Source organism: Glycine soja, chromosome 16, assembly GCF_004193775.1.
Source record: "Glycine soja cultivar W05 chromosome 16, ASM419377v2, whole genome shotgun sequence".
Lineage (NCBI taxonomy): Eukaryota > Viridiplantae > Streptophyta > Magnoliopsida > Fabales > Fabaceae > Glycine > Glycine soja.
Window position 1 is genome coordinate 19,693,325 of NC_041017.1, and position 72,089 is coordinate 19,765,413.

At 37.0% G+C, this 72,089-nt stretch overlaps 3 protein-coding genes and 1 long non-coding RNA gene across 6 annotated transcripts; 1 reads left to right on the forward strand and 3 right to left on the reverse strand.

The window, feature by feature from the left end:
- Positions 1-28,985: 28,985 nt before the first annotated feature.
- Positions 28,986-29,783, reverse strand: LOC114389836. The gene is made up of 2 exons (XM_028350562.1): positions 29,501-29,783; positions 28,986-29,416 (listed from the first exon to the last, which is right to left on the reverse strand). The coding sequence occupies exons 1-2, from the start codon at positions 29,781-29,783 to the stop codon at positions 28,986-28,988; spliced, it is 714 nt and encodes a 237-aa protein (XP_028206363.1).
- Positions 29,784-29,855: 72 nt separating this feature from the next.
- On the reverse strand, positions 29,856-30,332 carry LOC114389837. The gene is made up of 2 exons (XM_028350563.1): positions 30,076-30,332; positions 29,856-30,012 (listed from the first exon to the last, which is right to left on the reverse strand). Exons 1-2 carry the CDS (start codon positions 30,330-30,332, stop codon positions 29,856-29,858), a joined length of 414 nt encoding a protein of 137 aa, XP_028206364.1.
- Positions 30,333-42,041: 11,709 nt separating this feature from the next.
- LOC114391223 (histone-lysine N-methyltransferase family member SUVH9-like) lies at positions 42,042-48,910 on the forward strand. The gene is made up of 2 exons (XM_028352275.1): positions 42,042-44,457; positions 48,400-48,910. Exon 1 carries the CDS (start codon positions 42,355-42,357, stop codon positions 44,413-44,415), a length of 2,061 nt encoding a protein of 686 aa, XP_028208076.1. The 5' UTR covers positions 42,042-42,354; the 3' UTR covers positions 44,416-44,457; positions 48,400-48,910.
- A 12,728-nt stretch (positions 48,911-61,638) lies between these two features.
- On the reverse strand, positions 61,639-64,878 carry LOC114390367. Of its 3 annotated transcripts, none has more exons than XR_003661888.1 (6): positions 64,163-64,878; positions 63,677-63,885; positions 62,864-63,002; positions 62,513-62,792; positions 62,179-62,335; positions 61,639-61,829 (listed from the first exon to the last, which is right to left on the reverse strand). It is a non-coding gene; the product is annotated as an uncharacterized LOC114390367 (long non-coding RNA). The 3 variants fall into 3 exon arrangements; XR_003661887.1 differs by having other exon boundaries at positions 63,677-63,888; XR_003661886.1 differs by having other exon boundaries at positions 63,677-64,878.
- Positions 64,879-72,089: the final 7,211 nt, after the last annotated feature.

Sequence of the window (72,089 nt, forward strand, 5' to 3'; positions counted from 1 at the left end):
AATTCCAGGACATGCCGGAAAACCAAAAAAATATTGATGCACAATCCGTAAGTTTCCGTGATACATCGGAAATCAAATGGAAGCATCGTTGCATAATTAAGTGAGGTTCCGTAACATTCCGTGAGTCAAAAAGGGGATGATTATGTAGTCCGCAAGGTTCCGTAACATTACAGAAGGAAAACAAGTATCGTTACGAAATTCGTAAGTTTCCGTAACTTTACGAAAAAAGAATCACCAAAAAAAGCATAGGGGGTGTACTTAGTAAAAATGGGGGTGCAAATAGCACCCAGGCCCACTTGGGCCCTCCAGAATATTCCTCCAGAAGGCTGTTGCTTCTGGAGGAAGCAACCTGGCTCGCCTGGGCGAGCTGGGCGGCAACCACCTCCCCTATTTTGCTATAAATAGGGGAGGAAGTGAAGAAGAAAAGGGTTGAGCCCCTTAGGCACTTCTCTCTCTTTCGAATTTGCTTGGAAAAATTGTTTCCGTGAAGAAAATCTAAGCCGAGGCGCTTCCGAAACGTTTCCGTAACATTTTCCGTGAAGAATTTCGCAAAGGTTTCAACCGTTCTTCATTCGTTCTTCATCGTTCTTCGAGCTTCAACGGGTAAGTACCTCGAACCAAGCTTTTCGATTCATTCTATGTACCCGTAGTGGTCCACATTGTGTTTCGTGCATTTTTATTCTCGTTTTGTTTACTTTTTATACCCCCTCTTGACGTGCTTAAGCCATTTTACTTAAGTCATTTCTCGCTTAACTTAAAAATAAAATAAATTTCCACCGAACGTTTGAATTGTATTATCCGTTAACTTCGGTTAAAATGAATTTCGACCGTTCGGTCGTGCCGTAACCACGTTGGAAATCAAAAAAAGAGGTAAAAAATAATATAATAATCAAAAAAACATCTTTTAGTAAAATAAAGCGGAAAATCAATCGGACGTTTTCTCTTTGGGATTTCTCATTCTTAATCGAATTGACTAATAACTAAAGTGAAACTAAGGCTAAAATCAACTCGCCTAGTCAAGCTCGTCCACAAAAATAGGTTTTTGAAGTTTGTCATTTCAAATTTTTACTAAGTAAAATGGATCATTTTCAAGGTCCAACGCCTTAAAATGATCACCTCTTAAGTAAATAAGAATCACTTGATAAGAAAGAACTACGTAGGTCTGATTTCCTCATCGCAAATTGAGGAATACGTAGGAGCAAAGGGAAACACCCTTGTCGACCACAAAAAGAGAAAAATATAAAAAGGGTATAAAGGATATAAGGACATAAAAGGGAATATAAAAATCAAAGTCATGTTTGCACATTCGATTAAAGGCTGCCGTCCCTTGTGACGGACGTGTGGGGTGCTAACACCTTCCCCGTGCGTAAATACAACTCCCGAACCTTTCACTTAAAAGTTCGTAGATCGCGTCTTTTCCGGTTTTTCCGACGTTTTCCTCAAATAAACGTTGGTGGCGACTCCGCGCGTATTCCTTTCTTGGAACACGCATCCCGCGAGTCTCTCGTCGCCCTCCCGTCGAAGGGTAGGTTGCGACAGTTGGCGACTCCACTGGGGACTAGTTTTTAGAGAGTTAGGCCATTTAAATCTTGTGCAATGTTTTACCATGACTTACCCCTTTGTTGGTTCCCCTTCATTATGTTCTTGTGTATATAAACTCTTTGTTGCTTTTAGTGCGTTTTAAAATGTATGCATGAAGTAAATATTTATTCATTTGATGCACACAAACACCAACACTATTTGCACACACTGTGAGTGAAAAGGGGCCCTATACCCGGGTTCATGGGAACATAAGGAGTGGAGGTGAATCTGTGATCATGCTAGGTCTCCGACTTGCTTGATTACAGTGAACCCTCATCTAGAGCTTTTCTCTTTGAAAACTTATTGTTGCTAGTAGTCCCTACTGCTGCAATATGTTCTTCGAAGAGAATGATACCTCTAGAAACTATCAAAAGAGATATGACTACGTTGGGGGTTATCACTAAATGCCTAGTTAGTTCTCTCCCTTTTAGGTCCCTTAAATAGGGGCACGGAGCAAACACGCTGCGTGCCATTTTTCACACTGCCATGCATAAGTATCATATACCCTTTTGTTCAGTGAATATTGTCATACTATGTACATTCCCGTATTACATCTTTTGCATACGCATCGCATATGGGTTCTGTCTTGATCCCCTCTGTAAACAAACCAACGGAGGGTTCATGTCGCCTTCTTAAAAACGTATGTTGGGGCACTTTGCTACCCCTAGACGTTGTATCTAAGAAGGAGACAATTCCTCGGGCCCCCGTATTCATAAATTTCATCTGTGTCATATGCATTTCTTCATGCATTCATCCATTCCACCCATGATAGATGTCGGAGTTTTGATTCAGACTAGATTTTATCTCACTTTAGTAAAACATGGGATCAAGTCAAAAGCCTTCGCTTAAAAAGAGGTTCTATCAAGTCAAAATCAAGAGCTTAGAGGTCACTAGTTTACGAGAGTCGGGGCAATTAATGGGTCAACTTCAACAGCAAGCTTTCTGCAAAGCCTATGGTAAGATTTGGGACCTAGCTAGGGTAGAAGTCTCCATGGAACCGATTGCATCCCTTTCCCAGTATTATGACCAGCCCCTAAGGTGCTGCATATTCGAGGACTTCCAGCTAGTGCCGACTGTGAAAGAGTTTGAAGAAATCCTGGGATGCCCACTGGGAGGAAGGAAGCCATATCTTTTCTCTGGTTCTATCCCTCCACGACAAGAATTGCCAAGGTAGTGAAAATCTCAGCACAAGAGTTGAACCAGGTAAAGCAAAATAGGAATGGGGTAGTCGGAGTATCAAGGAAGTGTTTGGAGGAAAGGGCAAAGGCCTTGGAAAATCAAGGCAAATAGGCTTTCTTTTATTGACATCTTGGCGCTTTTGATCTTTGGAGTTGTCCTCTTTCCGAATATGGAAGGGTTAGTGGACCTAGCAGCGATTGACGCTTTCCTCGCCTTTCATCATGGCAAGGAAAGCTCGGTCGTCGCCATTTTGGCCATGTATGACACGTTCGACCAGGGATGTGAAAAAAGCAGCGCAAGAATTGTTTGTTGTGCACTGGCTCTCTATGTGTGGCTGGTTTCACACCTTTTTTCTCCAAGAAGGTAGGCCTGTCTATCCGCTACAAGGTCACCGCTCGTGCATCGAAAAAAGAAAGGCGAATTGGGACCAACTCTTGGCTAGCATGGAGGGGCGTCTGTTAATTGGTTCCCTCGCTAGAAGGAAGGAAGAATCAGGATTCTATCTTCATGCGAAGGATGTCCAAATGTTCCCTTGATGGGAACAAGGGGGTTGTATTAAATATAATCCCGTCCTCGCCATAAGACAGCTTGGCTACCCCATGAGAGGAGTGCCATCAGACGAAAGCATCACGCCTTTCATCGCACGGGGTTTCAGTGACCACAATGCGAGGGTACTCCAAGGAGTTCGCAAGGCATGGGAAGCGGCGTGAAGAAAGGACTGAGAGCTTAGGGGAAGCAGTAATGGGATCATCGGCGGCTATCATAAGCGGCGTGAAGAAAGGACAGAGAGCTTAGGGGAAGCAGTAATGGGATCATCGGCGGCTATCATAAGTGGCTGAGAGTCCGGACACAAGGATTGGATTGGCTCCCAAATCTAAAGACTGTGAGAGACGATGAGGTTAAAACTTCGGAAGAAAGTGATGAGGTACAAGCCCTAAAGGAAGAGCTTGAAAGAGCCCGGGTAGTCGAAGAGAAGTTCAAGTCCATAGCCATCAAAGTCTGAAGAGAGTATGATGAACTAAGGGACGTCAATATGGCCACCGCTGAAGCCTTGGAATGAGAAACCAAGAAGGCCCGAAAGTAAGAACACGACCAAAACAAAGTTTTGAGGGGCTTTATAGGGCAGCAATAGTGAGCTCAAGCTCCGAAGAGGTGAAAGGAATCATCACGGGTCAAAGGCATGATCTTGAAGGACGAGCTAAAGGCTTGCCTTAGGTCGGAAAGAAATTTGTCCCAACAGTTAAGCGAGACTGAAGGGAATATATGGGCCATCATCGATGAGTGCAAAGAGAAGCTAAATCTAGCAGCGACTCACGAGCAAAGGCTAGAGGATGAGTACGCCAAGATATCAGCAGAAAGGGAAGCAAGGGAAAGGGTAATTGATTCATTGCACCAAGAGGCAACAATGTGGATGGACCGATTTGCTCTTACTTTGAACAGGAGTCAAGAACTTCCCCGATTGCTAACCAAGGCCAAAGCAATGGCAGACACCTACTCTGCCCCCGAGGAGATCCACGGACTTCTCAGCTATTGTCAGCATATGATAGACTTAATGGACCATATGATTAGAAACCGCTAGGAAGTTTGTATTGTCGCTCAGATCTTGACTAGTTATAGCTTTTTGAATAAAATGAGTTTATCCCACGTTTTTACTCCAAAAATCAGTGCGAATCAAGTCACTCCCGCATATTCTCTCTAGCATGCATTGTATGTTGGTCTCGTCCTTTGTCACGGGAAGCCGGAAGGTCCATATCACCTTCTTGATTGTACACATGGGGCACTGCGCCCCCAAATGCGCAAGAAGAGATAATTTTCCGGACTCTCGTGTCCGTAAAATGCGTTCATATCATGCATCACATAAGAATCTCTTCATAATGAACATATCGTTCCTGCATTTGTCCGTTATCATATTCCAGCCTCACATTTTGCATGAGTCATGGCATCATCATATGTGTTCAACAAACTTTTGATCTGAAAAATTGCATACCATTTGTTTTCATGTTTGCTCATCCTTGCGTTTTCCTCTACAAAACAAAAACAAAAAAGAGGAAGTGTGAAACTTCACGCTACATTCTTAGTTGCATGTGTTAGGCACCATGAGCCAACCATGTTGGGATCATAAACCCATTTCTAAAAAAAAAAAAAAAAAACACACACACACAACAACAAAACAAAATAATTGAACATGGTACCTAATGCATGGTTAACTAGGAAATGGTGTTTCTTCGGGCATCTCAATTTCATAATTACATTTTCCGTGCATAAGCTTAAAGTATGCCCGAGTCATTCATCCCTATGAGATGTTGTTGAAGTATTGGCGATCAGAATTTCCATTCCTTGGATTATAGGGTTGAACCAAGCTCATGCTTTTACAAAAAGGTTCATCAAGTCAAGTTGAAATATGGAAGTAACCGTCTTGCAAAATTGGGGCAAAAGATGAATCGAGTCACATCACTGCTTCGTCTACTGCCAAACATATTTAGGATTATTGATGTCCTTGTTACTTCCAGTTTCACCTTGACAAAGATGTCATGGACCATGTTGAAAATCTAAATTGATTCAACCCCATATCTTGCGTAAAAATTTGCAATACTTCAACTGTACATCATTCGCATGCATCCATGCTTTTCATTGGTTGCATTGCTCATTGCATTCTTTCCTTGAAAAATAAAATAAAATAAAATAAAATGAACTTAATCATTGTTATCAAAAAGAAAAGGACACGCTTTACGACGCCCTTACCGAACTCGTGCTAGAGCTAGAGTAATGGGTGAAGTGGAGGAGATACAAGAGAAGATGAAGGCCGACATGGAGGCCATTAAAGAGAAAATGGCCACAATGATGGAGGCCATGATGAGCGTGAAGAAGATAATGGAAGCCAATGCGGTTGCAATTGCCGCTACCAGCGTTGTTGCTAAGGTGAACCCGACGTCCCCATCCAGCCTCAAGCAAATGAATGATCCAACCTCAAATATGGTAGGCAAAGATTTAGGAAGTACGGGCGGCCCCCATGATGTGCAAATTCAAAACGAGCACGCCTTCCCGTCATATGGCTTGCCTCTCAACTATACGCCACCCAATGTGGCGTACACTCCCAATAAGAATGTCAATAACTCCACTCCTATACCCATTGAAAGCCAGCAACCCCAAACTGATCATGCACATGTCTCTTAAACCGTGGAAGAGACCCATGAAATTCCCCATCACAATCTAGCCGACTTCGAGCCTTGGCTCGGATATGCCACTGAAGGGCAAGCAGTTGGTGGTATACCCCTACAAAACCCTTTGGAGGGCCCTCAGTATCACCCACAACTGCACCTCTTGCATTCCACAGCAGTTAAAAACCCTCATGACTATGGCAGGAATGGGAAAGTTGGATCATCTAGAGGAAAGGCTCAGGGCCATTGAAGGAGGTGAAGATTATGCCTTTGCTAACCTAGAAGAGTTGTTCCTAATACCCAAACATGGTCATTCCCAAGTTCAAGGTGCCGGACTTTGGCAAGTACAAGGGGACTACTCGCTCCAAGAACCATCTAAAGATGTACTGTTGGAAGATGGGGGCATACGCAAAAGATGAGAAACTGCTGATACATTTTTCCTGAGAAAGTCTTACTAGGACAACTGTCGCCTGGTATACTAACTTAGGAACCTTCTTGAGTCCATTCTTGGAAGGACCTAATGGTTGCCTTCGTTAGGCAGTGTCAGTACAATTCTGATGTGGCTCCGAATAGGATGCAACTACAGAACATGTGCAAAAAGGGGGCACGAATCTTTCAAAGAATACGCCCAAAGATGGAGAGACTTGGCAACTCAAGTAGCACCCCCAATAACAGAGAAAGAGATTATCACAATGATAGTAGACACGTGACCGGTGTTCTACTATGAAAAATGGTGGGTTACACACCTTCGAGTTTTATAGATTTGGTCTTCGCCAGCAAAAGGATCGAAGTGGGTCTGAAAAGAGGCAAATTTAATCATCCTTCTAGGACGATTGAGAAAACTGGGGCAAATGAAGAGGGTGAGAAAGAGGGAGAAACCCATGATGTGACTGCCATTCCTATACGGCCAAGTTTCTCACCAACCCAACAATGTCATTACTCAGCCAATAACAAACCTCCTCCTTACCCACCACCCAGTTATCCACAAAGGCCATCCCTAAATCAACCACAAAGCCTGTCTACCGCACTTCCAATGACGAAGACCACCTTTAGCACAAACCAAAAGAACACCAACAAGAAATGAATTTTGCAGCGAGAAAGCCTGTAGGGTTCACCCCAAATTCCATTGTCATATGCTAAACTTGATCCCATATCTACTTGATAATTCAATGGTAGCCATAACCCCAGCCAAGGTTCATCAACCTCCATTTCTCCGAGAATACGACTCGAACGCAACGTGTGCTGGTCACGAAGAAGCCCCGGGGCGTTCCATGGAGCATTGTAGGGCTCTGAATCGTAAGGTGCAAGGTCTAATTGATGCGGGCTGGCTGAAATTTGAGGAGAATTGCGTATAAATCCTGACATTGACAAGAGATGCCACACATGGGCCAATTTTTGAAAGCTGTTGTTAGATGTCTCTAATGACTCATCAGGATTTTCAAGTTTGTACCATTATTGTAAACCACAGTTACAATGTTAAATGAAATGGATGAAGTTGATATCTTTGTTCCTCATCCTCTCACAAACGCATCTTTGCTTATTCAACTTTCACCGGAATGTGGGTGCAAGCCATTGGTCTGTTTGCTCAAGCGACCTGTGCTCCTGAGTTTGAACTTCCAAGACCTTTCAATCAGAGATTACTCATCTTGCACGTTGTTGGGAGCGCCGTAAAACAACGAGTAAAGTTCAAAACAAATAAGTTCCAAAATAAAAAAAAAGGCTTCAAAAAGAAAAAAAAAAAGCATTTGGTTGACTGTGTTTTCAAGACGTTCATGTGACCTCATTCCGGAAAGTCTGTCTTTTTAGAGAGAAGTGGGTTATCAAGAATAGGATGTTGGACAAATAGCCCCAGTTACCTTAAGAAAAAGGGGGGGTGAATTAAGATACAAAGACTATTCCCCAATTAAACTTTCACTCTCTTTTCGGATTAACAATGCACACAGGGATAACCCTTCCCTTGTGTTCAGGAATCCTCTACAACAAGAGACTCATGGTCTCTTAATCCCTTTTCAGAAATAAGAAGAAGAGAAGAAGAGGTCTCTCGTAAAAGAGGTAGATTGTAAAATGAAGATCAATCAAAATTTCTTATTGAATATGCAAGTGGTTGACCAAGGAATCTTTTTGAGAGGATAAGACATTTCAGTTCAGAAAAACTCTTGATCTTTCGAGAGGATAAAACTGTTTAGGCAATGAAAACTCTCTTTAAAACATTTGAATGGCCGTTCATAAAACATTTGAATAGATATGTCTCTTGGAAATTATTTTTTTTTGAAAATCCCCTCTGGTAATCAATTACAAGACTTATGTAATCGATTACAGGTTTTAAAAATTTGCATTAAAACATTTTCAACTGTTGGTAATCGATTACCAGAGAGCAAATCTCAATTTGAAATGATAGAATTCTTTGGTCAAACCTTTTGTTTGTTTCAATTTGGAAACTTCTTCCTAAAGATTCTAAGAGATCAAACTTGATCATATATCTTGATTTTCTTGGATTCTTGTCTTGAATAAAACTTAGAAGCACTTGATCCTTTAGCATCATCAAGACATCAAAACATCTTGCTTCTACATAGGAGTCATTTGACTTAATCCATCAACTGAAAGATCCTTCAATTATTTCTCGTCCTTGGAAAATTCTTTTTGCAAGAATCAACTGCTTCTTTCATTCTTCCTCACTACGAGGTCGTGAAAACAAGACAACAATTGGTACCTCTAAGCCCTACACTGGGGCAACGAAAGGCACCATGCAAAAACCTCAAGCGAACCTAGGGGCAGATTAGAAGTTTTCACCCAATAGGTTCCCAGCTACAAGGTCATGACGAAAGATAACAATTGGTACCTCAAAGCCTTACACTGGGGCAATGAGGGGCACCGTGCATGAGCCTCAAGTGAACATAGGGGCCGATCAAAAGTTCTCACCCATCGATGTTTTTAACAAAAAAAAAGGGGGGAACAAACCCTAGGATTTCAATGGCTTGATTAAACATCAAACGACTCCATTGCCGTCACTCCAAAATGGTCAAGTGACTAAATCAAACAGAACATACACTTTGAGGGAGTTCCCGGAGAGATTTGCATAAAGATAGGATGAGGTTGCATGAATTATCACCTCTTTCAAAAGGACAGTCAATCTGTGTTTCCCAAAAAATCAAATCAAAATCAAAATCACAAAAAGGGAAAGAATGTCATGAACATTGTACAACTTTCCATTACATTGCATTGTTTCATATGAAGTCCGCATTTACCAAATTTCACGACAAAGGTTGCATGCATCTGCAGCCCTAAAAATCATGTTAACTGCATAGATTTCCTACATCTAATGTCCAAATCTTGTGGATTTGGGATGACCGGCCCTCTCGATGAGTCGATCTCTTGCTTTCTCATAAGGGTGGACCCTTGGGTACTTGTACCTATCACCATCAGAGGACTACACGTCCTCGCCTTGAGAGGCCTACACGCCCTCACCTTGGGTACTAGTTACCCTCACCGTTGAGAGGACTACACGTCCTCGCCTTGAGAGGACTACACGTCCTCACCATCAGAGGGCTGCACGCCCTCACCTCTAGAGGACTACATGTCCTCGCCATGAGAGGGCTACACGCCCTCACCTTGGGTACTAGTTACCCTCACCGTTGAGAGGACTACACGTCCTCACCTTGAGAGGACTACACATCCTCACCATCAGAGGGCTGCACCACCTCACCTTCAGAGGACTACACGTCCTCGCCTTGAGAGGGCTACACGCCCTCACCTTGGGTACTAGTTACCCTCACCGTTGAGAGGACTACACGTCCTCGCCTTGAGAGGACTACACGTCCTCACCATCAGAGGGCTGCACGCCCTCACCATCAGAGGACTACACGTCCTCGCCTTGAGAGGGCTACACACCCTCACCTTGGGTACTAGTTACCCTCACCGTTGAGAGGACTACACGTCCTCGCCTTGAGAGGACTACACGTCCTCACCATCAGAGGGCTGCACGCCCTCACCTTTAGAGGACTACATGTCCTCGCCTTGAAAGGGCTACACGCTCTCACCTTGGGTACTAGTTACCCTCACCGTTGAGAGGACTACACGTCCTCACCTTGAGAGGACTACACATCAGAGGGCTGCACGCCCTCACCTCCAGAGGACTACATGTCCTCGCCTTGAGAGGGCTACACGCCCTCACCTTGGGTACTAGTTACCCTCACCGTCAGAGGACTACACGTCCTCGCCTTGAGAGGACTACACGTCCTCACCATCAGAGGGCCGCACACCCTCGCCTTCAGAGGACTTCACGTCCTCGCCTTCATAGGGCTACATGCCCTCACCTTCTGAGGGCTACACGCCCTCGCCATCAGAGAACTGCACGTCCTCGCCATCAGAGGGCTGCACACCCTCACCTCTAGAGGACTACACATCCTCGCCTTGAGAGGGCTGCACGCCCTCACCTTTAGAGGGCTACGTGTCCTCATTTTCAGTGTGCTCCACATCCACACCTTAAGAGAATTTAAGGTCCTCTGCCCTTAAATGCTTAACCGAGACTTGCACTCCCGGTTAAAGGGCTAGTAGTTTCCTTTTAACGGTTCCTGGGCCACCCCCTGATATTGGAGGGCGACCAACTGTGCAAGCACAACCAGAGAGGGAGGCTATCACACAGCTACTATGCATACCGGGGCAAGATTTCACCCGTGCCGCTGCAAAGAAGCAAGTGCAGATCATGCGCACCAACATGACCACTCTTACACAGATATAGATGACATTGCTACTTAGCAACATTTTGCCCAGTGACCGCAATGCCAATCTCCCCCTGCAAAAGTTTCAGTTGGTCTGTGTCGTCCCGACGTGGGTAAGTATGCATATGGTTCAACTGATTTCTGATACCATCTATTGTTTGCAAGGATCGCACCCACAAAGACACCCAGTGGACCCGGAAAAGTCAAACAGGGCCCTGGGGTTTCCAGCTCTGGTTACGGGCCTCTATCAGTCCTACAGGGTGCCCGTACCCCCCCCCCCCCCGGCAAGGTCACATCATCATAGGTAAGTATGCACATCGCTCAACTGATTTCTGATTTCATCTATTATTTGCAGGGATTGCGCCTGCAAGACACCCAGTGGACCCAAAGAAGTCCAACAGGGTCTTGGAGTTTTCAAGCTCTAATTACGGGTCTCTGTCAGTTCTACGGAGTGTCTGTCGCCCCCAGCAAAGTCATCAAACCCCCCTACCAATCGAGCTTTCATCAAGAAGTACTCCGCCGCCAGGCAGGCGCAGGGCGAAACACCACAGCAGCATTGGGATGGCCGGTAGCGGGCAATAGACACACCGCCACCACCTCTAGAGTTCACCTCGGCTCATCCGCAAAAAGGTTAGAGCGTTGCCTACGACACATGGCCGACCAGCAGGCTACCAAGTCCAAAGCCAAAGGTAAGCAAAGTACTAGGTCAGTGACTGACAAGTCATAAGGCGTCCAGCTCAAGACGTTAAAGAAGCGCTACTAGGAGGCAACCTAGTACCTTTTGAATCTATGCTTGATATTTGATCACTTTTTATAGTAGGACGCACCTAGTTGCTCATGATCCTGGGAATTTAAATAAAACGAGCACAAGCTCGAAAGGTAGTCATACCTTACAAAATATATATATGTATGTTTAGGTAGAAAGATACCTTAGATATGCATGTATGTAAACAAAAAATACTTCACAAAATATATATATGTATGTTTAGGTAGAAAGATACCTTAGATATGCATGTATGTAAACAAAAACACACTTCACAAAATATATATATGTATGTTTAGGTAGAAAGATACCTTGGATATGCATGTATACAGCAAAAATACCTTACAAAACATATATATGTATGTTTAGGTAGCAAGATACCTTGGATATGCATGTATATAGCAAAAATACCTCACAAAAATATACACATGTTTAGGTAGCAAAATACCTCATGAAAAAAAAAAGGAAAAAAAACAAAAAAACAAACAAGAAAAAGAAATAAAAATTAAAAAATGGAAAAAAGAGAGAAAATAAGAAAAAAAGAGCAAATAAGAAAAAAAGAGCAAGTAAGAAGAAAAAGAGAGGAAAAAGAAAAGAAAAATAAGTTGTCTAGCTGAAAAACCGACATGCTTTTGAAAAGAGATGACTTCCAACTTTTCTTTGAAAAAATTCATTGATCATAACTAGTTTTTGAAAAAAAAATGTGTATACGCCTAAGGGGAGAATGCTGTGAAAATTTTTCCGGACGCCCGAAATGGACTCGGATGAATGCACAAATTGATAAAAGAACATATTTTGGAAACATTGGGTTGACTAAAAATAGAGGAAATGAATCCTGAGCCCTAGCATCACATGACCATAAAAATTTGACACTTGAGCGTCCACATAGGTGCATGCATGACCAGTTTTGCGTAAAATTTCCAAATCATCATTTTTGCATTTGTGTCATGGAAATAATGTGGGGCATCCCTTTTATCCTTGAACCAAACCAAACCCTGACATGTACCATGCCTAGCCATTCTACATGTCTTGAGCCAAAATCCTGACTCACCATAAACCTTGACCCAGGGTGAGAATGTCAATCCTTACCCTCGGAAGCAAAAAAGAAGAGAAGGGAAATTTCCAATCAAAGAAAAGAGAAGGAAAGTTTCCAATCAAAGGAAAAAAGGAAGCAAGGAAATTCCCAATCAAAGAGAGGGAGAAAGAAAAAAGAAAAGAAAGAAAATTCCCAACCAAAGAATGGGAGAAAGTAGAGAAAGAAAAGAAGAAAGCTCCTGGTCAAAGAAACCAGAAGAAATGTGCAGAGAGGTCTTTAGACCGGACAATATCTGAACAATACAGAATTGTCACCAAATGAACAAAAAGAAGGAAAGGAAACCATGACCTAAAATGGTCTTCTCCCTTTAATTGCCAACCAGAATCAGTGCGCTAGCGACTTTTTCGCCCCGCACTAAACAAAAACAGAAAAGGAAAAAGCCAACCAAAAATCAAAAGCCAAAAACACACAAAAGCAAAAAAACCCATCAAAAGAACCCATTCCCAAGAGAAGTCCTATTGATCCATGATCACGCATGTAATTTTTGATTTGATAGGAAATAATTTGCAAAGTCAAGTCATGACATATCTATGGTTCGGAATTAGGATGAAACACTTACCTGTGCGAGATTGATACACTTTGAGTGATTTTCTTCTATTTTTGTCGAACCCAGTGTTTCCTCTAAATGGTCATTTAGAAACGAAATGCTAACATCCGAAATCTCAGTTAAGGTTATGGGGGATTTCATCAGCAGACTTTCCTTCCCCGGTAAACGCATTGTTCTTCACTCAAAAAAGCGTATGCTGCTCTAATCAGTTGGAATATTTATCTCTTTACTAAAGCATGTTTGCATTTTTAGCGAAGAAAACACCGAGACTTTTTCAAGTCTCACAAGTTGTCCAGAACTACGTAGGTCTGAGTTCCTCATTGGAGGATACGTATTGCCAAAGCCTCGCTTTTGTCGACCACACTGCTTTCTGTTACTATGACCCAAGAGCGGGTAGCCCACGGAGACACCTTACGGTTATCCGCACCTCAAGTGTGATTGATAAGCGGAGGCCAATATGGTCATCTGCGCCCTTTCCGGAGATGTAGGCATCTACTGGTGGAGACTTTTTCAAGTCTCACAAGTTATCTAGAACTACATAGGTCTGAGTTCCTCATTGGAGGATACGTAGGAGCAAGAGCCTTGCTTTTGTCGGCCGCCCCATAATCTTTGTCATACTGACCCTGAGGTCATGTGACATGCACACTTGTGTCATCCAGAGGCGGCGGGCCCGATGACACGCAGAGACAAAATTTGGTCATTCTGCACCCTTGTGTCATCCAGAGGCGGCGGGACCGATGACACGCGGAGATACCTTACGGTTATCCGCACCATTTTGTCATCCAGAGGCGGCGGGCCCGATGACACGCAGAGACAAAATTTGGTCATTCTGCACCCTTGTGTCATCCAGAGGCGGCGAGCCCGATGACACGCGGAGATACCTTGCGGTTATCCGCACCCTTTTGTCATCCAGAGGTGGCGGGCCCGATGACACGTAGAGACAAAATTTGGTCATTCTGCACCCTTGTGTCATCCAGAGGCGGCGGGCCCGATGACACGTAGAGACAAAATTTGGTCATTCTGCACCCTTGTGTCATCCAGAGGCGGCGGGCCCGATGACACGCGGAGATACCTTATGGTTATCCGCACCCTTTTGTCATCCAGAGGCGGCGGGCCCGATGACACGCGGAGATACCTTACGGTTATTCCGTGAGTCAAAAAGGGGATGATTATGTAGTCCGCAAGGTTCCATAACATTACGGAAGGAAAACAAGTATCGTTACGAAATTCGTAAGTTTCCGTAACTTTACGAAAAAAGAATCACCAAAAAAAGCATAGGGGGTGTACTTAGTAAAAATGGGGGTGCAAATAGCACCCAGGCCCACTTGGGCCCTCCAGAATATTCCTCCAAAAGGCTGTTGCTTCTGGAGGAAGCAACCTGGCTCGCCTGGGCGAGCTGGGCGGCAACCACCTCCCCTATTTTGCTATAAATAGGGGAGGAAGTGAAGAAGAAAAGGGTTGAGCCCCTTAGGCACTTCTCTCTCTTTCGAATTTGCTTGGAAAAATTGTTTCCGTGAAGAAAATCTAAGCCGAGGCGCTTCCGAAACGTTTCCGTAACATTTTCCATGAAGAATTTCGCAAAGGTTTCAACCGTTCTTCGACGTTCTTCATTCGTTCTTCATCGTTCTTCGAGCTTCAACGGGTAAGTACCTCGAACCAAGCTTTTCGATTCATTCTATGTACCCATAGTGGTCCACATTGTGTTTCGTGCATTTTTATTCTCGTTTTGTTTACTTTTTATACCCCCTCTTGACGTGCTTAAGCCATTTTACTTAAGTCATTTCTCGCTTAACTTAAAAATAAAATAAATTTCCACCGAACGTTTGAATTGTATTACCCGTTAACTTCGGTTAAAATGAATTCCGACCGTTCGGTCGTGCCGTAACCACATTGGAAATCAAAAAAAGAGGTAAAAAATAATATAATAATCAAAAAAACATCTTTTAGTAAAATAAAGCGGAAAATCAATCGGACGTTTTCTCTTTGGGATTTCTCATTCTTAATCGAATTGACTAATAACTAAAGTGAAACTAAGGCTAAAATCAACTCGCCTAGTCAAGCTCGTCCACAAAAATAGGTTTTTGAAGTTTGTCATTTCAAATTTTTACTAAGTAAAATGGATTATTTTCAAGGTCCAACGCCTTAAAATGATCACCTCTTAAGTAAAAAAGAATCACTTGATAAGAAAGAACTACGTAGGTCTGATTTCCTCATCGCAAATTGAGGAATACGTAGGAGCAAAGGGAAACACCCTTGTCGACCACAAAAAGAGAAAAATATAAAAAGGGTATAAAGGATATAAGGACATAAAAGGGAACATAAAAATCAAAGTCATGTTTGCACATTCGATTAAAGGCTGTTGTCCCTTGTGACGGACGTGTGGGGTGCTAACACCTTCCCCGTGCGTAAATACAACTCCCGAACCTTTCACTTAAAAGTTCATAGATCACGTCTTTTCCGGTTTTTCCGACGTTTTCCTCAAATAAACGTTGGTGGCGACTCCGCGCGTATTCCTTTCTTGGAACACGCATCCCGCGAGTCTCGCGTCGCCCTCCCGCCGAAGGGTAGGTTGTGACAGTAGCTAAGCTCTAGCTTCTCAAGGAAGTTTTCTCAAAGAAGCTTCTCAAGGAAGTTTTCTCAAGAAAGCTTCTAAAGGCAGCTACCTAATCTATAAATAGAAGCATGTATAACACTTGTGGTAACTTTGATGAATAAGAGTCTTGTGAGACACAACTCAAAGTTCAACTTCTCTCCCTTTTTCTTCCTTCAATTTCGTGCTCCCTCCTCTCTCTTTCTCTCCCTCTTTCTTTTCCTCCATTGAAGCATCCTCTCCAAGTTTCTTATCCAAGGCTCATCTTGGTGGTGAAGCTCCTTCTTCCATGGCTTATTCCCTAGTGGATGGCACCTCCTCTCACCTCTTCTCCTTTGTCTTCCGCTGCATCTCCATGGTGGAAAATCACCATTAAAGGACCTCATTGAAGCTCAAAGATCCAGCCTCCATAGAAACCCCACAAGCAAGCTTCCATCAAGTGGTAATCAGAGCACAAGAGCTTCAAGTAGGTGCTCCTTAAACCTCCATTAATTTTTTGCTTTACCTTCTCTTCCATTGTTGTTTCTTCATTTTTCTCCATGTATCTCCTCACATGTCTTGTGATAAATGTTTTTAACATGATTCTTTAGAGTTTCCACCGATTAAACTTGCTATAGAAGCTAGATTTGATTCTCTATGGTTCAAATTTCTTGTTCTTGAACCATGAATTGTGTTGAGTTTAGCTTCCTTTGAGTTTTGTCTTGTTATTTTTTTGTGGCTGAAACCTAAACCATAAAATTCTTACAAAAATATTAAAGTATAATAAAACCTCAAAAATCTAGAGTGACTTGTTCACCTATTGTAGTTTTGTCATAGAAGTCATGTCTAGTCATGAAACTTGTCACATAAGATTTCTTATGTTGAGCTGAATTTTATTTTCTTGTTTCTTTGTCTAACTCATTTGTTCATGAGTGTATGAAATTATGTTAGCCTATTATTTGATTTGAGTCAAATCCTTCATGTTAATTAGTCCTTAACATGTTCATGCAAAATTCTTAGAGAGTCTTTGATTGTGAACCTTTTTTTGAACTTTTAGGTTTCCTTATGATTGTGTCTATTGTGAATTTGAGTTTTGGTGATTGAATTGCTGGCTGAAATTTTGATCCTAAGTGAATATTGAACTCCTAAAACTGTGGTAAACAATCCTAGTGAGTTCAACATACATAGGAAGGTTGAAAGTAAGCCCAAGGCAATCAATATACCATGCTTAAGAAAAATCGCTGGTGCTGGCAGCTTGGACATACATTTTAAAAATTACTGAGAATTGGTTACATTGAATTTTTAGCTGAAATTTTTACTGAATTTTCTAGACATCTGGAAAAAAGTTATAAAAAAAGAACCAAGTGATTTTTATAAAAGGAAAAATACTAAAAATCACACAAGTTGGCAGAAAAATCAGTAGCCAGGAAAAAAGAGTGAAAGGGAAGTGTGCTTGTTGTTTTGGCTCAAAATTTATTCTATAATTGGTGCCTATGTTATACCAATCTTAGTTCCGAAATTTCAATTGAAAACTACTGTGAAAACAAGTGCCAAAGCTAAGTTTCTCTTTGAGTCCTAGCTTGCTTCTATGTCCTTTTCATTGCTTTAATTGTTGAATAATCCTTGAAAAATTGTCTTGTTAAAACTCCATTGGTTTAGCTTTCATTTCTTTTTTTTTGGTCTTTGGTTATTGCTTGTCTCTTTGTTTCCTTGTTTGTGGGTTGCCATATAGGGAATTGGAAGGAGGATTGGTGTCATCCCTTGAAGAATTTGAGTTAAGAAGCAAGGGGCCAACCACCTTATGAGCTATTGGACTAAGAAGCACTCCAAATTGAGTGAATCACCAAAGAGAGAAAAACCACCAAAATTGAGGACCTTTTTGCAATTTTGTAATTGACAATTTAGTTACTTTCATTGCTTTCAAATTTTGTATCAAAAAGGCCTTTCATTGGAAGTAAGTTGGGAGCCTCCAATAGGTCACCCTGCTTCCCTTTGTGTGTAATAATTTTAGGCAATTTTTCCTTAGGATAGTGAGTGTTTTGTTGGGAACCTTGAATGTGGTCATCCAAAAACTCTTAGGATTCGCCTAGTTTACATTTCTTGCTTACTTTCATAGCTTATTTCCTTTACCTTCCATTGTCAAACCGCCTTTCCTTTTGCCAATTAGTTTTTTTTACCTTATCTTTCACACCTCTTTTAGTGTTTATTTTAGCTAGTTTCAACCATAGTTTCTTTTACCTCTTGTTTTCAAACCTCCAACAAGAAAGAACCACAACTTAGGAACCAACATGAGTCATCATTCAACTAGTGTTAATGGCAAGGGTACTAGTCATAAAGACCCTTTTATCTAGAATCTTAGATGAGTTGAGTTCCCTCAAGTTATGGAAAGAAAAATAAGAGAGAAAAGAAAAAGGAAAAAAAAGAGTGGAAGAAATAAGTCAAGATGAAAGAAAGAAAATAAGAGAGGAAGAAAAAAGAAATATAATGAAAGAAATGAAAAGAGAAAAACATGTCTCCTATAGTAGTCATAACTCTTGCAAGAGCCTAAGTGAAGAACTTCGTGACTATTACGAAGAAAGGCATAGGTCACATCTTATACCTCACTCCCATAGAAGAGAAAAGGAAAGAAAGTCTCAAGAGGCTAACATTAACCTCCCATACTTCCATGGGAAGGACAATGTAGAGGCTAACTTAGTTTGGGAAATAAGGGTAGAGCAACCAATTAAAAAGAAGTCTATGTCAAAATCTTATGGCTCTCACTCTTATCCAAAGAAAGACCATGGTCAAGGCATCTTAGGGGTGACACCTTCTAAGCCCAAAGATGATAAGGGGAAGACAATATAAAAGCAAGCCCCTAAGGCTAGTATGCAAGAGAAAACTAGCTCTATAAAGTGCTTTAAATGTCTTGGAAGAGGACACATTACATCTCAATGCCCCACCACAAAAACCATGATTATGAGGGGCCAAGACATTTATAATAGCCAAGATAAGGCTACTACTTCACCTTCATTTAGTGAAAGTGAAGAAGCAAAAGGGGAAGAATCTAATGAAGAAATCTACCCCCAAGAAGAAGGACAACCATTAGTGGTTAAAGAGAAGTGTAAGGAGGTAAGTGTTTCCTCCAAGAGGTTAGCTAAGAAGGAAACTCATTTTACAATAAAGACAAACATTAAAGAAACTTTCCCTCTTAGACAACCTCCACATTTTCTCTTTTGTAAGAAGACACTTGCTAGCATTGCCACACCTCTTGTGCTTGAGTTTATTCCTCAAGTAAAGAAGTTGTTGGATGAGGGTTTGGTTCGCAAGAGCTTAAATCCTTGTGCTTTGTTGGTGCCCAAAATAGGTATTATTAGGCACCAAGTCCCTAAAATAGGTGGTATGATGAATGTTTTGAGTGGTGCAACCCTCTTTTGTAATATCACTTGTGCACCTAACATTTTCATGGTGTGTGTACATAGGGACCCATTAGGTAGGTTTGTTCTTATTTTTAGTTTCAGTACAAACTTAGGTACTCATATGGGACACCTTAGGTTTGTCATACTTTTTGGTAGGAATAATCAATATGAAAATACAGAAAAAAGGTATATTTTATTGCGTTACTTTTCTTAATTTTTCAAATAGTGATCAAAGGGTTCCCATGAACCCTAAGAGAATAAAGGTCATTATTGAGTGGCCCACTCCACCAAGTATAGGAAAAATTTGGGGCTTCCATGACTTAACAAACTTTTACAAAAGGTTTGTCCCATATTTTTCTATACTTGTAGCACCACTCATTGAGTTGGTGAGGAACCATGTTCCTTCACGGGAAGATGCCTAGGAAATGGATTTTCAGACCTTACCTTACTTTACTTCAACATACCAAACACCACTAATACATATGTTTTTGTTCTTTTTACAGGTGTTGAGGAAAGGAGCCCAGAGTATGAAGAACCTCAGGATTTGAGGTCAAATCCTTTCCAAGGTGGAGGGAATGATGCAATCCTACCCCGCAAGGGCATTGGATAGAAGACTCCAAGTAGATTGGGCCAGAGATCCAAGGGAAGGCCCTAGGGTTCTCATGAGCCTTAGGATAGACTTTGAGCCCATGGGCTAAGTATGAGCCCGCTTATCTTTGTAAATATTAGAATAGGTTTTTCCTTCGTTTAGGCCTTGTATTTTGGCCATTCTAGTAGTATAGGATTTTAGCCTTGTATTTCAAGAAATTTTGAGTAGTCTTTGTAGTAGGGACTTTTTTTTTATTTTTATGTATTTTGTCATGGGGGTAAGCTTAGCTATTATATGGGGTGTGTAGCTAAGCTCTAGCTTCTCATCTCAAGGAGGTGAGCTTAGCTATTAGAGAGGTGTGTGTAGCTAAGCTCTAGCTTCCTTAGGAATCTTCTTAAGGAAGCTTCTCAAGGAGGTGAGCTTAGTTATGAGAGGGGTGTGTGTAGCTAAGCTCTAGCTTCTCAAGGAAGTTTTCTCAAAGAAGCTTCTCAAGGAAGTTTTCTCAAGAAAGCTTCTCAAGGAAGCTACCTAGTCTATAAATAGAAGCATGTATAACACTTGTGGTAACTTTGATGAATGAGAGTCTTGTGAGATACAACTCAAAGTTCAACTTCTCTCCCTTTTTCTTCCATCAATTTTGTGCTCCCCCCTCTCTCTTTCTCTCCCTCTTTCTTTTCCTCCATTGAAGCATCCTCTCCAAGCTTCTTATCCAAGGCTCATCTTGGTGGTGAAGCTCCTTCTTCCATAGCTTATTCCCTAGTGGATGGCGCCTCCTCTCACCTCTTCTCCTTTGTCTTCCGCTGCATCTCCATGGTGGAAAATCACCATTAAAGGACCTCATTGAAGCTCAAAGATCCAGCCTCCATAGAAGCCCCACAAGCAAGCTTCCATCAGTATTCTACCACATTTCTTTTCGGAAGCAGCTTCCTAGGTGCAACAATGTCATTATATCTGTCCCAAGCTTCCTGTGAATGGAATCTTGATCTGTCAAATCTAATTTGGGAAGATGAAGGAGCATATGATTTTCTTTTCTTTGAAGCCATCTGAAAATATAAGATCAAACCACAAGGTTAAACAAGATTATTTTCATCAAAAACAGAAAATTAAAACTGAAAACTGAAATGTTTTTTTGAAGATTAGGCTTAGCATAGCATGTTGGGCTTAGCCTAAATCTACAATTTTTGAAACAGTAAAGGACTTTACCTTAGCGCAGCAGGGCATGCTTTGCTCAGCCTCACTAAAATGACACTCAGGCTTAGCGCACAGGGCGCGCTTAGCCTGACTACAAAAGCTTAAAGACAATAAGAGAGTTGAGCTTAGCACAGTAGGGCGCGCTTAGCTCAACCTCCATGAAACATAACAGGGGCTCAGCGTAGCAAGCTATGCTTAGCCTTATTCAAAGTTTGAAAAATAGAAGCAAAGTGGCGCTTAGCCTGATAGGTAAGGCTTAGCGCTGATCCAAAAATTTAAAATAATTCCAAGTGTCTGAAACACTAGTCCTGCTTAGCGCACAGACGCACTTAGCGGACTCATCATTTTTGTTCATCAACAGGAATGAACGCGCTTAGCACGACATGGTCCACTTAGCACGATCATCTAGAAATCCAAAAATTTAACAGTTGTGATGAACAGGCTAAGCGCAGCAGGTGCGCTTAGCGAGTTCATCGTGATTTCCAGCAGAAACACAAGGGTCCTCACCCCTTTTAGCAGGAAAAGCCCTTAATGGGCCATAAAATCCTAGCCTAAGACATACATTGTAAACCCTAAACCTAAACTGGAATGCAAACTAAAAAGCACTAAATCATCTATCCTAAGGTTCAAGCATTGAAAAGAAAATGGAAAGAAAATAGAAACTTACTTAGATTGAAGTGAAGGATGTAAAATGAAAGCAAGAATGAAGCAGGGATGACTTGAAATGCAGGCAGAAGAAAGCACAAAAGCACAAGGGCACAAGCATAGGAAAAAGCTTTGGTCTAAAGGTAACTGCCATTGGCAGTTCTATTTTATTTTAGCATTTTTGTTTGGTGCGCTTAGCGTGCCAACATGACATTTGAGTTTAAAGCCTATGCGCTTAGCCTAACCTCGCGCTAAGCCCAACTTGATGTTTCAAATTCCAGAGAGGATCTGGGGCTTAGCACCGTAGGCTGCGCTTAGCGCTTTCTACAACATAAAATTTTTCTACAAAATGTGCTTAGCCTGAGATGAAAGGCTTAGCATGCAATCAAGCTTCAACTTACAAAGAGTAGTTTAGGCTTAGTGCAACAAGCGTGCTAAGCGCATTTCCAAGGATTTCAAAAACAGTAAGGGATTGATTCTTAGCGCACCCTGCCGCTAAGCCCAACTCGTGAAAGTTCAATTCCAGAATGGGTATGGGGCTTAGCTCAGGACAGCGCGCTTAGCGTTGCTACAATAAATTTTTCTAGAGAAGTGGCGCTTAGTGCATCATATCCACTAAGCCCACTGCTTGAAATAGACATTTTGGTCAGGCAAAGCTTTCTCTTCATGAAACATATCAAAACTGATTTGCTGGTCTTCTATGGCCATTTGTAGTTTCCTCTTCCCCATGTCTACCACACAGCTTGCGGTGGACATAAAAGGTCTTCCAAGAATTAGGGGAATGTTAGCATCTTCTTCAATGTCTATCACTACAAAATCAACTGGAAAGATCAAATGTTTGACCCTAACCAAAACATCTTCAATCACTCCATATGGTCTTGTGATGGAGCAATCAGCCAACTGAAGGGTCATGCGTGTGGGCATTATCTCTATCTCTCTAAGTTGTTGGCACATGGAGAGAGGCATTAAATTGATACTAGCTCCCAAGTCTATGAGAGCTTTACCCAAAACAACCTCACCAATGGAACACGGTATAGTGACACTTCCAGGATCTTTGTGCTTTGGGGGAAGGATGCATTGAATGACAGCACTACAATTTCCTTCCACAACTATCATGTCACTGTGGATATTGTTGGAACCCGGCAAGTGCTCCGGATCCCGCAAGTAGTATAAAATGGTAAGAACCGAGGGTTGAACTCTCAAGGAACTTATTTTACTTGGTAAAGCTATATTCAATGAATAGGTGTCTAGTATGAAAAGAGATGTGTTGATTATGAACAGGTATTTAAACTACCTATAAAAAGGAAAACCACGTAAGAAATGATATGTAAAGACAAGTAGACAACATGTTGGTCTTCCTATTAGGTGCCTGATGTTAAAAGGATATTCTCTACTTAACAATGCTCATGTGTTCTATGGTGTCTCCTGAAATGCTAAACCCTGATTCCTCATGATAGTGTAGCCTAATCCTGATCAAGCATCATCCTCAGATTCCTCTTGTTGGACTAAACTCAACCAGAACCGCATTACGACAAACATACAAACAACTAGGTTACCGTACCTCGATCCCTCATGTGATAATACGATAAACTAGCCCTGTCCTATCAAATTCTAAGAATCAGACTAGTTTCCACTGTTTGAATGATCCTAACAACACATGCATCTACGTGATCAAGGCAAAGGCATGCTAGAATGAAGTTCTGATAGCATAGTGAACACACAAAACATCATTAAATAGATATACAGATATTTACATCAAGTACCTACAAGGAAGAACCAACAGAGGATTTAGCTCTCCATAACTGGGAAGCTTCCTTTACAACAGAGAGAAGATAAAAATGAAGGATTAAAGAAATACAAGCGGTGAGGATGTCTCCTCCACCTCTAGAACCTTACAATCACTCATAAACTCATCTCAAGCTCTCAGGACGACTTCCTCTTCAAGCTCTATTCTCTACAGGTCTTCACACAGCAAAATCTCTCAAAACTATTTGGATTCGGACCCTTCTCTCTCAAGAATCTCTCACATGCATAAGTTCCTTGAGAAAATGGCCAAAATCCCAGAACTTGGACCTCTCTCTCTCTCTAGAAATCTCTAAAAAAGGAAGAAGCTCAAGGAAAAGCCCAAACTCCTCTCCAAAATCTGATTTCAGGCTTAAATAGGTGGCTTTGTTTGTGCTTGCGCGCTTAGTGCAACTCTGAACCGCTTAGCACGCATTAGTGGATTTCGGCTTAGTGCGTGCTTTTCTCACACAGTGGATGGATTGAAAGCGGTGCGCTTAGCGGGATGACCCTTTGCTCAGCGAACATGCACAGCTTATCCTTCTTCTAGATTCTTCCTCGCGCTCAGCCAAGGAGTGTTGCGCTCAATGGTTGGCTCGCTAAGCCAATAGATTGGCTTAGTGAGAGGATGAAAATCAGCGCTTCACAAATTTTCCTAATTAACCTGAAATTCAGAGGAAATGGTTATTAAACACACAAAATGGAAGTACTAAGTATTTATTACCTATCTTTAACAAAAAGTAATCACAACACTACAAAATAACTATAAATTGGAGGAGTTTGATCCAATTTACACAGGTTTTATACACAAAATTTAGTCGTATTCATCGAATAACAGATATACCGATTCTTCTTTGTTAGCATGTCTTTTAAAAATTTTGCATAGAGTGGCATCTGTTGGAGAGCCTCTCCAAAAGGCAAAGTAATTTCCAATTTCTTGAAGATGTCAAGAAATCTGGCTAAGTGTCGCTCTTTATCCTTCTTGGAAGGTACCAATGGATATGGTACTTCCTTGCCTTCAACTAAAGTAATCTCTCTCTTTTTCTCTCTTGAAACCTCACTCTTGATCTTCTTTTTCATTTTTTTTGATTTTTTTCTTTTTCTATTTCTTCTTTTTCTTTTTCTTTTTGTTGTTCTTCCTTCATCTTTATTCCTATTTCACTCTCTTTTATTGGTGTCTTTCTCTCCTATTGGTCATCTTCATCTTCCACAACTTCCTCAAGTTCAACAAAATCAGAAATTGGTTCAAGTGTCAGCTTAGTTGTCGACTGTTGTTTATATCCCTCCACCTTCTCTTCAGCTCTACCTTCATCAGCCTTAATTTCCATTCTGCTCCTTTTCATTACAACTTTACACTCTTCCTTGCCATAAAGAATTTGGAAGTCCAAGTGGGACAACTAGCAAACTACGTGCTCTTCTGGTTAGACATAGAAACCTGCATAAATTGAGTTAGAGTCTCTTCCAGCTTCGTTGTTCAATCATAGAGACTAGGCCCTTGTTGTTGTGGCCTGTTAGATGGAACACCCTGGTCTTTATTGAACTGGTTTCCAGGGTGATTTCTCCACTATCCCTACTGTGAATTATATGGCTGGCCATGCTGAAATCCGAAATATCCACCTACATTGAAATTTTGTCTTGGTTGGTTCCCCATATAATTGACTTCATGAATTGGTTCTTCATTGGGGATACAGCAGCTAGAATTGTGAGCTCCACCACAGATGGGACACCCTGCAACCTGCAAAACAGTAGATGGTAAAGATTGTGCAGAATGTATTTAACTTGGCAACTTACTTAGTGTTTCGATCAATGCTTCCAATTGTTTGGACAACAACTTGTTCTGTGCCAGCAACGCCGATTGCGATGTAAGTTCCAGAAGACTTTTCTTTGTTGGTATGTGGGCTCTATCTCTAAGAATAGCAATGTCACTTGCAGCCATATTTTCAATAAGATCCATGGCTTCTTTGGGGATCTTCAACTTTATTTTTCCCCCAGTTGAAGCATCTAATAGCTGCTTGGACTATGGCCTTAACCCATCAATAAAAATGTTGAGCTGGATCGGTTCTGAGAATTCGTGAGTGGGTGTCTTTCTCAATAGACCACAGAATCTTTCTAAGGCCTCACTCAGGGATTCATCTGTAAATTGGTGAAAAAAAGAGAAGGTTGTCTTTCCTTCTACGGTCTTAGACTCCGGGAAATACTTCTTTAGAAATTTCTCAACCACTTCATCCCAAGTCTTAAGACTATTTCCTTTGAATGAGTGAAGCCACCTCTTAGCTTCTCCAGACAATGAGAATGAAAACAAACTCAATCGAATTGCATCTTTAGGCACACCAGCCAATCGAATAGTATTGCATATTTTAATGTAAGTGGCTAGGTGTGCGTATGGGTCTTCATTTGGTAGACCATGAAACAGATTATTTTGAATTAGCTGTATCAAAGAAGGAGGATATGTGATTGTTTGTGCCTGAACCTCTGGCTACGCTATACTGGAAAAGAATTGCGGCACAGTGGAACTTGAGTAATCTTCCAGGGTCACTCTTCTTGGCTTCAACCATAATAACTTCTTCAATTATATCTGTATGAGATTGCCCTGGAATAGGAAAGCTAGAAGACGCCTTGGAAGATCGAGGTTCTTCTTCTGGAGTTGCTGCTGCTTCCAAGTCCTACAAAAATTTTCTAATTCTCTCTCGTTGCGCCTCTTGCAAGTAGCGTTAATCTCCAAATCGATGGGGATCAAATCACCTGCAATAGATCTTCTTTGCATACAAGAGAAACAGAACAGCAATTATCTAGTTCAAAACAACAATAAAATATGCAATAACTAAAATATGAACAAAAGGAATCAATGAATCACAGAGAAAAATATAAAGTAATGTCGTAAAACTGAACTGAACTCTTCTAATGAATTAAGTTCCCTGGCAATGGCGCCATAAATACTTTGTTCATTTTCCCATATGGTTCCTTTTTCTCCAATTTTCAACAAATATATTCAAGGGAAATGAAACACCAGAAAGTACACCCGGTCGTCAAGTATTTAAAATTAAAATGGAGTGATCCGAGTATCGAAATCAGGGAACTTGCTTATTAGACAAAGTTATATTCAGAAGTAAGGCATTGTTGGAACAACATTGATAATCGATGGTTAAAACAGAAATAAACTACTTCTATGGTAAAAACAGTAGATGCAAGTAAGTAAAAGTTGACAGCAATCGGTAAAAAGTGTTGGGTCTTTCTAACAAACAAGTTGATGCATATGAGGATATTTCTCTAATTAATCATGTTCTTGTGTTCTATGTTGCAGCCTAAAGTATTAAACCTCGATCCCTCATAAGTTTAGACTAATTTAACCTAAGCTTCGTCCGCAGATCCCTCTTGTAAGACTAGACTTAACTTAAACAACATTGTCATCACATGATATTCAGAAAACCAAAACCCCACAATCCATCCCTAGTAATGTAGTTATTTAGTCCTGTTTCTATCAAGTTCTAAGGCAACAGTACATTTCCCAATGCTAAAGTCACCTAACAGTACACACAAATGGGTGATCAGACCAAGAGCATGCAGTAATTAAGAATTGAAAGAAGCATTGAACACACAAAACGCAATTAATTAGATATTAAAAGTAATTACATCAACTGTTCCTTAGAAATCTCCAACTAGGGTATTTAACCAGCCATACAAGGAACCCTAATGCAAATGAGACAGAAAGTACAGAGCAATTGTTGCTTACACAAGAAGGGGGATGCCTCCTCCTCTTCTTGGCACCTCACAATCACTAAAACACTCTCTAATATCTTAAAGTGATGAACCTTAGCTTCCTTGCTTAACTGCTGCCTCCAGAGCACTATCTTGAATTCTGTGCAAAAGTATGCAGCTCTGGTCTCCAAAATTTGTCACCCTAATTCAGACAATGCAGGCTTAAATAGGCTCTGAAATCGTGACATCGCACTTAGCACCACCCTCGCGCTTAGCACGAGTAAGTGGATTTGGGCTTGGCGCTAGTTGTGCACTGAGCCTGGCAAGAGACAAACGTCTCGCTTAGCAAGATGACCTCGCACTTAGCGTGCGGCCTTGATCCTTGTGCTCTTCCAGATTCCCTTGTCACGCTAAGCACGCTGAAGCTGCGCTTAGCGGTGGATGCGCGCTGAGCCCACAGGATCCGCTTAGCGCGACTGCTCCTTTTAGCATTTCAAGATTTTAGCCTCTTTTGACCTGAAATTGTGCAAATTTTATCATTAAATCACATGGGAGATACTCTAAAGACAGCTATTCAAACAAAAAATAAGATTTATATACAAATTCCTACAAAATAACTATAAATTGGGGAACTATACAAGTTTTAGAAAATGTTTTCTATACAAAAGTTAGTCGATAAGACGACTAACATGATCCTTAAAACTCCCAATCTCACACTATTAGGGGTAACCTCATATGCAAGACTAAGGTCTCTAAATTGTTCTAGGAGATCTATCTCTCTAACCATCAAGGCAGACATATGTAGGGATTTCCTACTCAAGGCGTCAACCACTACATTGGCTTTGTCGGGATGATAGCTAAGCTCAAAATCATAATCTTTAAGAAACTCTAGCCATCTCCTTTGATAGATGTTTAGCTCTTTTTGACTAAACAAGTACTTAAGGGTCTTATGATCACTAAACACCTCAAACTTAGAGCCAAACAGGTAATGTCTCCACATCTTAAAGGCAAAAACCACAACAGCCAACTCCAGATCATGGGTGGGATAATTCCTCTCATAAGTCTTGAGTTGTCTAGAAGCATAGGCCACTACTTGGCCATTTTGCATCAACACTCCTCCTAAACCCATCTTTGATGCATCACAATACACCTCAAAGGGTTCTCTCAGGTTAGGCAAAACTAGCACTGGAGCAGTCATCAATTTTTCCTTAAGATTTTGGAAACTATGCTCACATTGGGTATCCCACACAAAAGCTTGACCCTTGCGAGTCAATTTAGCCAAAGGTAAAGCCAACTTGGAGAAACCTTCTATGAATCCCTAGTAATATCCTGCTAAGCCCAAAAAACTCCTAATCTCAAAAACAAATTTAGGACTCTCCCACTCAAGAACAACTTCTATCTTATAGGGATCTATAGCTATACCCCCTTGAGATATCACATGCCCTAGGAAACTAAATTTCTCTAACCAAAACTCACACTTAGACAACTTAGCATAAAGTTGTCGATCCCTAAGGGTATGCAGCACAATCCTTAAGTGTTCTTCATGTTCCTCTCTAGTCTTGGAGTATACCAAAATATCATCTATGAATACTACCACAAAACTATCAAGGTAAGGGTGAAAGACTCTATTCATGTAGTCCATAAACACACCTGGAGCATTAGTCACACCAAAGGGCATGACTAGATACTCATAGTGACCATAACAGGTCCTAAAAGCAGTTTTCGATATATCCTCAGACTTCACTTGGATCTAATGGTAACCTAACCTAAGGTCTATCTTGCTAAACACACAAGCTCCTACCAACTGGTCCATAAGGTCGTCTATTCTAGGCAAAGGGTACTTAGTCTTAATTGTCACCTTATTCAACTGCCGATAGTCTACACACAACCTCATGGTCCCATCTTTCTTCTTTACTAACAACAATGGTGCTCCCTATGGAGACACACTGGGTCTCACAAACCGCTTCTCCACCAATTCCTCTAACTGTTTCTTAAGCTTGACTAACTCTATAGGAGACATCCTATAAGGGGCTACGGATATGGGTCCAGCACCAGGTACCAGGTCTATGGAAAACTCTATCTCTCTCTTGGGTGGTAGACCGGATATATCCTCATGGAACACTTCAAGAAACTCTCTGACAACAGAGAGGTCACATATGGAAACCTTTGTCGGTTAGACACGATCATGTACACTTGAGCATCTTCTTTTAAAGATGTCACAATTTGGTTGGCAGAGATAAACATCATATTCTTACTCACTCCAGAACCATCAAACACCACAGTTTTATCAAAACAGTTTAACAAGACATGGTTGAAAGATAACCAATCCATACCTAGAATAACATCAATTTGGCTCAAAGGCAAACAAACCATATCAATCACAAATGTTCTACCAGAAATTTCCACAGGACAATTCAAACACACATTAGAAGTTAACACAGAACCACTAGTTGGGGTCTTTACCACCAGATCTTTATTTAAAGAAGACACAGAAAGCTTAAGTTTCCCTACACACGAACAAGATATAAAAGAATGGGTTGCACCGGAATCGAATAGCATAAGTAAAGGAATCCCATTTATGAAACATTTACCTTGGATTAGATCTTTGGATCTCGAAGCTTCGGCACCGTTAAGGGTAAAGACTCTTATTGTGGCCTTCAGATGTCCAGTTTGGTCATTCAAGCCCCCACCATTTTGCTCCTTCTTGGGATATGGATAATCTCTATGAATATGCCCCCTTTGTCTATAATTAAAATAGGTCATGCCTTTATCAGGACAATTTGAGGAGATGTGCCCTGGCTTACCACATTTGTAACAAGTGATCTGAGAGGGGAAAGTATTGGGTTTGCTACCACTACCACCCGCAAACCCCATAGCAACAGTCCTCTGATTGTTGGGGTGGTTACCATATTGCTTAGGAGGGGTCAAGTATGATTTTCCCCGATGTTAAGGTTCATTCTTTTTGTTCTTCATTGGACCTGTACTCCTATAATAGCTCGCCCTGTCTCGAGAGCCTTCATCCCAAATCCGGCACATGTTAACCAAGAGTGGAAACTGATGAACACCCTGGTAATCCATAGCTTGCTTCACTTCAGGTCGCAAGCTGTTTAGAAACTTTACACATTTGGAACTTTCACCATCTCTCCCTTGATAATGGGGAAATTACCTCACCAGCTCCTTAAACTTGGCTCCATATTCAGCTACAATCATGTTTCCCTGCTTGAGCTCCAAGAGCTCCATCTCCTTCTTGTTCCTAACATCCTCAGGAAAGTATTTCTCCAAAAATACCCTCTTAAAGACATCCCAGGTCACATCTTGACCTTCAGCCTCTAGGCATTGGCGAGTATTCTCCCACCAATACTCATCTTCTTCTACCAGAGTATATGTACCAAAAGCGACTTTTTGCCCCTCCGAACATGCCATTACTTGGAAAATTTTCTCAATTTCTCTTATCCAATTTTGAGCACCATTAGGGTTGTATCCTCCATTGAAAGCAAGAGGATTGTTTCATTGGAAGCGGTCCAACCCTTGGTACTCAACAGCTCTAGCAGCTTCTCCCCTATTTGGATTCCATATAGCCTGAGCTAAGGCTTGGAGAGCATCAGCTATCGCATGATCATTCTGTCCAACCATCAGTACCTATACACACCAAGAAGTGAAACATGGAAAGAATACACACAAGAAAAAGAACAACACAACAATCACAACCATCTCAAGTTCCTACTTGGTTACTTTTGAGAGTTGATACCTCGAGAAAGTATTCCTCTAAACTAGTCCTCTCTCGAGACATTAACACTCATTTTCCATCATTTGTATTTCCTAATTGCTTGCCATATCATCCTATTGCACTTCATAAATTATACAGATGGTCAGTCTAATAACTCATGACACGGCATTAAAACTCATGGTATAGCAGACATCACGAGAACAAACATGTTATGACTGCAACAATCAAATCTCTATAACTCATGGAAACACAACAAAGTGAGTAAGTTCCAATTGCAACCAACAAACATCGAGCATTCAAAAAGGCAACCACAAAAATGCACAGAAAAATATAGCAGACTCACAACTCACTGACCGAAAAGTTTCGACCGGCTCTGATACCACTAATGTAATGACCCGCCTCATCGCTACGATATCACCACTCTAAACCGCAAGAATTTCAATTTTTAAATGAAAACTATGTTAATTTGCTTATGAAAAATTAACGTAAATTTTTTTTCTCGATATACATTCACCAAACAATACACCATTACTTAAGTGAATACACATATATATACGAATAGTAACTCAGTACACACCATTCACATAATGAAAAGTAAATTTGTTCATACATATAATTAAATTTTTTATTTACATCTTTAATTCAACAAAAAGAATCATGGAACCAACTATCGAAGAGTTGATTAACAAAACACAACTCTTTCCCAAAATAATCCCAACGTTATCACGTCGGCTCGGCGGCTCCACAAAAGAATCTCACTTCTCGTACTCTATTGCTGTCATTTTGCTCCCATAAACAAAGGTTCGCATCATCACAGGTACCAACCACATGATACAAAAATTGCGATGGGTGAGTTTATTATAAAAGAAATTAATACAAAGATAAAATAACCATAATTAGTAAGAAACCATTAACAAATATCATAAGCTTACACAAACATTCACTAGTCCAACACACACTCAACAATATTCATCATCAGTCCATTGTTCCAATCAATCATGCTCAGTATGATGCATCCACCTGACCTCAACTCTTAAATGCAATGTGGTATCATCCCCAAGGAAATAGCCTAAGCGTGTCCACACGACACCCTCACTAAGGAAAACTAGGCAGTAAGTGTTGAGGTCACCCTGTCGTGCACAGGCAACTCCCCCCCCCCCCCCCCCACGGTGATTAGCCTAAGTCTCAAAGGGAGTTCCAAACCGAGTGACATGCCCCCAAGTACAAGTATTCCTCCTTATGAGAAACTACAAGTACTTACTGACAAAGTTTATACTATTTCCATGTCATATGAAGTATGAAACATGGGCACCATCAATGCATTGACCATGGATAATTAAAGATTCTAAGTCATTCCCCTCCAGAGATGCTTAAAACTCTTTAACCACTCTATTTCTTCCACCAGGGATATCCAACAAGGTCACTGCACCCCCCATATACATACACAACATAACATCATCTCAATGTATTTTCAACATCGTCAATATTTCGTCTCAATATCATTCTCAACATCAGCATCATCTCATCTCAATGACATTAACAACAACAACAACATCATCATCATCTCATATTAACACAATCATCAATAACAACATCAACTCATGTTAACATAGTCATCAATAACAGCATCAACTCATGTTAACATAGTCATCAATAACAACATCATCTCATATCAATATTATCATAAACATCAACGTCACCTCATATTAATTAATGTCATCAATAGAAATATCATCAGTAAGTCACACTCCGCATATACATATATAGTTCATGGTTGAGATCCACACTCCCCAGGTCTTCAAACAACACAAGTATAATAAAAACAATAATGTTATTCATCAATAATAGATATATCGCATGCCATTAGTCAATAACATTGTTTTCTTGAAAACCAGCATGCAACAAGGATAGGCTTACATCCCCATAGTTAGGTTCCCTTGCCCCGACTATGGTATTAAAAACTGTAAACAATAATAGACTCCCCTCACCTATTGTGAGCTCTACATTAGTTTCTCTTTGCATCGCTCAAAGACCTCTCTTGTTCATGTTCGTCAGTCCAAAAGCAAGGTTCGATATACCAAATTGAAGGAAATTTAGTATAGATTTCAGAAACAAGGTTAATGACAACATTCGGAGTCAAATACCCCTATCAAAACATAAAGGGCTGAGGGGTGTTTAGGATTCTACTAAAAGGAGCGATTGGGGAAGAGCTTAGTGGCACACCGCTTTGGTCTTGCCATGGGGCAGAGTTGCGACAGAGTTGACGGCACAAGCATAGGGCTAGGGGGTGATAGTGAAGCCATGACGCGAGACTGAGTCTAGGGTACACAAAAAACAGTGGACGTGAGGGATTTTAGAATGAGAATGAGCACGAGTAAACATGATCAAAATTACATATATATTAAAACTTAAAGATGGTTTTATCACAAAACTGTCTTAAATTAACTTCCACTTAATTACAAAAATGTCACTGATTTTTTATACAGTGGTTTCTAAGACGGTCTTTAACGTAACCGTCGTCGTAGAGTTTGTTCTAGAAGCGCTATATTTACGATAATGCCATCGCCTTATTAACTAAGACGATTTTCTTATGACCATTGTAGAAAGGGCATCGTAAAAAAGCTTTTTTTTAGTAGTGTGCTTCAATTTTTGCATTCCTTTTCTACTTTGAGCATGAATGTGTGTTAGGAATTATCAACATAGCTTTGATGGAAGTGAATTGTGCTGGAAAGCAAGTTCGCGACTAGATCATAAGTAGAAATGTGCATGGATCACTATTAGAAAATATGTTTTCTACATCGGTTATTTATGACTTTCTACATCAGTTTTTAACCGATGTTGAAAGTTCCAATGTTGAATGTATTATCGTTAACATCGGTTCCAAAAAACCGATGTTAACGTTAAATTTACAACATCAATTATTTAAATAACCGATGTTGATGATAAGAATTACACCCAAAAAATGTATTAATGTTAACGTAACTTAACATCAGTTTTTTTTTACAGAAAACTGATGTTAACATATATGTTAATGTTGACAGTTAACATCGATTATTTGGAAAAATCGATGTTAACATAACTTAACATCAGTTTTTTTACATAAAATCGATGTTAATGTATGTGTTAATTCATATTTATTTATGTAGTCATTTGGACTAAGGGATCATTTAACATTAGGGTTTACTTGCTTATTATCCATAATAGAATATATCTAATACATGATGTTTCTATTAATAATATAGCTTATCAGTCACACTAAAAGAATAGAACAACATTGCTAGTTACCTCAAACTTGAAGAGTGCAATTGATGAATGGACAACCCAGAATAAAGTAAACCACCAAGGTAGAGGTAGAGGTAAAGGTACTCCCTACGCCTTGCAACTAAATTTGCCATAGCGAAGCAACCAAAAGCCAAAGAAGAAAAAATAAATATTAGAACTTGGCATCAACATAGAGATATACTTGCCTGAGAGGTAATATGTTGAATTAAATGAATAGTACTGCCAGTAATTATAATTTCATCAACATACCCAAGGAGATATATAGGGCAAATTGACCAAACTGGGTTATTTATAGAATAACAAAACTTGAAACTTTTGGAAAAATCGATGGTTGAATCTTAAATCCTATTTTTCACCTACTTAGAGGCGTTTTTTGGGAAAATTGGTAGACCAAATCCCCTTTGGAATTTTCTTAGGGATTCCTCCTTCAATTTCGAGCATTTTGACATATTATGGGCCTCAAACGGACATTCCTATCAAAAGTTACAGCCGTTTGAAGTTTACTTTCTTAAATCCTAACTAAAGTAAGGTAGTTTGAAGCATGGGGGTTAACTATGGAGTATGGGGGTGGTGAAAAACAGTCATATAAGGTTTAACTTAACGAAGCTCATTTCAAGAAATTACAGAGAATGAATTACCTGATTGAAACTACAGTGTTGATGTTAGTGTTGAATGCTGAAGTCGAACTCCAACGGACCGCGGCGGTCACGAACCCCAGCGACAACGATGGTGTGGAGGAGACCACAGTGACAGGTCTTTGCGGTGAGGGAGAAAGAGGCTTTTGTTTCTGAGACTGAGCTAGCACGCAAGGGGAGAACCTTCTGGGTTTTAATTTATCTATAACCCAACATCGATTTTATAAAGAAAACCGATGTTAACATCAACTGGTTAATATAACATCGATTTTTTAAAAGACCTATGTTAACCAGTTGATGTTAACATCAATTTTTCAATAATCGATGTTAGCCAGTTGATGTTAACATCGGTTTTTTAAAAAAACGATGTTAACTAACTCGACTTATTTACAAAAATGCCACCGTGCTTTTCTTAACATCGGTTTTTTGAAAAATCGATGTTAATCGTGTGATGTTAAATCTATATTTTGTAGTAGTGGATTTAGTGCTTAGGAATAAGATTAGGTGTGTGCATTGCATAGATCTTTGTTCTTCATTTGATTCTCTATTGTTAGTTTACCTAAGTAATTAGGAATCCAAGTATGGAGGTCAAGGATCAATTCACCAAGGAATTGGGCTTTGATTATAAGTATGGTTGAATCTTATGTGTTAGATTGAAGATAAGCATAGGATTTGCTATTATATAGGATGAAATACATGGAATCAAATCCAACAATACATTTTTCTCTATGTTCTTTGTTCTTTGTGATTTCCAGATTTATTTTTTTGTCGCTTTAGCGACAATGTCGCCGCTATAGTGAGTTATTTTTCTTTTAAAAAATGCAAACTCAACAATTTTGCCATAACGAATTAACAACTTGTTGCAGCGAAATTGCATTAACCCAATTTGAGTATTCTCACCTCAACAAAGTGATGTCTCACTGTAGTGAGTTAGCGCTCTTGTGTTGTGTGTTACTTTTTCTTTAGATAACAAATTTTGCTAATTCCCTAATTGTTAAAACAAGTCTCACTAGATACAACAATAACTCTTATACTAATCATTTCTTGCTACAACTTAAACTAGGTACACTTGCCTATATGTTGAGATTTTGAATAAGCAAATGTAGATATAAATAAATAAATCCAAATAAATAATAAACACCGCATAATCTCGCAACACCGAGGTTTGCAGTTTCTCTTTCCCTTTTCTTCAAAAATGTCCTTTAAACATCAAAATTTCAAAAAAACATTAAAAACTCTCTTTAATTTCCTAAACTTATTTTATACAATTTTATTCAAAAAACAAAGATTTATTGACAAAAATCTTAAAAATACTAAGATAATTGGTTACAAAAATGAAATGTAAAAAGCAATTATCACTAGGACCTTTTGTGATTATCTTGAACTGAAAATTCGCCAAGGCTATAAGGCGTAAATTTTCAATTGTATCAGCCCCAGGCACTTTGGGGATTAACACCACCATGTTCGAATTAAGATTACGCAAGAGCCAGCCTTGATCAAAGAGTTGTAGGAAAGATTTATACACATCCATGCCTACAATATCCCAAAAAGCTTGGTAGAAGCAACCACCAAAACCACTAGGACCCAGAGCTCCCCCACCATTCATATGTTAAAAACAACAAATTTAACCTCCAAAAATGAAGGATAGTGAGTTTGCAAAACGTTATCCCCTTCTTCAACAAGCTTGGAAATGGTTCTTTCAACCAAATCATTCTGTGAACATTGATTGTCAGAGGCATAAAGATCCTAAAAATAATTAATAACCACTTGTTCCATATCAACTTGGGCATTTAGGATCTGGCCATCTTTTCTAAACCATTCATATTTTGAGTAGCATGTCGCACCTTAGTCACGCTGTGGAGGAAAGCGGTAACGGGAAGTGGTCTGAACTTACACGAGGGAGAGTTCTGCAATTAATCAAGCTCCATAAATTAAAGCTATCCTTGTCGCAAGTGGCTCTATCCAGCCTCAGCGATATGCCTCCATTTCTACCATTTGACCAAGTGAGATCAACACCAGAAGTGGGGAGGTGCACCAGGCTACAACTATCTGTCCAGGCCCAAAAAGTCATTAAAGGAGTGCAATAAAGGAGGAGGACCTCCACGCTTTTCATGCGCCCCCTAAACCACATTAAAGTCACCAATGTGGCACCGGGGGCCTAAGAAGTTTTGTTGTAATATAAGGATTCCAACTCAAGCCATAGTTGACGATGAGTAGTGTAAGTCGTACTCGCATAAACAGTAGAAAAAAAATACCTATTGTCCCTCAACTAGTGAAGAGAAAGATATATACTGAGAAGAACATGCTAAAGAAGTAAAAGACAACTCTTCATAGCAAATAGCCCAAAGATTAGTTTGGAGATTTTGTCTATCATTTACATAAAAAAGTCTCATGTGTAAACTCTTCCAAAAGCCAGAGAGACTAGAAGTAGTCCAAGATTCCGCAATGAGCAGAACGTCTGGTTTGTGTTCCACGCAAAGCTTTTTATAAAATCTATCATTCACAACTCCTCTGGCGTTCCAAAAGATGGCCTTCATTAGGTACAATCCTTAGGGCCAGCCCTAGATCGGCTGTTTGGTTTCTGCTTCTTCTGCAATTTCTTACGACTCGATTTAGAAATCACCACTAGAAAATTAAATTGTGAAATTATGTAACTTTTACAGCAAAGGTTTATAATAGAGGAAAATTAATTTTACTGACAATCTGACTTTGGTAAAAATATATGTTGTTCCATGGACTTTTAGGAATGCATTTAGTATTTTTCTAAAATGTTAGAAAATTCGTTTACTATTTTTCAATATGTAATTAGTGAAATTCTGATTTTATGACAATTATTTAATTATGGGAAAAATAGATTTAGTGAGTTTTGGGCTTGGAAAAAATATATGGTATAGAGGATGTGTCAAATATAATCTATGTGAAGAATTATGAAAAATGGAGTTGAGTTGCTATTTAAAAAAAAATCGAAACAATGAATTACCTTTTTTGCTACAATTGTTTTTGGTTAAAAATAAACAGTAAATTAATGAATTTTCATGTGATGAATTTTTATGATATGAATATATCTATTATGGAATGGTTCTTCAAATTTTGACGAAATTAGGAGCTCAAATGTAATTTTTAAAAATTTATGAACCGAAAATTCAGCTTGTAGAAAAAGATTAGTTTTGATTGAAATAATTGTTGTTTAGTGTAATTTTGCATTCACGATTTTAATTATGAGAATTTCACCTTAAAATGAGGATATCTATCAATGTGGTGATTATTGATTATTCATCTATGACTTTAGTTACTACACAAGTTAACTATCGATTATTCTATGATCTAAGTTTTGAGGAGTGTGTGCTGGATTTGTGTGTGCATGCTAGCTAATTGATTAATTGAATATTGTTCGATAGGGAGACGGGGATGAGAATCCTCGTGACAACAAATGGACTCTAAGTGGAGTGAAATTGTAGAAAGAATAACTTTATTGATTAAATAATTCATAACGGGAAGTAATGAATTAACACTAAAAAGAGTGTGAACCTATTGATATGGATATGGAATAATTAATTACCTTGAGCTATAAAGAGGTGAAACATGGACTTAGAATAAAGGTTAGGGCCTTCGCAATGGAGATTAAGGATAAGTACCGAATTAAGAATAAAACACTTAGTGTGATGAGTTTGCTCATAAAACCTAATAAAATGGGAAAGTCATGGATTAAATTCATGATGGACTAAGGTGTACGATGCACGTGTTTATTTGTATTTGATTCCACCTATTATAGATGATGAGGAATGGAGGAAGAGGGAAATCCTTTTTTGTTTTGGGTCACGTGCGAACGATGAAATGGACGCGGACATGAAGTGAAAGGCACACCAATTAAGTATCATGTTTCATATGCCACATATGGTCACAAAGATGAACGAGATATAGATCAGCTGGGAATTCCGGTCATGCTAGAGGACATGTTGTGGAAGTCAGGGTCACATTTGGGGCTACTATGCTTGTGAGGGAGAGGGAATCTCCATGGACGACTATAGTTAGGTACCGTTGACAAGGAATCCACACTGAATCTTGATGGACAATCTAGTAGGGAGAGTCGTTGGGGAGTCATTCCTTAAAGCATATAGGATGAGGACAGAGTGATTTTTGGGAGATGATCGCATGACATAATCATCCTTAGTGGTAATGATGTTGAGTGGTGACCTTAGGTCACATAGCTGGTTTGGCAATCCCGACTAAATGTGAGTCATCATCAATTGTGCGAATTCACCATAGTATCATGGTGAAGGTGTAATCCCAACAATCATGCAACTTAAAATAATGTAAGTCCATTGAGTTGTAGGAGTTCTAGTGGTAGCAAGTCCGAGTGTGCAAAAGTAGAAATTATTTTGAGTTATGATAAGGTAACATGTGAGAGCATGTTCCAGGACAGATGATTGTTTGTTGTGTTGTGACCTATGAGTCGAATTGTTTGATGGTTTATGCGAAGTAAAGAGACTTACTCATACGCCCAACATTTTTCAAATCCTTATGACAAGGAGACAACCATCGACCCATGTGTGACTTCGCATGGTTGAGGGATACTGGACTCATGATGACTGGTCACAGGAGGATCATTTTGTAGGATTGCTTTGATTTTATGTGGTGACGATGGATAAGCCATATGTAATCCCTCTGATTTTCGACTATTTCTTGTGGTGGACCCAAATGATGTCACCGTACTACTAGCATGCTAGCCCTTGGAGATAATGGAGTTATCTTTGTCATAGTAAACTTCTGGGGGGATATGACATCCCTTCTACTGATTCTAAGGCTACACTTTTTGATGTCATGTCACCTAGGTTAGTGATTTGGGTTATTCTCACTTTCCCACCTCGAACCAGATGTCTACTCTTGGTAGAGATATTGGTGTGGGGAGAGTGACATTGCCAATGGCTGTTTTGAGTGACTTTGAATCGGAGGAGGAAGAAGATCTTTACCTAATGGAGGAAAACCCCAAGGAAAATCTAGATGTGACTTCTCGTGGTTGTTTTTCTAGAGGATTTGCTTAGGTGACTACATAGGTTAATGTTGAGGAGAATACAATTACATGGGTTTTCAGTAGAATAAGACTACTCTAGGATATAGGTTTTCCTTTTGGATGTCTTTATTTTGGGATAGATCTAGGCTCAACATTATGTATTTATCTAGTCTTTACTACATATTTTGACACACTATTTTGGTTTACTTGGACAATAATTAAGTTACTCTTTCTCCACCGATACACTTTAAATTATGCACTTTGGATTCTTACTTATAGTTATATATATTTGGTGGCCACATAGGCACATCTTGTTTTTTCATCTCTTATCATAAAATATGTATGTTTACCTTAGGAATGTTCCCATGTTTACCTTTTGCTTTTATGTAAAAATGATAATTGTATCTTCTTATAGAAATTTTATTGATTATGTTTTAACGAACAAAAGTAATGATTTTCTTTGTGATAAAGCATTGTCTCTTATAATGAAATGGAGTTGCAAATGATCAACAAAAAAGGTTTTAGTTTCAAGGTGATTTTTTAGTAATTTTTTTATAATTATGAAATTGCATTTCCAATTAATCAAGTAGATGACACACATTCAATGTTGACCAAGTGTATTTTCAAATGTACATGTACATCCTATTTATGATGTAACATATTTAATGTTCGTCTAGCCTTCTGTTCGGTTTCTTTAGAACTATTATTACTTGGACTCATTTCAAAAAATAATTATTATATTATTTTTATATTTGAATAGAAATAGGTCAATGAGTGTTCTAAAAATTATTTTTGTTTTTTATTTTATTCACAAATTTTCTACAAGAGTTTATCTTGATGGACTTTGAATCTAATCATGGAATTCAAACCATAATTGACCAATATGTGAATAATTCTTTTTTATTAGACAATTTTTTTTTCAATAATAATATTTAATAAAATATATTTAATGTTCATCAACCAATGCCTTTTGACCAATTTCTTTAGAACAATTATTAGTTGGACTTATTTTAAAAAATTATTTATTACATTTTTATATTTTAATAAAAATAGGTCAATGAGTACTCTATTTTTTTTTCCACAAATTTTCTATAAGATTTGTCTTACTGGCAACTTTAACGGACTTTGAATGTAAAAATGGAATTCAAACCATAATTAATCAATATGTTAAACACTAACACTTTTTTGTTATATAAAATCTTTTTCAATAATAATTTATACCAATATGTAAAGGGAGTATTACTTTTGTAATTATTTTTTGTGTTCACATTTTTTAGATCATTTTATCCTTAATAATATTAACATAATAACACACATCTAACCACGTAAACATTAATTATCTTAAATATTTTTTTCTCTCCTCATATCATTCCCCTTCTTAATATCATATCTTTAGGATTCTTTTGTTTTTTTTGTTATTATTGTGTTGTTATTATTGTGAGATTTTCAATATGTCACAAATGCATTTATCACATAAAATGATATTTAAGTATATATAACAAATAATTTGATCAATTATGTATAATTAGACATATATTTACAAAAATAATATATTAATCTATTATGTTACCTAACAAATAAAGAATATAAGTAAAATTATGTATATATTAATTATTTCAATATATAAATTTTAGCACAATAAAATAAAAAAATGCATACATATAAGCATGTTAAACCTGTATTTTCGCTAGTATTTAATAAAATGCATTTAATGTTAGTCCATCAATGTCTTCTATCAAGATCCTTTTAGAACAATGATCAGTTAGACTCATTTAAAAAAAAATAATTTGATAATTATTTTTATATTTAAATAAAATAAGTCAATGAGTGCTCTAAAAATTTTTGTTTTTATTTTTCACAAATTTTCTATAAGAGTGTGTCTTACTCACAACCTGATGGACTTTAAATATAAACATTTACTGGAATTCAAACCATAATTAACCAAAATGTGAAGGTATACTTCTCGTTATATTGAATATTTTTAATAATAATATTCAATAAAATATATTTAATGTTCGTCAACCGGTGGCTTCTAACCAGTGCCAGTGCCCGTAGAAAAATTATTAGTTGAATTAATCTAAAAAAATATATATATCATTTTTTATATTTTTATTAAAAATAGGTCAATGAGTGTTCTAAAAATGATTTTTATTTTTCACAAATTTTCTATATGAGTTTGTCTGACTCGCAACAGGGTTGGACTTTGAATGTAAATGTTTACTCCAATGAAATTCAAATCATAATTAACCAATTTGATGAACTCTTTTCGTTAGATTGAATTTTTTCAATAATAATATTTGATAAAATACATTTAATGTTCGTCAACCATTGCTTTAGAACAAATTTTAGTTGGATTCATTTAAAAAAATAATTTTATATACTAATAAAAATAGGTCAATGAGAGTGCTAAAAAAATAATTCTTAAGGAGTACATATTTCCTCTCTGTTTAATGCCTTGAAAAGTGTAGACGAGTGCTCTAAAATGTGTTAATCCTGGTCATTCTTTTAGTCCTCCTCCCAAACAAGCACGTAGGAGAGAGAGACTATGACATGAGCAACCTTCCAAGTTTAACTGAGAGGCAAGGCTTAAGTGAGTTATCATTAATCCATTTTCTGCGATTTTCTCGAGAAAAGTGCGTCCATTTCCAATTCCAAATGTACGTCACTCGCTTGGCCATCTTTCATAGTAGTAGTAATTTTTGCACCATTCCCACCATCATTTTCTGTTGCTCTTCTTTTTGGCACACACACTCCTGAGAGGAGAGTTCAGTTTCGGTTCTATTAATTGTGATGATGGATTCTGTTCTCCCCGATACTTCCACTAATGCCATTGCCTCTTCTACACCCACTTCACACCCTCATTCCCAACCCTCACTCCCACAAACCCTCTTAGTCCCCAAACCCGAACCCTTCTGGGATACCCACATCGAAACCTCCGACGAACTCGACCTCTACTCCGAGTTCAATCGCGTCACTGAGCTCTTTCACTTCGCCTTCGGAGCCACCAACGTTGTCGACCCTTTCGGAGCCACCAATGTTGCATGCCCCGAACAGACTCCGCTGGTTCCTGTTCCTCAGGAGCTCGATTCAGCGGCCCAGCCCGACCCGAATTCGCCCTCCGAGGACGTCTTGCGAGCGATCGTTCCGGTACCGCCGGAGCAGCAGGACGGCGCGGTGGCCACCGCCACCGTGCCGAGGCGGAAGCAGAGCCGGCAGAAGGAGCTGGTGAGAGTGATGGATCTGTCTCCGAGGGACGAGGCTCATTTGCGCGAGACCGTGAGGAGGACAAGGCTCATATACGACTCGCTGCGAGTGTTGACCTCCGTGGAGGAGGAGAAGCGAGTCGCCTCAGTGGCAGCGGCGGCGGTGGCAGCAGCAGCAGCAGTGACAACACTAGAGGGCTGTCTGCCGGTGGATGGCTCCACCGGCAAGTTGCGGCGTCTCCGGGGAGACCTGCGGGCTGCCAGCCTGATGAGAGAGCGTGGACTGTGGCTGAACCGTGACAAGAGGATCGTCGGGGCGATCCCCGGAATTATGGTTGGGGATTTGTTCCTTTTTCGGATGGAGTTGTGTGTGGTTGGATTGCACGGTCAGATACAGGCTGGAATAGATTTTCTTCCTGCAAGCATGAGTTCCACTGGAGAACCTATTGCTACCAGTGTCATTGTTTCTGGTGGCTATGAGGATGACATGGATGATGGTGAGGTTATAGTTTACACTGGCCATGGAGGGCAGGAGAAGAATTCCTCCAGGCAGATCTCTCATCAGAAGTTGGAGTCAGGGAACCTTGCATTGGAGAGGAGTATGCATTATGGTGTTGAGGTAAGGGTTATCCGTGGGATGAAGTATGAGGGGAGTGCTGCTGGGTCTGGTAAGGTGTATGTGTATGATGGGGTGTATAGGATTGTTGATTGCTGGTTTGATGTGGGGAGGTCGGGTTTTGGGGTTTATAAGTTTAAGCTTTGGAGGATTGAGGGGCAGGCTAAGATGGGTAGTGCTATTTTGAAGGAAGCTAGGAATGTTAGGAGGAGTGAGCTGGATTTGAATCCCACATCTGCTGATATGGCTAACAGGAAGGAGAATGTTGCAGTTCGGCTTTTTAATGACTTTGATGATGATCGGGGTCCTCTTTGCTATGAATATCTTGTGAGGACTTGTTTTCCGAAGTTTGTGTTTCATCAGAGTGGGAAAGCTACTGGCTGTGACTGTGTGGATGGTTGTGGTGATGGATGCTTTTGTGCTATGAAAAATGGGGGTGAGTTTCCTTACACTCTGCAGGGGCATCTTGTGAGAGGGAAGCCTTTGATTTTTGAATGTGGCCCATTTTGCTCCTGTCCTCCTCATTGTCGCAATCGTGTTGCGCAGAAGGGGCTGAAATATAGGTTGGAAGTGTTTAGGTCTAAGCAGACATCTTGGGGAGTAAGGTCCTTGGACCTTATTCAAGCTGGTTCTTTTATCTGTGAGTTTGCAGGGGTTGTTTTGACCAGGGAGCAAGCTCAACTCTTAACAATGAATGGTGATTCATTGATATATCCTAATCGGTTTTCGGAAAGGTGGGCAGAATGGGGGGATTTGTCTCAGATATACCCGGATTATGTGCGTCCATTGTATCCGTCAATTCCTCCTCTAGATTTTTCTCTGGATGTGTCAACAATGAGGAATGTTGCTTGCTATATGAGCCATAGTTCAACTCCAAATGTCTTGGTTCAGTTTGTTCTGCATGATCACAACAATTTGATGTTCCCACACCTTATGCTATTTGCCATGGAAAACATCCCTCCCATGAGAGAGCTCAGCCTTGATTATGGTGTAGCTGATGAGTGGACAGGCAAACTCTCTATATGTAACTGAATGGTCCATGCACTTCTTGAGTTTTAGGCATGGTTTTGTGAGGTAAAGCCTAGTTCTATCATTCTACTTTGTTGCTTTTACAACTATCTTCCTTTTGTTTACATCTTACTTTTGTCTGGTACTCTGCGCTGTCTCCAATGTAAACTCTGTTTACCATATACCATAATGAGTTATAGACATAAAACTATTGTGATATTTCAGAAGTTCATGCATGCTTTGGACAATGAAAAAATGTTGTAATTAGGTTGATCAATGATTGACTTCCTGTGTTTGAATATTTTATTGGCGGATGGCAGAGCGTGGAGGAAAGCCAAAAATCCGCCACATATATATGCCAGATGGCATAGCAACAAATGGCAGAAGCCATTGTGGACCAAATATATATATATACTAGCAAAACAGTAGATATAAATAAAAATACTAAAAAGACAGCAGATATAAATACTTAAAAACAGTACATATAAACAAAAAAAAAAAACTAAAAAAAGTAGATATAAGAGTAAATATAAATGAAAAACTAAATTCAATAGCAGTTGCTGGAAATAGCAGTCGTTGGAGGAAGGAAGATAAAACAAATAAAAAAATCAAAACAAAAATGTAATTGAAAAAAACAGAGAAGATGTGACATACCGGAGATGGCAGTTGTCAGAGCCGAACAAGGTCACCAGTGAAGTTGCTGCTGGCGTATAAGTCACCATTGGAGGGAGAGGTTGTGAAGCAGCACACGAGAGAGAAGTAGAAAACTCAGAGAACATAGGTCTCTGTCGTGGGTTCTCTTTAGGGTTTAAAACCCTTAACTTTCAATTGGGTCAGGTTGGGCTACATGACCATTTCCCATTTTATTTTGTTTTTTTAATAAAAAAAACTCACTTTTTCAATTAGTACCAAATTCTTATTGTTTTTTCAAAAGTGTCAGATTTAGCAAAATTACAATTTACAAGACTTCCATACATAATGAGCTGGTTAATGTTATTAGGCATGGTTGTTATAAATGTTTAATGCATAATTGTTTCAAAAAATTAGACTTTTTAAAAGAATATATAGAACATCTGATCAAATTGGGACTACCTGAAGTACAGCTTGAACTTGCCTTCAAGATACATTGGGATTAATTTCTATAACCTAGACCCATTGAAATTAATTTTGGATTTGGTGCGGTCAGTGAGATGGGACAATTCATGAACACACCTAATGTGGGACTTAAGTCCCATTTTTCAAAAGTGTCTCACCATGTTCTGCAGTCTTGGTACCCCACACAAGCTGGTTGCGCACTAGTCCTTTGACTAATCTATGACAAACACTGCAATGCCAACATCACTACCCATGTTACTCATTCACAACTAAGAAACATGGTGGAAAGCTCTAATATTAATTGATAAGAACCTTGGGAGAGTCACACAACCAAAGCTAGCCATTATAGTTGGAGAGTCCAAGGACTTATAAACCCCACAGGCCCACACAATGGTTTCAGACTGTGTATCACATCAATTGGTATAGCCACCATATTGCAGTTGCGACAGTGTCCACAACTGCATCACACTGCAATCAGCACAAGTAAAATGGCCACATTGGGCCCCAACAGGCCACATGTTTAATAGTCCTCCATTTAGTTTCTCATTCTTCCTATTTATTTTGTAGATTTATTGGGAAACTTGAAGGGTTAAATAATAGTAAAAATTCTAATGAGTTGATGATGAGGGAGAGGTGGAATTTGGATATCTATAGCTCTCTTAGATAATTAAGATTTCAAAACGTATAAAACTACTATTTTGATTTTCTAATTCATTATTTCTGTTAGATTCAATAATTTGATGCTTCAAGGGAACCATTTGTCTTTTGACGCTATTTTTTTCTTTTAGCTTTGCCAATTTTGGTTATTACTAAATTGATATGGCCACCTTAATTTTAATTATATTGACTTTTGGATTTTTTAAATTTGATTTGACTATTTTTTTAATTTTCACGTTATTGTGCTATTTATTAAGTATTAATATGATACTGTTTTTATTAAAAAAAGTATATATAATAATGTTATAAAACTTGTTATTATTACTTTTGTAGCTATATTTTCTTTTTATAATATAAAATTGACATGTCAATAAATAATGTTGTATTGGCTTGAGATTGAAATACATAACCATAAATGTACAATAGGGGAAAAGTTGGTATGTTTTTTAGTATCGGTTGAGGTAGAAGGATGACATCTAAGCAAATATGTCAACAAGATGAAAACAATTATAAGTAAACTATGACATGACAGCATATTAGCTTGCAGTTCAGAAATTACAATTAAAAATAGATAGATCTTTGAACTTGAACTTAGGGCATTACTCAGCTCCACAAAATTGGCTTGTAAGGTAAGGATTTCCCAAACTCTATAAACTCTATTTAAGTCATATTTCTAGTTGATGAGAGACTAAATACACCCCCTTCAGCGTTGCAATTAAGGCAGCCCAAAGAAGCCACAACTAAGGTGGGTTACTGTTACTACAATTAAGGCAACTTTCCAACACTCCTCCTCAACTACACAAAACAGCTTGTAAGGTGAGGATTACCCAAGCTTATAAGTTCTCTTTATGCCATATCTCTGGTCAATATTTGACTAAACACATAGTTAAGGGCTTAAGGAAGCTTTCTAACAATAGATTCCCCGCTGCAAAATACGGTGTTGTTTTGAGGGAAAAAATGGAATTTGCAAAAACCTAACTATAGCATTGCTGTGGTTGTGATAGTAGCTGTTACAAGATTCATAGTGACTCATGACTGCTCTGCATGACCATAGCACTCTATTGATAATAACTACTGAAGTAGTCATTCATATTATACACAAGACCTTTTTACTGTTTTAACGAGAATATGTTTTTATGGGCAAAGGACACCAATTTATTGTCTGGTTATTGGGCTTTATGGATCAAGTACTTAGGTTGCTGAGGTTTGCAATTCATAATCTGTGTTATGATCTGGTGCTCTTTGGAGTTACTGAAATGAGGGCAAAACACTTTTGTTTGTTTCACTATTTTCCTTTTTTGTTTTTATATCTTGATATGTTTTTTAGTTGCCACATGACTAGTAAGAAACTTTTTAATGTCTAATGAGAGTTTAAATTGTCTTCTACTTTGTGCTTGGCATAGTAGTATATTCTTAAATATATGCTTTTGATCAGTGTTGTTAAAATCACGATCTAGATTGTAAGATTGCATGATCTTTATAATCCTTCTACCCTGTCCCGATCTGGATCGTACCTGAAATTGCAAGTAGGTAAGATTGTTTGAGTTTGTCTATCCTGAAATTGGAGACTTTTGGGTTGGGTTGTGCGATCTGGTTTGCATACACCCATAATTTTAGCCCATTTTCCCCCTAAATTGTGACTTTTGCCCAAAACAAACCCCATCTCTCGGTCAAGCCCTTCACATCTGTGCCCTAGCCCTTTGCAGGTCACAGCATCTCGTTCTGAACTGCTGTTCATCTACACTGTCTCTCGCACATCTGCCTTGCTGTCTTGAACTGGCCTTCCCCATCTCTCTCGACCCTCTTTTCTGTCATGCTGATTCCCTGCAGGCCTTTGCACATATCCCCCATCTCTGGTGCTGGTTTAGTGTTTTGGTTTGGTTTATAATCACTGGAAAATGGCTTCTGCTGGGAAGTTGATAGTGGACTGAGGCTGGTGATTATTTGTGACTAATTATGAACTGTTTTATGCTTATAAAATTTCAGTTTTAAGTATGCTTTAATGTTGTTATTTGTAGTTTCTTTTCCCTATTTTCTATGTGTTTATGTCTCTTTCTCTCTCTCTCTCTCTCTCTCTCTCTCTCTCTCTCTCTCTCTCTCTATATATATATATATATATATATAATATATATATATATATATATTATTATATTTTGGTAACATCTTACAATCCTAAGTTTTATTATCTTGTGACCCCCCTCCCAATTCTAAGTAGGATCATATTCTTGACAACTTGGTTTTGATATTCATTTGCAGACTTAAACCGTGATTTCTGAAGGTTTCAACCTCACCAAATTTCTTGGAACTGCGGAAGTGCTTACTATATGAACTTTTTTTGTCAAGGTAGTGAAAATAGTGTAATAGCTGTTGTATTTTCCTGCTTTTGTCTAACTCTTTTAGGCAAAGTGCATAGCATTTTGATCTGTGGCGATGAAGATCAGGAAGTGGAGTTCTACAAGTGCTTAATCTTGAACACTTCTGTAATTGTTCTCTAATTTGCTGATGTTGGGCTCTTTTTTTGGCAAAGTATCTCACCACCTTTTCTCTAAGCAAGTAGCTCGGATTTATTAAATTTTCTGTTGTCATTGTATATAATATAGAATTCAAGTCAAAAGCTTGTACAGGGATTATGTTAGTGGCTAGCAACGATGAATAGAATGTAGCTTTTTAGTTGGTTTACAAGCAAATGAGTAGACATATTATTAACCTGAGCTCATGCTATCCAAATTTACCAAAGGCATGTTTTTTGCCTACTGAATTTGCTGAAGATATGTAGTTGATATATATATATATATAATATTTTTTTATACTGACAGTTAAGTTTTATTGACCTACACGGGGCTTCAAAAAACCCCATATTAGCTTGAAGTGGGTTCAAACCGGAACTTTAACTATCTTCACCTGCCATTGTCAAGGCAACTGCTTGGGTCATTCACCATTTATGTTGGGACACCGTGTAGCCACCGTGTAGTTTTCATAAGGTATTTTCGTTTATAAATAGTAGCATTCATTTTTCATTTTTGTAATGCCTTTTTCTTTTTCTGCGAAATCTCAGTCCCTTAGTGTAAGTTGCTTTCGTTAGGGTCATCTTTGAAGTGTGTGTTCTCTAGTGGTGTACGTGCGTTGTTGAGGAGTATACGATGAAGTTTGGTCGTTATTCGTTGTCGGAGAATATGAGGTATGTGAATTTTTTTTAGAAACATATGGATTGACAATCCATAGGGTTTAATTTTTTTAAAAATTGTTATTAAAATTTTGTGAATTATATATATAATTTATTTTATAGTGTAATTTTTTTTTTGTAATAGTTTTAGCAATTTTAGAAATTTTGATTTGGTGATATTATTTTATAGTGGTATAAAAAATGTATTTAGTAATTAGATTGCTTAAAAGTTAATTTACTAATTAATTTAAAATAATTTAGTAATTCGATTGGTAAAAGTAATATTAGATTGCTAACAAAAATTTGTGTATACATTTAACTGAATTATGTATTTACATGTTTAACTGAATTATGTATTGTAATGTTTATTACAATAATTAATAATTAAAAAAATTGGTATTTTATTTAATGATGTATTTATTAGATTTATATGATATTTTAATGAATTATGTAGTAAAAATGTAGTCTGTGGTTATATGATATACAATACATTTTTATTTTATTTTTGTATAGAGCTACATGTATAATTTTTTGAAGTTGTATTTTTTGTCATTGAATTTGTTAAATGTTCTATTAAGATGAACAAAGAACAATTGATGTATATTAATATCATGTTTGAAGAAGTTGATATGAATGTTAAAAATAAGGAAGATGTTGACGTGAAAGTAGAACATGTCGATTGCTCTGATGCCTGTAATACTTTTTTATGTATTTGTCTAATTTGTTGTTGGTATAATAATTATATTACATAGTTGTTTATTGATGTCAGAACTTTTTTGAAGCTGTGATAATGAGGTAAGACACCAATACTAGTGAAAGGAGTAGTGAGTATAAATAAGTCTAAGAAAAATGATTTCGTAAGAACATGCATTGGCAGTAGAAAATGTGGATGCACGTTTAAGTTGCGTACGAAGTTAGTTTTGGGAGGAGAAAGATGGATGGTGAAGTTAATTTGTGGGGTTCACAATCACGAAATAGCAAAGACATTAGTTGGACATCCATATGCGGGTCGACTCACAAAGGATGAGAAGATTGTTGTTGCTGATATGACGAAGTCCATGGTAAAGCCAAGAAATATTCTCTTGACATTGAAGGAGCACAATGTCAACAATTATACAATAATCAAACAAATTTACAATGTCAGACATGCTTACTATTCTCCCATAAGAGGAAGTAACACCGAAATGCAACAACTCATGATGTTGCTTGATGGAGATTAATATATTCACTGACATAGAATGAAGTATGATAATGTTGTCCGTGACTTATTCTGAAGTCATCCTGATGCAGTAAAGTTAACCAATTCTTGTAATTTGTTTTTTTTTTATTAACAGTACCTACAAAACTAATAGGTATAAACTGTCGTTGCTTGATATAGTTGGTGTTACACCAACAAGAATGACATTTTTTGGTGCTTTTGCTTATTTGAAAGGAGAATGTCTTAATAATGTTATTTGGACTCTACAGTAGTTTCAGGGTCTTTTCATGAGTTGATGCACTCCCCGAGGTTATTCTCACTGATAGAGATTTGTCTTTAATGAATGCAGTGAAAATTATATTTCTGGATGTTACGAAATTGTTGTGTCGGTTCCACATTGACAAGAATGTGAAGGGAAAGTGCAAAACTCTAGTCGCTTAAAAGAATGCATGAGATTATGTGATGGAGGCTTGGAGGAGTTTGGTGTTGGATCGAGTGGCCTCAGAATAATTAAGAAGGGGGGGTTGAATTAATTATTCCTAAACCTTCACCAATTAAAAAATTACTCTTTTAAGGCTTTTACTAAATTGTTAAGAGAATGAGGAGTAGAAGAGAAACTTAACAGAAAGTAAAAACGGAAATTAAATGCACACCGAAAAGTAAAAGAGTAGGGAAGAAGGAAACAAACACACAAGAGTTTTTATACTGGTTCGGCAACAACCCGTGCCTACATCCAGTTCCCAAGTGACCTGCGGTCCTTGAGATTTCTTTCAACCTTGTAAAAATCCATTTACAAGCAAAGATCCACAAGGGATGTACCCTCCCTTGTTCTCTTTGAACCTAGTGGATGAACCCTCCACTAGAACTGATCCACAAGAGATGTACCCTCTCTTGTTCTCAGTCAAACCCAAGTAGATGTACCCTCTACTTGTACCACAAAGGATGTACCCTCCAATGTGTTGAGACAAAGATCTCAGGCGGTTAAACCTTTGATACTTTGTGAATGGGGATACAAAAGAATTCTCAGGCGGTTAGTCCTTTAAACACTTTTGTATTAGGGAAAGGGAATAATCAAAAGAATTCTCAGACCGTGTCATTTTGAATTCTTTGACAAGGGAGAAGGGAGACACAAAAGAATTCAGGCGGTTAGTCCTTTGTTCTTTTGGAAAAGGGAGAAAAGAGACACAAAAAGAATTCAGGCGGTTAGTCCTTGGCGAATTCTTTTTGGCAAAGGGAGAAGAGAATGAAAAGATGAATAGCACAAGTTTTCAAGGTTTAGAAAACCAGAAAACTTCAGAAAGCTTTTGGTACAAAAGAAGAAGAAGAAGAACTTCAAAGAGATTTCAAGGCTTGTAAATGATTGATTGGAAAAGCAAAAGTATTCAAGATTGTTGTTAGAAAGATTGATTCAAAATGCAAAACAAAGCCTTGCTTTTATAGACTCTTCATGTCTGGTCAAGAAGGTCATTCAGAAGAGTTATAACTTTTAGAAAAAACTTAAAATCCATTTGAAAAAGTCAAAACCTTTTTGAAGAGTTACATTTTTTGATTTTTCAGAAACAGTCACTGGTAATCGATTACCAAATAAGTGTAATCGATTACACAAAGCTTTTGAGTGAAACAATGTGACTCTTCATTTTTAAATTTGAATTTCAACGTTCAAGGACACTGGTAATCGATTACCAAAACATTGTAATCGATTACAGCCTTTTGAAAATATTTGGATCGTTGTAAATTCAATTTGAAAACTTTTTCAAACTCATTTTGCTACTGGTAATCGATTACAACAATATGGTAATCGATTACCAGAGAGTAAAAACTCTTTGGTAAAGGTTTTGTCAAAAACTCATGTGCTATTCAAAGTTTTGAAAAAAACTTTTTTAATACTTATCTTGATTGAGTCTTTTCTTCATTCTTGAATCTTGAGTCTTGAATCTTGATCTTGATTCTTGAGATCTTGAATCTTGAATCTTGATTCTTGATTGTAGACTTTCTTCTTGAGTCTTGAATCCTTCTTGATTCTTGAACTCTTGACTTGTTCTTGATTCACTTGAGTTGTTCTTTGATCTTTTGAGCTTTTTGTTCATCATCTTTTGTTGTCATCATTGTTATCATCAAAACACCTTTGAATCATTGTTGATTCATCATGAAGCTTTGCTTCCACATTTGGTTGACTGTCCATGTGAAAGTTCTTTTGATGAGTACCATAAAAACATTGAAATGTTTGTAAACTATGTGTGTCAAACATGGGTGATTCCGCACAAAGAGAAATTTGTGAAAGCATAGACCAACAAAGTGATGCATTTAGGAAACACAACCACTAACAAGTATGAATATTGTTTTTTGTTTGTGTTAATTTTTTTAAGTGTTGACTTAAATGAAAATGTTGCGGTTGTTTATATGTTGTTGTATATTTCATTTGTAGGGTTGAGAGTGCTCATTGGTCATTAAAGAGATTCCTACAAAACTCTCTTGGTGACATATGCAGTGTTTGGGAAGCAATGAACAACATGATGATACTTCAACACACCCAAATTAAAGCATAGTCCTCTTCAAGGCATAATATTGAGATCTCTTTTTGAATTGGAATAATTTCGGCAACGAATCATGAAATCTTTGTGATCTTTTCTATCGAATAAATGGGTAATCTGTTTCGAAATCGTCCGTCTTGTACCTTCCCCGAGGAGTATATGCTTCAACAAGAATCACACAGGGGTAGATTTGATACAATCAAAACCTCTGGTAAAATACCCACCTGTAACCTAGCGGACAGATATCTATATAGATATAGATAGATAATATAACCTCTGAATAATTCAAATCGAACCAATTGGATGTCCGACTCGGGCCTATATGACATGACCAATCTTTTGAGACAAGCACACACGTGATTGGACATATGTTTAAAGTTACCTTGTACAAAAAAACTACTTGGCATGGTATCAAGGTACGCTTTAAATGAAATTGTTGTTGAGTATGAACATGTACCTTATGCAGGCAAAAATCTTTCATGTTGTGGATGTGCCATGAGGAGTATCCACGGTCTTCCATGTGCATGTGAGTTGTTTAAATATGTTGTTGGCTCTATACCACTAGAGACAATCCACATTTTTTGACGAAGACTTAATTTTTCATATCAAGGGTTATGTGAGGCACATGTGACCATAAATAAGGAGATGAAAATCATTTCGAAACGCTTTGAGCAGCTCAATGTTTCTGACAAAGTACATTTGAAGACAAAGTTGCGAGAAATTGTTTATCCTGATCTGAACTCCATGTGTCCTCCTCCAGAAAAGGTGAAGACCAAAGGTGCTTCAAAAAACCACTGACCAAACAACAAAAGTCAACAGAACATGATTCGTCTTATTGAGAGTATATTGATGCGTTACATTATGTGCAAAATAATAATTCTTCAGTGAAACGTAATGCATCATCATCTGAGGAACTAATATAGAGACAGAATATTCCATTGTTGAATCAATTTCATATGTGCATCTAGGATTCTATTGAAAACATTATTAATATCAAAGTGGATGGTAACCGTGGTTATCGGGCAATAGCTGCCTTATTAGGTATGGGTGAGAAACATGGTCATTGGTGCGCAGCCATCTTCATAAAGAACTAATAAGCTAGTCAGAAGAATATATCAACCTGCTTGGTGGCATAGAGAGATTTGAGGAATTAAAGTGTTCCCTACTTGTTAACGGATTATCTATGGTGCGTAAGTTCAATGTTATGTCACTTTTTCTTAAAATAACATTTAAGTAATAGTTATTTATTGTCTTTTACATATAGGTTACCATGGATGAATATTATGGATATGAGATGTCATTGTTTCACGATACAACGTGATTGTTGTTTTTCTTTCACGACAACGAAACATGACATTTTTTCCTCTTAGAAGTCAGTCGCCACCAGATTTTCCTGTGCATCGCGAAATATGCATTGGTCATGTGTATGAAAATCATTTTTTATAGCTAATTGCATAATTATGATGTTAGTAGAAGTGGTGACAATGTAGTTAGTTATCATACATTGAATCTGTTTGTTGTTATGTAACAGGTTTTTATACGAGACCATTGGCATTGTTGAGGAACACACATTGTCATTATCAGACAAAGCAATGACCCACCTCGTACACAAGTAGAATGCAGTGTTATACAAATTTGTCTTGGTTGAAAATCGAATTTTTTGATTTAGGTGAACAAAGAACATAAAATATGTTATTTCCACTGACGTTTTTGTGTAAATAACTATTTTGTTGACATTTATGTAAATAATAATTTATTTCCAGTCATTATTTTTAAAAGTTAGGAAATAATTAAGTACTTTGAAAATAATAAAGATACGATTTCATTAGCTAATTGACACAAATTTAAACATTACATTAACTTCAACATAGTCGAAACAAACAGAAAATGCATCAAAAACTACAATTAACTAATACTAATTTTGCATTGAATCATGTTGTGACTGAAACATGTCATCTTCCATTTTGATTACCGGTTTACTAAAAACAGCTAAAATTTCTATTGAGCTAAATTATTTCCAGTAGTTAGATTGTACTAAGACCTTTAGCACGTCACCGTCAGTTTTCAGTTCAATAATTTCAAATTTGATTACTTTGTTTGAATACTCAGAATGACCTGGTTGTCGAAAAATAATTGTCTTACCATTTGTGATTCATGAATACCATAAGGAGGAATCCCTTGAGGTGCAATGTGTTTGATCACATCCTTTAGCCCATCGATGGTACATCCTAAAAGAATGTCAAATCTTTTTGAATTTTTTCCTATGAACGAGTAACCCACAAAGTCGTGTTGGCGTGGCATGTTCCACATCCCGTTATAATATAATAGGGCATCATGCGTATGGGTCATAATGGCTTGAAGTAAGTTTAATATATCATCCGGTGTTCTACCAATGGTGCATAATAACTCAATCAGGCCAACACACGAGTATTGATCATTACACATTAACATTGTGTTAGTAAATTTCATCCAAATATTGATCGTCGGTTAGTTGAAGGGTATTGTGCATTCTGCTTTTTAGCGTTTCAAAACCATAATCGTTAGGTACTCGAATGAGTATCAGAGTGGAACTTTGGAAATAAACACCAGATTCATTGTGAATAATCGATCCATTCGAAAAAATAAAAGCTAATCTAGAGTTGACAATGGTGTGACTGCTTGTTTCTCTCAAAAATGTCATATTTCTTGTAAAATTTGGTTTCTAAAGTTGGATTGGGCAAGAATGTGTGATTTTTTAAATTGTTGGTGTGATATATATAGATGGTGTTCATTGAGACTGTATTATTTTTTTTAAAAAGAGTATGCGTGCAAATTTGTCTATGTGTTGCCAAGTACAACAATGTTGTGTCATGCTTTAAAACTAAATCAATTGAGCAGTCATTTCTATGTTAGTACGTACGTGTAGTATTCATTCTTTTAAACATACGCATGCAATTCACAGTGTGTTGTCAACTTTTAGAACGATTTACGATGCTTCAATGTAACATAAACCATACATTCGTAATTGGTTATGGATGAATTAATTTAATCCTCAAATCTGTTGGATCAAGTGGCCTCGGAATAATTAAGAAGGGGGGGTTGAATTAATTATTAATGTGTCTTGACTAATTAAAACTTATCCTTCTTAATGTTACTAGATTTAATTAGGCTTTTACTACCAAGTTAAGAAAGTACAAAACAGTAATGAAACTTAATCAAAAGTAAAAGCGATAATTAAAAGTGCACAACAGAAATTAAAAGTATAGGGAAGAAGAAGACAAACACAAGAATTTTATACTGGTTCGGCAACAACCCGTGCCTACATCCAGTCCCCAAGCGACCTACGGTCCTTGAGATTTCTTTTCAACCTTGTAAAAACTTTTACAAACAAAGATCCACAAGGGATGTACCCTCCCTTGTTCTCTTTGAACAACCAAGTGGATGCACCCTCCACTTGAACTGATCCACAAGAGATGTACCCTCTCTTTTTCTCAGTTACAACAACCCAAGTAGATGTACCCTCTACTTGTACCACAAAGGATGTACCCTCCAATATGTTAAGACAAAGTTCTCAGGCGGTTAGTCCTTTGAAACTTTGTAAAGGGGAAACAAAAGATATCTCAGGCGGTTAGTCCTTTAAAATCTTTTGTTTAAGGGAAATGGAAGAATCAAAAGAATTCTCAGATTGTGTCTTATTGAACTCTTTGAAAAGGGAGAAAGGAGACACAAAAGAATTCAGGCGGTTAGTCCTTTGTTCTTTTGGATAAGGGAGAAGAGAGACAAAAAAAGAATTCAGGCGATTAGTCCTTGTCGAATTCTTTTTGGCAAAGGGAGAAGAGAATGAAAAGATATAGCACACTTTTGTTTTCTATGAAAGAACAAGGTTTGGAAACCATAAAACTTAGAAAGTTTTTGGCAAAGGAAGAAGAAGAAGAAGAAGTTCAAAAAGATGTTCAAAAGTTGTGTGAAAAAAGATTTTGAAATGCAAGTCAAGGTCTTGCTTTTATAGACTCTTAATGTCTGGTCAAGAAAACCATTGGAAGAGTTATAACCTTGAGAAAAACCTGAAAATCATTGAAAGAGTTACATCTCTTGACTTTTTATTCAAAACTTGTCACTGGTAATCGATCACCAAAACCATGTAATCGATTACACAAAGCATTTTATGAAAGGATGTGACTCTTCACAATTGAATTTGAATTTCAACGTTCAGGTACACTAGTAATCGATTACCAATATATTGTAATCGATTACACCATTTAAAAATCAATTGAAACGTTGCAAATTCAGTTAAAAGCTTTTGAAATCAAACTTTGCCACTAGTAATCGATTACAAGTAATTGGTAATCGATTACCAGAGAGTAAAAACTCTGGTAACTTAGAAAATTTTGAGAAAAACTCTTTTGAAAAACAAAATTGTGCTATGTTTGTTTTTTGAAAAATCTTTTCAATACTTCCCTTGTGAATTCTTCTTGATTTCTTCTCTTGAATCATGAAATCAAACTTCTCTTGATTCTTGAATCTTCTTGATTTTTTCTCATGAAACTTGAAATTAATCTTGATCTTGAACTTGTTGACTCAATCTTGAAATCATTCTCTTGGACTTTTTGTCATCATCTTTGTTATCATCAAAACTACTTGAATCAACTTGATTCATCATCATGAAGCTTGCTTCTACAAAATCAACATTAACGGCTAATTAACGATAAATGGATGACAAAAATTTGTATCGCATAATAAAATATGTGTTCGTAATTAAGGCACCAAAATTATAAACCTACCAAATGTTACTGCCCATACATAAATGTATGAAATAAATAAATTATCAAAAAAAATACAAATGACATGTATAAGGCAAATAAAAAAACAGCTTCAATGATCGTTCGTACGCCACATACTCCTCGATTTGTGACCTACAACTGGTTGGCAAATGAATCTTCTTGTGATCCCCACACATTCTTCAGCAACAATATAGGCTTTTGTTCCTTCGATCGGGATCCTCAGGTTCAATAACCTCTCCAACTTATCCGCAATTGCCACAAAAGCATCCTAGCACCTTTCACCTACGTTGTTGGGAATCCCAACAAAACTGTTGGGTGCCCAAAGCAACACACTATTATCAATTGAGAGCGTGTCAAATTAGAAGCCCACCCAGATACAACTGGTATGGGTATAAAGGGTATACCTGATAATAAAGGATAAACTTAAGTAGGAGTGTACTTAGCAAAAAAGGAGTGGATATAGCAAAAGTCAAATTTCTTTACTTTGTCTAATCTTGGCCAGCTTTTCCTACTTTTAGGGAGGGAGGTATATGTGGATTCTGGTTGCCATCTTGCCCCCTTGCAAAATAAAGATGTAGGTAGATAAGGAGTAAATTGCACCATTAAGCTAATGAGAATTCCTTTCCGGATCACAAATTCAGCATCTTAATAGACCCAAAATTGAAGGAAAATTTTGTAAAAAAAAAGAAAAAGTGGATTGAGGTAAAATAAAAATGAAAAGGAACATTACAATCTCTAGTGATCGATAGGTTAAGGAAAATTCATCACAAAGAATAAAAATTCTTTGATAAGAATTTAGGATTCCCAAAAGAACCAAAGAAAAATAGATTTTCTCATGCTTAGTCAAAGCTAAAATTAATTTCATTGAAATCTTATTACAAATATTTCCTAAATGCATATTTATATTTATAGTAACACTAGTAAGAAGGCTCAAACAACTACAAACTCCAACAAAAGAAAACATCACTAGAAACATAAGAAGTCCAATAAAGGCCCAAATTAGGCTCAAATTACTTAAATTTCTATTTATGGCTCCAGGGCATTGCTATGTGCACCTAGTGAAATTATTGGTACACCCAGCAATTTCACGATTTTCCCATTTTGCCCTTCCATTTCAAAAATATGTTTTATGAATAAATTTAAAATTAATGGCTCAAGCAATAGTTAAATCTATGACTTTCAGGTTATTAGCAAGATGTTTTAACCAATTGAGCTAATAGCCCAATTATGTTATAAAATAAATAATGTTGTTATATATAACACTAAAAATTTCTAATGTATATTTAATGCGCATGTAAATTTAAATAATAAATTTTGTGACAATTAATTTTGATATAAATCATGAATTATTTAATCTGTATATTTTTTTATAAATTAAAAAATATTTACTATTAAAAAATATTAATTTATTAAAAAATTTAAAAATAAACACTTGCGGATCACATAATCCATATGAATTTAACTCATACGGACTCATACGAATTACGTGATCCGTATGCATCATACGAATTAACTCATACGGATTACGTATGGACTATGTAATCTGTATAAGTCATACAAATTATGTAATCCGTATGAGTTAATTTGTATGACTCATACGAATTATGTGATCTGTAAGTGTTTTTTTTTTATTTTTTAATAAATGATTTTTTTAATAGTAAATATTTTTTTATTTATAAAAAAATATATAGATTAAATAATTTGTATGAGCTATATCAAAATTAATTGTCACAAAATTTATTATTTAAATTTACATGCACATTAAATATACATTAGAAATTTTTAGTGTTATATATAGAAACATTATTTATTTTATAACATAATTGGACTATTAACTTAGTTGGTTAGAGCGTCGTGCTACAGAAGGACAAAATGGGACCAACAATTTTACTAGATGCATGTAGCAATGCCGCCAATTTAAACTCCTCCTGTAGCTTTCTCTGTCCTTCATCATAAGCTTTTCAAAATTTTTTGCATTTAAATCATTGAGAATTGGTCTAGCTTATTAGTGAAATTATTTGTATAAAAGGTTATAAGAATTTATTTGATTTTATAGCTTTTGCAATTTTAGTTATATGAAAATTTGTAAGCAATGGGATTAGTTGTAATCCTAAAATACTTACCAAGTTTAAATCCAAGTTTTAACATATTGTGGATTTGTTAACCTACACACTTATTTTTTTGGTATTGGTGCATTAGTAAGTTATATATTGAAATTATCTTAAAGTATATCAATGATATAACTTGTTAACACACTCAAATGAAAAGATGTATATGTTAGCAAATGTTTGTGGATTTACTAACCTACATGCATGCATTAACAAATTACAGCTAGAGATTATTTGATATCCTAAATTTATTATAAACTCTCAAATATTTTATTTCCAAACATGTGTGGATCAATTGACACAAGTTTATTTTCTATTAAATATTGGAAAGAAAGTTTTATCACTTACAATAATGACAGTGAAGTCGAGTAAAAAATAATAATTTAAAAGTTTCAAGTGAAAAAAAATTGACAAGCTGCATAATTTAAAAATAAAGTAACTTGATTAGTTCAAAATTTTGAGGGCTCAATATTACACACAACCCAGACTAAACGAAACAAAGAATTCGATCAAATTTAAAAGTTTAGAATAACTATCATTTAATCCCTTGTAATTTGTGCTAATATTTGTTTCTTAACGGCTTTGGACCAAAGCATCAACATCTAAAGAGTGGGAGGTTAGTCAATGGATTGCATTTTCGTAACAGGTGTCATTGGTAGGAGATTTTTGGTTTAGGATTGTTGAACATGTTGTGATGCGTCAAGAAACGTCGCCCATCTTGCCAAATTCATTTAGACTTACACTTGACTCCTTCACAACCATTGTCTCCCTCGAATCATGTTTCTTAACAATGAATCTCCATTGAATTGTGACTCTAACATCAAGTCGCTCCAAACAATAGCATGGCTATTACCATGATGAGCTTCTCTATTTTATTTTTATTTCTCCTTTTGTTTTTGTTTTTGGTTTTATTTATTCTAGATTATATTTTACTTGTCATGTTAGACTGATAAATTGCAAGAAGATCAACAAATTTTGTGTCCTCTGGACTATTTTTTGATTAAAACCAAAATGAAAGAATTGAAACTAAAAATATATATTTTTCTTACGTCATCTCCAATGTACAACACCTATCGCTACTCTAAAGGCTCTTAAATCACTACAAATGAGTTTCCTCTGCAAGCCTCCATCCATGACCCTCGAGTAGCCACCAATACTTCATTAGGTTTTGTTGACCACGACTACGTTGCGACGAAATTACCCCTATAGCTAGCTAAGGTCACATTTCCTTGTATGTCGAAAAAAAAATGAAAGACTAAATAAATTACAATTTTAGATATTTTAATACTAGCCGATAAATTTTTAAAATACTTTAACAATATGTTAAATTAATATGTTAAATTAGTAGTTTAAACTAATAGATGTGGTTAATTCCTGCATGACCGCTGGTGACCTCAAATTAATGCACCCTACTGGGGCCCCTAGTTTTTTTTAATTTTTTTTTCTTGTGTAAGTATTATTATATCATTCTTTGTGGGAGGAAATGAAAATTATGCTTTTATTAAATTCAAAGTACTTACTTTTTACTATATTTTTTCTTAAACTAAATTTAGGCCTAATTATATTTTTACTTCATATAACATGTTTATGTATAATTTTAGTCCCTCAATTTTTAACTAATTAAATTTCTTTTTTTAAAAAAATTAAGCTTATTTGATTATTTCATCAAAAAAATTCTACCTAGGAGAATCAAATTCTTAATATATCCAAATATATTTGTGGGATTTATGATGAATTTGAGATATAAATGAAAAATAATTTTAATGGACATAACGGTGGAAAGGGTGATGTCTGTCGACTCCAGAACACAATTTGTAAGATAACCACAGCAAGAGGAGAAGCATAGTACGTATAACATGTTAACAAAGCTACCACCATCAAAACCGCTAGACCAAGCTCTTTCTAAGGAGATGAAGGGAGAGTGACCTACAAAGGAGGAGAAAGTAAATTTCTTATTGTATTCTTTATTTGTGTTGAAATGGCCAAAAACTTCATACATAAATTTGCATAAATAATTCTTGTGTCCCACCATATAAAATTTCCATATCAACAGAGATTTATAATCAGAATCAATATCTTCAGTTTCAAACGCTCAACAATGTAGCAGCATCCTAAAAACTAGAAGAAATTTGATCTGCAAATTAGGAATAGAATTTAACGACATTCCCTTCTATCAAACATCTTTCTATGATGTTTCGTGCCTCTTAAACATAGTCCTGCTGAACTAATATTTTAATAATTAAGTTACAAATGAATCGGGAGAGCAACCACTTACCTCCATCGAGTAAAACATCTTCTCGGCTTCCTCTAATCTCCCAGATTCAGACAGTGCCTCCATAAAGCATTGTAAGTGTAATTGTCCGGATTCAAGCCAGATCTTGACATTGAATCAAAAAGCTTTTTAGCTTTCTCAACTTTATTCATCAATCATCCTACAGAATATTTGAATCAAAGCATTAAAGGAGTAGGTGTCAGGGCTTGTTCCTAGTTATTGCTCAAGAAATAGTCACTAAGCAACTACAAAGAACATTTATACTTAACATTATAAAAGGTGGATGGTAAGAGACATATCAGACAGGCATGCCTCTTGCTGTTAGACATAAAATTACCTGTATAGAAGGATTAAAACCAACTTGCATTATGATTGAAATCCAAAATCCCTTGTAACGACAGTCGATGTGACAATGCTTTTTTTGCTAGTGCTGCCGTAACCTTTCCAAAAGTGTTAATCAATGTCTTATTGAACTAGGATGGCAAGTCACGTCATGACCACCTCAACTCAAATATTGCCTATTAAAGCTTTCAGGGTCCATATAGCTATTATATTTGCAACAAAATTGAGAAAGGAGTTGAATCATTCAGCCAATTAAGAAACCTGCCATACTCAATCTGCAATGAACAAAAGAAAGGTTACATTGATAACCCTCGCACTGAAAATTTTAGTAATGTCACAATGTCACCTCCAGTTCAGCAGATTTCATGTTTAAAATAATATCGTGATTCAACATAGAGCTTGGCTGCATGATTTCACTGAAACGCTCTCTGGGAAATTAGAAGTCCTTTTATGCCAAGCTTCTTTATTGCAGAAGATTAATGTCCCTAAACACATAATAGAATGCAAACATTAACTCTAGAAGTAGCTACCGCCCACATGCTTCCCTCTCACAACAAATAAGTGAATAACTTCTAATAACAAGAGTGCCTTCACCAAAGAGTAAAAAATATAAAACAAATACTAGTTTTGTAAATGTGGTCTTAGAAGATGAAGATTCATTATATGCATATGCTTCAAGGGTAATTCATTTGCTAGAACTTCAAAAGCAAGCTGCATCTAGACTCAGTGACTAGTTCTACTCAATAAAATGTGTTTGACAATGATATTTGATAGGATCAATATGAACAGGGAATACATGAACGGAATAATAGGAAAACATCTGAGAATGTGTCTAGGTCATAAATATATTAATTTTGTAAGAATTTATGGTTGAAATTAGTGTCAAAATTTACCATTTGGGTCAAATGGCAGAAGAAACTAAAATAATATAATCTGAGTATAATGCTTTATTTTCCTTTAATATTCATTCACGGTTTCCTAGTGGATTTTCAGGATCATAGGGCTGCAATTGTTTGCTATTATGGGGAAAGTTGTATGGGACCAGTTGAAAGTAAGGGGGAAAAGTGAAAAAGGAGGACGAGAGAGAAATAGTATATTTTATTGATTAAGTGAAATGTCTATGATATACACCCGTAATAATTGTAATAAAACTACTAACATCATAAGAGACTGCCAGGGGCCCATGGCCACAAAACTTAGATATCTCAGGTTGTCCTGTCATGAGACTGCCACCAAATTCGTGTTCTTCCACACGCAGGATGGGTAGCTATGCAAGATGGAGCTCTGGTTGTCATTAGCCGACCGCAGTGCTTGTAAAGAGATCGATGTTACTCCATTAATGGAGACAATGATGGAAAAAGGCATTTTCTGCTGATTCCAGAAAAACAGCACAATTTGTAAGTTAACCACAGCAACAGTTGAAGCATGGTATAACATGTTAACCAAGCTGCCACCATCCAAACCGCTAAGGATGATGATGATGAAAGGAGAGTGATCAACTAATAAGGAGAAAGTAAATTTCTAATTGTATTCTTTATTTTTGTGTTGAAATGGGGAAAATTACATGCATACATGTGCATAAATAATCCGTGTCCCACCATATAACAAGATCTCAATATCAACAGAACTTTATAATCTAGCATACCTGTACCCTGAACCGATATCTTCACTTTCAAAACCTCAATAATGTAGCATCATCCTAAAAATTAGCAGACAACTAGTCTACAAATTAGGAATAGAATTCAAAGATATTCCCTTCTGTCTGCACCTTCCTATGATGTTTTAAGCCGCTTCAACGTAGTCCTGTAGAATCAATATTTTGATAATTAGGTTACATATATATGAGTCGGGAGAGCAACCATTTGCCTCCATCGAGTAAAACATCTTGTTGGCTTCCTCTAATCTCCCAGATGCAGACAGTGCCTCTATAAAAGCACTGTAAGTGTAATTAATTGTCTGGATTCAAGCCAGATCTTGGCATTGAATCAAAAAGCTTATTGGCTTTCTCAACTTTATTCATCCTACAGAAGATTTGAATCAAAGCATTATAGGAGTAGGTATCAGGGCTTATTCCTTCCTTTTGCATTCTTCTTAAAAGTTTCACTGACCTTGCAACATCCCTGATGGTGGATAAAGATCGAATCAAGATATTGTAAATGGCAGCATTTGGATTGATGCCCCACTCAATCATCTCAGTAAAGCATTCAAAAGCTTCCTCAGTCCTCTTTATTCGACAGAGTCCATCAATTATTGAGCTAAAAGTGAAGATATCAGGTTTAAGTCCATTTTCTAAAAGCATCTCCAGTAGCTTCCGAACCTTATCTATTGCTCCATCCTTGTGATATGAACACGGAAACAGGATGGATCGTTTTGAAGTTTTGACTTAGAAATTGACTTAGTTTTCTTTTAGAGAAATATATTTATGTCACACTCAAAAAAATATGTGAGAAGTTGAGTGATAAGTCATAATGTTGTCTTACTAAGATCATATTCAGCTTTTTACCTAAGAACCAAGAGAAGGTCTTACAAAAAGGAAAAAACTCAAACTTTCTTTGAGACTCACATCTGTCTCAAAGCTACAAAGTTCATATTATTTATTGGCTAGATTTCCTTCTAAATATCCCACTAGGAATTAATTCCCCTAATGCGGTTTATCTCCTCCTTCTCAATTAATTACCCTTAATTACTGTGTGCTAGGAATGGAGCAAAAATTATATTAAACATATAATATAATCAGTATCTAAACATATTTATTGATCAAGAAATTATAAAAAAATATTTATTATATAAATTATATGAGAATGTAAAAAAATAATGGATAAAACAATTTTTATTTCTTAATATAAATATTTTATTTTAAGTTTTTTAACTAATATTTTTAAGACACTAGTTAGTATTTGTAAAAGAAAATTAAATTAGGTTGAAGGAATATGAAATTGTTTTCTTTCCTTTTTTATAATAAATTTTAAACTTTAGGTGATTATATGTATCCCCTTTCTCAGCACATACGCACCAAAATGATATATACTTAATTAGGAGATTATTTCATCCCTTACCGAGATGACATACAAAAAAATACTTGACTCTTGACTAAGGATAACACAATATAGTTGTGTATCAGTTTTATAAATCATGAATATTATTTTAATTTTAAAATTTAATATGAATATTATTCTATTACATCTATTTAATGATGTTAGTTTTATAAATTATCACTTTTTTCATTTATATATTAATTTTGTTGATCTTTGTCAAACAACATATATGATGCGCTGTCAAATGGCATAAATGTTATAAAATTATCACTCTTTTTCTTGACATTTGGCGTTATAGTTTTTTATTTATATTTAATTACTTGAAATTAAATTTTAAAGTGTCAATAAAACTGTAAAAAAATGTTAGACTAAAAATGTGTGTAGATAAAACTTTAAAAAAAAAAGTAATGATAGTTAGATAGTTAATACTATTATTGTAAATACATAATTAATACTTTTCATTTTTTATTGTCTTTTTTATTACCTCATCATCTATCATATTTACATTTTTATTTTCTTTTTCTTTTTCTATATGTCAACTCACATATATGCTGTCGTGTTTATTTATAATTGAAAAAGGCCAAATATTTAGTACAATGTTTCATCTCAATCAATCTTAACCAATTATAAAATGTTGGAAATATATAGATAATGATTTTTAAACTTTTTTCTTTCTCTTTTACTGTCAGGTTCATAGTTAGTCTGTCTTGGGTGATCACTTACACTTATGTTTTATTGTTCAAGTTAGTTGAGGTTTTTTATTGTACTCGTTTGAGATTTGTTATACTAAATGTGTTAAGTATATATTTGATTGTGGTTATGTTATTTATATTCCATACTTTGAGTTTAGAAAATCAAATATTATATGTATGCCACGAAAGAATCTGTCTGAAATAACCATGAGAAATTTGCGACGAAAGAAACTGTCTGAAATAAGCATGGGAAAAAGAAGATGTCTGAAATTTCCCACGGAATCTTTCCGATGAAAATCCCATCGGAAATTTCCGACAAACAGAAAAAAAATTCGTCGATTTTTATTTCCTACGACCATTTTTCTGATGGATTTTTGTCTATCGGAAATGTCCAATTAGCGACGTATTTGTAGTGTTACCGACAGATTTTTACCGTCGGAAAAACGCTATTTTTTGTAGTGTTCATACTATTTATAGGCTAGATTTCCTTCTAAACATCCCACTAGGAATTAATTCCCACTTAGAATTAAAATTCTCACTAACATTAAATATCCACTAGTAATAAAATCCCACTAACCACTATAATTAAACTTGGGAAGCCTAAAAACATAAAAACTAACCTAAAAGATGTCAACAACCATCTGAACTTATTACATGAAAATTAAAGGAAAATTAGAAAATAGGCCTTAATTAGTTCTTTAGACCAAAAGCTATGTAATCCATCCAAATAAACTCCAGCACATAGTTGCATCTTGAGTATAAACTCGTTGATTCATTGTGCTCTTCAAATTATTGTCTTTAAGTTTGCTAAATTTATCTTCAAGTTGTACAAATGAGATAATTCTTGGTTTGGGCACTTGCATGACTAAGCTTTTGAAAGGTTTCTTAGTTCTTTTCGGTCTTGCTTTGGTTATTGGGTCTTTCATCCATTGCAAAAGATATTTGAAGTTATTGGACCCTTGCTGGATCATATCATTCCCTCCCTCTTTAAAAAGATTCATCCTCGAATCGAGTTCATCATCTACATGAAACAAAGTAAAGTCAACATTAATAAAAGTGACATTGATTTGATACTTAGCATGAAACTGAAGGTTATAAGAAGTGAAGTCAACATCAATAAAAGTGACATTGACTTGATACTTAACATGAAACTGAAGGCTATAAGCAGTATCATTGATCTTTTCTACCACTTGAAAGGACAATGTCCCTTGGTTGCAACATCAAGTGTCTTTGAAAACTCAAGTTGATATTCATTCAATGCTTTGATTTCCTCCTTTTGAAACAATTCTTCAAATTCTTTCACAAGATGATCATGACAATCAGACAATGGGTTAGAATAAAAATAGGAGCAATCATATTTCTCTTTATCTTTTTTCACTCTTTTTTCAATTATTTCTCTTTTTCTCGTCTCTTTTTATTTCATTTCTTTCTCTTGAACATCTTTTTCTCTCATTTCATTTTCTTTTTCCCTTAACTCATTTTTTCTCATCTCATTTTCTTTCATCTCTTTTTCTTTTAAGTCATTTGTCAATGTGTTCCACCTTAGGCATTGGGAGGTCATATGCCCTTTTTTCAGAACTGATGTGCCATCATTTCCTTCTATTTTCTAAACCCTTTTTGCACCATTTTAATTATTGATTGGTCTTAATTGTCAATTAATTAGACAGTTTTATTATTTGGGCCCATTCAGCTACTTTGATGTTTTAATCTAATTTCAGGAATTAATGAAGCATTGGGCTTGAATCTAGCATTGGGCTTGAATCTAGAATTGGGCTTGGACTTGAAGAGGGCAGACTAATTTATTCTATAAAATTAGATCTTATCTTATCTAGATATTATTTAGATTTGATCTCAGCTAGATATTATTTCATCTAGATCTTATCTTATCTTATCTTATCTAGATTTGATTTGATTTTACTTATGGGCTTGGATTTAAAACATATTTGTAAGCTTTGGGGCTGAAAAAAAACTATATAACAGCACCAAGGTTCTAGTTTAGGGACCCCCTCTCTCCCTCGCGGGAGACTCCCTCTCTCTCTCCTCTCTCTCTTCTATTTTTCGTTTTTAGTTTTAGTCTCTCTTCTCTTTCTCTTTTATTTTCGTTTTTTTTCAATTCCAGTTCAGACTTTTAGTTTTATCAATAAAATTTCATTCTCTATTTGATTAATGGAAGGCTAAGTCCGCAGCGTTGTTTTCCCTTGAGGATCAAGCACAGTTCTCTTTGAGGTTCTATTATTACTGTTAAATTCTGTTTAGTTTTTCCTCTTCACTAATTACTTTGAATTTGTTGCTTTTAATTCATGCATGCTTAGTGCTTGATTAATTGTCTCTGCGCTTAATTTACGTTCATGCTTAATGATCGTTTATGAGTAATTGGTGTATGTGATGCTTAATCACATAATGAATGCCTTATGTTGAATTTCGCTTAGTAATTTAATTTAGGGTTGGATTAAGTGGTTAAACTGATAAAGGATAAACTCTCGTAACCTAGGATAAGAGACTTGCTTGTGAATCAAGGGGAAGCAACGTGTTTTAATTCTGATATTTTCTAATTCACATATATTCGCTGTTTAATTTACAAAAGCAAACAACCCCCCCCCCCCATCGTTACTGTTACTGTTACTGCAAGTATATTATGAACATTTGGCTTGTCACTGCTCGTTGGGAAACGACCTAGGATCACTTCCTAGTTACTACATTTTAATGTTTATTTGATTCGGGTACGGCCTCGATCAAATTTGGCGCCGTTGCCGGGGAGCAGTGTCCAAAGGTTCATAATAGCTAGCTATTGTTGTGTGTTTAATCCTTTCGTGTTTTATGTTTAATTGTTAGTATTGTGTTAGTATGTGTATTAGTGTTGATTAGTTCACTGGTATTGATAACAGACAAATCCAGAATCCATATATCTAGGCTAATTAGACTTGTCAGGTTTTAGCGATTTTAATATATAGATTTTAGTCCTTATTTTCATTGTCGGTCTTCCTTAGAAGTAGTTATTCCTTATTTTTTACTGTTGGGTTTTAGGAGTAAGTATTTAGATTTAGTAGATTTAGATCTTATTTATTTGAATTTCTTAGAAGTAGTTATCTTTATCGCAATTTAAATATTTTATCATATCTTATCTTTAAATTTTTTATCTTATCTTATCTATTATCTTTATCTTCTATTTTGATCTTTCAATCTTTTATCTTCGAATTTTATCTTTAAATATCTTATCTTTTCTTTTATCTTCTAATTTTATCTTTAAATATCTTATCTTTTCTTTACCTTATCTTCTATCTTCTATTTTAAATTCTTATCTCTTGCTTTTAAATTGGGTTTGCATTAATCTAAATACAAACAAAGTCCCTGTTTCAGTCTTGGGTGTTTTGCTGTGAAGATTGTGCAGCCAAGCAGGAAAGATTGGAGTACCAGGCTTGATGATGCTCTCTGGGCACATCGGACTGCCTACAAAGCACCCATAGGAATGTCTCCTTATCGGGTTGTCTTTGGAAAGGCATGTCATCTTCCAGTGGAAATTGAGCACAAAGCATACTGGGCAGTGAAGACTTGCAACTTCTCTATGGATCAAGCTGGCGAGGAAAGGAAGTTGCAACTGAGTGAGTTAGATGAAATCCGCCTAGACGCCTACGAGAATGCCAAGTTCTACAAAGAAAAGACCAAGAAGTTCCATGATAGCATGATAGTTAAAAAAGACTTTGTGGTTGGGCAAAAAGTGTTATTGTATAATTCTAGGCTTGGACTCATGAGTGGTAAGTTGAGGTCTAAGTGGATTGGTCCTTTTGTTGTTACTAATGTTTTTCCTTATGGTACAGTTGAGATCAAAAGCGACTCCACAAACAAGAGCTTCAAGGTCAACGGACATCGACTTAAGCCATTCCTCACGAACCCTTCTTTAGTGGACGTAGTGGTGGAAGAGACTTCCTTACTCCACCCTAGTCTTCCTCCACCATGACTTAGGGAGTTTTTCTTTTCCTATCTCCTTCTTTGCTTTTATTACACTTGTCCGATTCTCTTTGATGATTTAATTGTTTTTAATCTTTTAATTGTGCTACATTGAGGACAATGTGTTGTTTAAGTATGGGGGGGGGGGGGGAGTGTTCTTTGGTTTTGCTAGTTTTGTTGGTTTTGTTAATTTGTTAGTTGTGTTAATTTGTTAATGTTGTTAGTCTCGTCGGATTTTCAGTTTAATATTTTGGGTCAATTTTGTGTGCACGTACGACTTTGCATGTTTTTCTTTGAATTATAGGATATGTTCAAGAAATGGGTAATTGTTTTGAAAATAAAAGTTCTTGACATTTTGTGACTTGAAATCCTTGATTCTTCTCTACATGTCATGATAGTTTTGAAAGCTCAATTTGAAAGTGATGATTTTACCTTTGTGAGAATTTGAGCCATCCATCATTATAATCATTTGGTGTGTTTTGCCCCATTGATTGCTTGCACAATAGCCTTGGCTTGATTCTTGTTGATGCGTCCTAATTCACATGCATATTTGGAAATGATTAAGGCAATTTTGTTCTTATAAGCTTCTAGCCAAATGGACTTACCTTGAATTAATTCCTTTGATAGCCCTTTTGAGCCTTGTTTCCCTTTCCTTGTTTTGAAGCTCACTACAAGCCTTAAGTGAAAAACCATGATATTACCATATCCTTAAGGAATTTTGGAGCTTTGGAATTGTTTTGGGAATAAGTGTGGGGGGTTTTTGTTTCATTGGACAACTTGTTTTGTTGACTATGCTTCATGATGTATTTTGGGCCATACTTGATATACATTGTATATTGGTTAAATGTTGGACATGCTGAATGAAATGTTGTTTCTCAAAGGCAAAAAAAAAAAAAAAAAAAAAAAAAAAAATTCAAAAAAAAAAAAATTTCGCAAAAAAAAAAGAAAGAAAAAACAAAAAAAAAAAAGCAATAAAGTTGAGTGAATAAGATCTTTAATGGCACAAGAATGATGAAACTCGTGGTTCTACTCTTCATGTTTAATTTTTATCTTTACTTCTTTTTATTTTCTTATTTTTTTTCTTAATATGCACTTATTCCCCTTTGCTCCTCTATTCCTTTGGGATTTAGCCACTTATTCCATATTTCTCCATACCTTGTCCTTGGCCCCATTACAACCTTAAAAGACCTTTTGATCCTCATGTGCTTGTGTTTATGGGTTGATTGTCAATTTTAGAATCTTGCCAAGTTTATGTGGTGTTTGCTTTCATGGGTGCTTTGAGGGTAAATAGTAGCCTAGACACTTGAGAGATAGAGTGTATATCTTGTGAGGCTTTATCACTTTTCATTCTTGAGCTGATTAACTATTTTGCCATGATTGGGTTGCTTGGATGATTTTCATGAATGTCTTGACTTTTTGGATCTCCTTATGTTAGATGTTACTCATTCCTTTTATTCCTTGATGTTCATTGAGAAATATGTGAATGTTTTTGTTTGTCTCCCTCTGATATCCTTGGATTTTGTTCTTTGTTTCATTTTGCCCAGGAGTGCAAAAGGCTAAGTATGGGGGGTTTTGATGTGCCATCATTTTCTTCTATTTTCTAAACCCTTTTTGCACCATTTTAATTATTGATTGGTCTTAATTGTCAATTAATTAGGCAGTTTTATTATTTGGGCCCATTCAGCTAATTTGATGTTTTAATCTAATTTCAGGAATTAATGAAGCATTGGGCTTGAATCTAGAATTGGGCTTGAATCTAGAATTGGGCTTGGACTTGAAGAGGGCAGACTAATTTATTCTATAAAATTAGATCTTATCTTATCTAGATATTATTTAGATTTGATCTCAGCTAGATATTATTTCATCTAGATCTTATCTTATCTTATCTTATCTAGATTTG

Excerpts from the sequence above, each read along its gene's own strand:
- LOC114389836 (XM_028350562.1), bottom strand. The coding sequence starts at position 29,783 with ATGGGGTTTGCGGGTGGTAGTGGTAGCAAACCCAATACTTTCCCCTCT. Across the intron at positions 29,417-29,500 it reads ATCCAAAGATCTAATCCAAG|GGAAACTTAAGCTTTCTGTG; the intron begins GTAAATGTTTCA and ends GTTCGTGTGTAG.
- LOC114389837 (XM_028350563.1), bottom strand. The coding sequence starts at position 30,332 with ATGGCATGTTCGGAGGGGCAAAAAGTCGCTTTTGGTACATATACTCTG. Across the intron at positions 30,013-30,075 it reads AAGTTTAAGGAGCTGGTGAG|CTTGCGACCTGAAGTGAAGC; the intron begins GTAATTTCCCCA and ends GTTTCTAAACAG.
- LOC114391223 (XM_028352275.1), top strand. The coding sequence starts at position 42,355 with ATGATGGATTCTGTTCTCCCCGATACTTCCACTAATGCCATTGCCTCT.